The 54,265-nt window shown below is 39.1% G+C and overlaps 1 pseudogene; it reads left to right on the top strand.

Annotated features, from left to right (window-relative positions):
• The first annotated feature begins 26,973 nt into the window (after positions 1–26,973).
• LOC150039519 (vomeronasal type-2 receptor 116-like) lies at positions 26,974–50,210 on the top strand (annotated as a pseudogene).
• The last annotated feature ends 4,055 nt before the right edge of the window (positions 50,211–54,265 follow it).

Below are 54,265 nucleotides of genomic sequence, written 5' to 3'. Positions count from 1 at the left end.
TGTAAAGGAAGAAATGGATGGGTACCTAAAGGGTTTGTAATAACTCATTCAAGTATCATTAAAAAGCTGCAGTGTGGCTTCTAAAAATGGCCAACATACACGCTCTTCCCAAGCCTTGCCATTCCCTTCCTCATCCAAAGGAAAATCCCAAATTTCTTCCACTCAAGTTGGGTTGATTCTCTCATAATAACAGAATGCAGCATTAAAACTGGGTCAAAAATGGTGATAGGGTCTACAGCATCTAAGCCAGATATTAATCTTTAGAATCCTTATCCTAAATGGAAGAGTCTTACTAGCTTGAGGTCACCATATTGGGAGGAAGCCCAAGCAACATGGAAAGACCAAGTGTATGTTCCAGTTGCAGCCCCAGATGAAACTATACAGGCACCCAGCATCAACCACTACTGCACACGTGACAAAACCTCCAGGACTTCAGCTCCTAGATACCCACTCTTTTGCAGGCTCCAAGTCTCCCTGCTAAAGTCCAGACACTGAGAAGCTTGTATGAATCAATCCATCACTACCATGTCCTGTCTAAACTACTTACCCATAGAATCCAGGAACAGGAAAATGATTTTTGTAGCTGCTAAGTTTGGGCTGTTAAGTTCCTGGCAATACAAATGAAACACGCTCATCTTTCTATTATACATATCCAGGAGAAGCTACTACATTCCACTCTAGGTCTCAAGATTTCTAGCAGATCTTGTCATACCATTGTATTTAATGAGAAAATTAGAGTTAGAAGTTGCATTTTATGGGAGTCTGGAGTTTTGTCCAGTGGTAGAGTGCTTGCCTATCATGCACAAAGGCCCGGGTTCAATTCCCTGGTACCACATACATAGAAAAACCGGAAGAGCTGCTATGGCTAAAGTGGTAGAGCTCCAGCCTTGAGAAGGCCCAAAGACAGAACTCAGGCCTTGGGGTGATGAGTTGACAGTACATGTTGAATGGAAGCAATGAGTCTTTTTTCCCCTGGGATTCAGATGTCCTATTTCATCAGAGAGTGATAATTTGAAGGAATTCATAGTTTAAAATGTCAGCATATTGGATTGAATTAGCAAATTCTCCTGGCCTTCAGGCAAAAGCCAAACTGCTCAGCAGAACAAAACAGAAGATAGAGGTAAAAGGACCACGCATGAGACCACAGAGGTTATCTTCAAATTCAGTATTAGCTTTGTTAAATTGGTGTGAGTATACAAGCAAATGAACTGATTGTGAAACTAAGCAGTATAACCTCTGGGAATGAGAGGAGACATAAATTTTAGGCAACACCTGAGAATATAACTCCTCTGTCTCCAGGTAAAATGATCATGGCTTCCTTGGTAATATGCACAATAGCTACAATGTAACCTTTTCACCATACTTCAAAGAAGGCTTGGGAAGAGCTCTCTGAAACCCATGACAAAATTTCAACCTATTATATTTCACCCATATCTTGAGATCATATGAAAAAGAACATGAATCTAGAGAAAATCCTAGAATTTCCTCTCTAAATCACAGGTGTGACTTGGCTAAGTCCTGGGGTTGTATCCAGCCAAGGAGTAAGATGTCTCAACAATGTTAGTCTTTAGCAAATCTAATTCTCAGAAGTGAAAATGTTAAAGGGCTGCGATTTTCCAAGAATGCTACAAGAAAAATCCTTCAAACTAAACCTAAAATCAAATGCAAGGATGGATCAGTGAAATGGACTGCGACCTCTTGGTTCCACAGAACAATTGTACCTGGGTGGTCTAGGAAAATGAGCAAGTGAAATTCTCTCAGAGGACATATCTGTGACCATATGGTTAGCCAGCAAATTTACTTTGCTATAAAAATTTCATCACCAATTAATGTTTATGAAAGTTGACGGTCCTTTCACTTACTCTATGGTGCCATAAGAGTTTCCAGTGACATGACTAATGTGTATGGCACAATATTGAAGTTTCATTCACCTTTCTATCTTTAGGGAATAGGAAAAGTAGATCCAGAGCAAAACAGAGAAGGAGCAGATACAGGTTGGGCATCCTAATTTGAAATACCAAAGCCAAATGCTACAAGATCAGATACCTCCCATTGATGCCACCTCTTAAAGGCTCCAAGCCCTCAGCAGTGCCTTGTGGTAGACAAAGTCTCTCCACATGGTCTCTGAGATGTCTTCAAGACAGAAATCACAGTGGAGGAGTCTCCTTCCCAAAGACCACCACTGACTCCATTACCAGAAGACCCTTTCTGATGAAGGCCTATATCTTTTTAGACATCTTTTTCATATTCTCTCTGGAGCCACAGAGTGCAAGTATATGTCCTTTCCTACAGATCAAACTTTCAGGACAGAGGTCATATCATCTTTCTTGTTGAAAGAGATCCACACTAGCACTTTTTTCTTTCAAGGATTCCATGTAGGACACAGTTTTCTGACCTTCAACATCCTGGAGGCCCAAGAAGATATTTAGCTATGTCATAAATACTTTACTCACTTCTTATCATTTTCACTTGTGTAGAAAGCAAACCCTATTTCTATACAAATGGACATTATACATATGACCCAAGTAAAAAAAATAAAGTTGACATTTTGAATAATTTACCTTCCTAAATTGAAAGAATAGTCCCTTTAAAACTTCATTTCTCATTCCTCCCTCTTATATTTGAATATTTTTCATGAAATAATAATGACAGCCAAGTGCACAGCAAATGCAAATTCCAAAGACTCTGTAACTGGATTCCCACCACAGACAGAGTCACTGCCCTGTCCAGCCTTCCCAATCACAGTATCAATAGCCATTGAGAAGAGAGTAGCCCTTTTTTGCCATTTATACAACTCTTCCTCCTAGCAAAAGATTCTCACTTGCTCTCTGGGAAAGATCAAGTGGAGAAACACTGAAATTACAAGCCTGTCTATAAGAGTCATTTCTCCACCTTTAGCCTCTGTGTTAGTCACCCTTCCATTAGTGTAGCAAACATAAATCAACTTTTAAAAAAGAAAATAAATCAACTTAAAAGAAGGGAAGCATTTCAGTTCATGGTTGCTTAGTCCTGTAGTTTGGGGCCTGTGGCAGGACAGAATATTATGGCAGAGACGCTACAAAAGAGACCTATTTACCTCTTGGCAACCAGGAAACAAAGAAAAAGGAAAAAGGGCTGGAATCCCAATGCCCCCTTCAAAACCACACTCCTAGTCCCAGACTTCCTTCGAGGTTCCTCTGAAAGGCTCCACCGCTTCCATTATCTCTACAGGCTCAGGCCATCACCACATGGGCTTTTGAGAACCATTCAATGCCTTTGAAGCTTCTAACCACAGCCTCTCTACTAACAATTTTAACTAAAAGAACTTCTAACTGATGTACTCAATTCTAAACTTACAAAGGATTTTATACAGGTTAACAGAGAGGATCCAAGCCAGTGTCTTGTCTTCCCGAAGCCCTCCAAGGGTGTTGAGTTTTCCTTTGTTAGGCCAGGGGTGTGGGATAGATGGAGGGAGACCACTATGTTTAACTTCCCCTATGACTTCATGCTTCCCTCGCAGAGGGAGTCTCTCCTGTGATTGGACAGGGAAGGGACACAGAGGACCCTTATGCCCCTTGTGGTGAAGAAGCTGGGTGGCTGAAGGCTGCCCAGGCCCCAAAGCTCTTCTCAGGTTGGACCGAGGCCACAATTGCATGAAGTTCCACTTCCCCAAGACTAACTCAATCAGGCTTTTCTCACTAATCGTACAGTACACTCCAAGATCAACCCAGTAAGGCATCTACAGGTGAGTCTGGGAGCATGCATTAGTATATAGAGAAAGGAGAGACACACAAAGTTGAAGATGACCTAGATTCTGAAACTGAAAGATGGCTTTCTGCTTCAAACAGCCTAAAAACACACCTTAAACTGTAGAGAATTGGGGATCATTTATTGTTTCTCATGAACATTTATCAATTGTTCCACTTCTTTGTTAAAGGGAAATTCTACAAAGTAGAGATGTAGCCTAGCTTAAGTTGGCATCTGATTGAGCTATTTTGTTTATTATTAATGAAAATTGTCTTGGCAATGTAGACTCAATCTTTGGAAATTCTGTGTAGGGTTAGGGATGTTGTGTTTGTTATTTATATTTTGTTAAATATCTAGAATGGATGGAAGCAGGTTTACATGAACATGTATGACTCTTTTCCAGGAGGCTGTAGAAAGGATTAAGTAAAATGCAGGAAATCATTCCTCCTCCTACCTATTTTCCCTACCTCAGCCTCTGCTCCTTATTTGTAGAACTAAAAAGGTGTCTGAGGTGTACTTCCAAATCTAACACTCCGTGACTGAAAGATAACAGCCAAGATCCTTAGTAATGCTTCAATTTCTCAGCACTGTGAAAGAACAAGGACATTGCTGGATGCCAGCAGTTCTCACCTATAATCCTAGCTACTTGGGAAGCTGAGATAGGCAGAATCACATGTTCAGGCCAGGTGGGGAAGAAACAAGTTCTCAGTCCATGGACACAGAAGTGCATGCCTATTATCCTAAGCTATTATGAATCTGACACTGGGAGGCTCAGTGCTCTGAGCCAGCTCTAGTATAAAGAAATGCAAGTCTCCATTGTCTCATAAAGAAGCTGGGGTGCTGCACACCTGTGATTCCCAGCAACCATGGGAAATTTAAAATATTTAAAGTAGACAGATGGCAGCTCAAGCACATGGCCAAATGGGTAGTGATACCTTGCCTTAAAAGGAACCAGCAAAATATAAGACTGGAGATATTATTCAGCAGCAGAGCACCAGACCAAGTGCAAGGCATTGAGTTCAAACCCAGTATCACCAAAAAGGAAAACAGCATTAAACAAGGATAGCTACAGAGCCATTGTAGAATGCTTTCTGTGGAGTATTTTTTAAATAATCTTCAATGAATAGCCCAAGAAAATATAATAAGTGCTATTTCTTCTAATAGCAATTAGCAATATGTTTGGTGCACATTAGGATCTAATGAATCCTTGTAACATGAATAGATGATTGTGAATATTCCCTTATTGTGAATAAATGTATCTTTATTTATGATTATCCTACAAGAATTCAGCATCACTACAGAAAAACAATAAAAAAATTTATCCAATAAATAAATTCATGTAGTAGATACTTTACTTTTATGGCTTTACTACCCTACCTGATCAAAGGATATCCTTTTAGATAATATGTGATGACAATTGTGACCTAAGTATGTTAAGTAAATCAAAATATAATTTAAATAGCTGAATTGAATAAGATTCTAAAATGCTTTTGGAGTGAAATTGTTTTTAAAACGTACCCATAAAAGTACAAACACTTTGTGCCAGGGGGTTACACTTGTAATTCTAGCTACTGAGGAGGCCATGAGATCTGAGGGTGATGAGCCAAGGGCAGACTTGGGCAGGAAAGTCCAAGAACTCTTATTTCCAAATAACCAGAATAAAACGTTGGAAGTAGAGGGGTGGTTCAAGTGGCAGAGCACCAGCTTTGAGTGAAAAAGCTAATGGACTGGACCTTGGCCTGAGTTCAAGCCCTACTATGGGAACACACACACACACACACACACACACACACACACACACACCCCATATGGTGATAAATATTTGTGTAGTAAAATGATGACTGATAACATTATAACAAATCATTATGCTTAAAACACAAAAGCCAAGTTAAAAGTGATCTGCTTCCTATACAAATTCTATTACTACATGGAAATACATGTACGAAACATGACATAACAAAAGCAAAATGTCAAGGAGCATGAAAAACACTGTGTACAGTGGTTTGTCAAATCTAGCTGAGGCTTCTCTGTATCTACACCTTCTATTCAGTTTAAAAAATTCCTCCAGGGTCATCTATAGCCCGTGATAGCCATAAACAACAGTAAGAATAAGGACACTTAAGAGGTCACATCTCTCAGGATCAAAAGCCTGGGGTACTTAGTACAGCACCAGGGTCTACAGAAGCATGGGTTAATAATAAGAAATCTTGAACTAGCAGTAAAGAGGATATGGTGACTGTAAGTAGGATCCAGACATTGTCTGTAGTAGTTGCAACTGGAGCCCTGGAGCTTGGCTCACAGACCCCCTTCCAATCTTCATGAGGGCTGTAAGTGACCAGCTCCACTTTCTGGGAAAAAGTGAAGTCATCTTGTTCCTTGGCTATTAAGTTTGTAAAGAACAGATGTGTGCCAAGTCACATAAATCAATTCTCCAAATGCAGCCTATAAGTGGCCGTACATTTTCATATTAAATCAGTTTTCTGGATGGTCGTCTTCCCATATTAAAATCAGTACTTGTAGATTGAACATGAAACTCAGCCACATTTGGGCATCGTTAGAAAAAAAGGAATGGAATAGTGTGTTTATTACTAGCAGCTTTGGCTTGGGAAGCTGCTTTATCACAGTGCCCTACACCCCCATGGCTGTCAGATTGGTAATTTTGAGAAGCACAATCTCAGGTGTTGAAGTTTTACAGTAATGACTAAAGAAAACGAAGTCATGGTCTCCAAAGTTGCACAACTAGTCATGGTGGAAAAATGGGAGTCTGAGTCCTACATCATACATATTGTCTGAATCATACAGCAAACTCACCTTACAGAAAGCAGACATTCTCGGCTTCCTCTGCTGACATAGTATGGCATGGCTTTCTCTGTCTCTATTCTCTTCTTCATCTAAGTTTGTTACTTACTGCCTCTTAATATACCTACTCTTTGTTTTTGCTCATCTGTCTCTCACATTGGAAAACTGGAACATGTGTTACCTGGTTACTACAGGAAGTATCTTCCACAGCTCATCCTGGGCCTACAAAAGTATTTTCTGTTCAGCTGCAGTCAGCATTCCTACCCGGTTCAGTCAATTTGGGACAATGTACCTGGAACTCAGTGTGAAGGGAAGACATTCAGATGGACAGACTCTTAAAAGTACCCATGACATGCAAAAAGATAATCATCATTGTTCTAAATAGTTTTGTCTTTCATGTATAAAATGTATGCATATTACACTATACCACCATTCTGTTGTGGATTAGCTTGTTTTCTTTTGACTGCATTGCTTTCTGAGACAGGATTTCACTATATTTCCCAGGTTATCTTCAAATTCCCATACTTAAGAGATTCTCCTATCTCAACCTCTTGAGTAGCTGGGGCTATACGAATACCATCATATCTGACTTGAAGGATCAACTTTTTTAACTTCTTATATAACTGGTTTCAACAGACTTAAAAAAAACTTAAATGCTTCTTTCAAATTAAACTTAGTATTTTTTATCATATCTACAATCAGCTTAAATCACCATTATTTATCCCACAGCTACTATAGGAAACAGGTGACTACCATTGCCTGTCTACTTAATATTTCCATTGAGATGGAGTCAGCAGTCATAATCATACCGGTATTCTCACAGTCCCTGTTCTTTAAGAGAGTAGTGAATTTTCTGTATCCTAGAGTGTCTTCTCTTTGCTGTACAGTTAGACTCCTCTAATATTGTTCCAAACTGAGCTCAAAAGACAACACCCATAGGTTGAAATCCACTAAGTCATCCACAAATAATCAAGTGACAATTTCATCAGTGTCAATGTATTTTGTTCAAACATCCATGCACTACCCAGTAGCCCTTCCTGTGGAATGTCATATGAAACAAGAAAACAGAAATGCTCATTTTAGCAGTGGATGTTACCCAGTGACAGGAGGGACTCTCAGCTGTGAGTATTCTGTGTTTATTCTGAAGTTCTAACTGTTGGGTTTATAGAGAACACAGGATAGTGCACGGATAACCCCAAGGGAAAATGACTTCATCGGCTCTGAGCAGTAGGGATACTCTCACACTTTTCAGGGTTACAAGCCCAGGCAGAACACAAAACATATCATCTTAGTAAAAGATACAAAACTGATCTCAAACACACACACAAAAAAAGCATTATATGCTTAGTTAGCTTTATTCATCGGATGAATGAGATGCTAGCTTAATGACTCTAATTATTAAAATTGTGAAAGCACAAATGACCTTAATAGTGAGAAAAAAAATGAAAGGTTGAAAATGTCTTCATTTTCAAGAGAAAAGACCAGATGGCAAAATGGATACAGCCCTGTTTCAAGCCCTTCTGTCTTCAAGAGCAGAATTTATGGTACCAGTGCTTTAGGACCTCCAGAAACTGGCCTTACCTAGACAATGGATGCACTGAGGGTTTGTCATAATGAGCTAACAGCCCAAAGCCTCATCTTCCAACTTTCTGGTCACTCTCTTCTTTTCTGCACTCTGACTTGCTTCCACATTTCACTGTTTTTTTTCCAGCGAGCTACAAATCTTTTCCAAAAAAATATTCCTGTCATGTATCTCTGTGGAATCAACTAGGTCAGTATTTATCTGTGATTTACAGTTAATGTTCTAAAAGTAACCCTGTTGCCTGTATTGGATAAAAAGTGTCTCTGTTCTTGGACTTTAATTTCTGAAGTCAAACTTCCTGGGGTGATGGCGAATCTCCATGCTGCTAAATCCACTGGAATTGGCTCAGTCCTCCCTTTTGACATCTGTAGCAATTGGCAGGCTTGAATATTATTCTCTTCTTCTGGAAATGCCAGCTCCCTTTGGCTTCCCAGAAAATATATTCTCCTGGTTTTCCTCCTACATTTTCCCTCTCTGCCTTTGCTGGCTCATGTTTTCCTACCCAATCATGAGATGTTATAATTTCTCAGAGTTCATTCATTTCAAACTCTAACAATATCCATAGCTTAGCTGGTGCAGTGGCTCACGCCTGTAATCCTACTCAGGAGGCTGAGATCTGAGGATCAAGGTTCAAAGCCAGCCCAGGCACAAAAGGACCTGAGACTCTTATCTCCAGTTAACCTCTAGAAAATGGGAAGTGGGGCTTGGCTCAGGGAGTAGGGTGGTAGCCTTGAGCTGAAGAGCTCAGGGACAGTGCCCAGGCTGAGTTCAAGCACCATGACCCACAAAAAAAATATCTATAGCTGTGAAATTCTTAATTCTAAATTTTTGATTTAATATTTATCACTCTACCGAGGTGTACATCTATGTAAGTGGTCTACTGCCTTCTGACTGTCTCCATCAGGCTGTCATAAAGACATATGACACCTTCACATACATCAAAATATATAAAGTGTGTAATATCCCTCCTCCTCCTCCAATAGCCCTTTTCCAGGATGAGTAAAACAATCACTCAACCATTTGGAGAAACTTAAAACCCGGTAGTCAATCTCCATCCCTCCTTTCTCCTGCCTGCCGATGTTTCATCTCTGACTCGTAGGGATTTTCCTTTCTAAGTTTTCCTTTGTTAGTTCTCACTATCTTCATCCTTGCAGCATCCATGTTTGCTACCCATAGCCTCTCAGTTCTGCTCCCAACAGCTCTCTTGGCCTGCTGCTTTTCCTATTCACATGGAAGAGACAAAGTTCCTAACAAAATACAAATCAGATGAAGCTAATTGAAAGGACCTCTAGGATATTGAAACAAAAGCCAGATAATGAATGTTGTCCTTAATGTACTATGTTATCTCTCATCTCTTTTGCTGTCCCTTGGTTATCTCATATTGTTACAGTATCTCACTTTGTTATCTGATATATTGGATATATTTGTATTTGGTTATTTGAAATTGGATAGGGAAGGGGGGGAAAACCAAGATGGGGGGTGGGGGGAGGGTAATGGGGACCAAGACATGTGAAAGGGTATGTGAATTAATGCACCATCTATCTGGCAAATATCATGTAACCCTTTTATTAATTACAATAAAAAATATTTTTAAAAAACTCTTCAGTGGCAACCTCAGCCCAACAGGCTCCTTGTGGTTTCCCTGACTGAAGGCAGGGAAACCAGTGGGGAAATGAAACTTTTCTCCTTCCATCTCAGTTGAAACCTGGTTCCCTAGACCATCCTTCCTGAGGCTGTTGTCTAGATCAGGACTTGAACACTAGGCCTTTCTTGGGAGCACTGGCCATATCAGTAATTATTTTATGGCAGTTCTCACATTGCTTAACACTAGGGTCACATTATGAGAAAAACATTGTTGAGCAAATTCCTCATGGAATATGCTTATGAAACCTTCCTAGGTGGGCCGGGCATGGTGGCTCATGCCTGTAATCCGAGCTATTCAGGAAGCTGAGATCTGAGGGTTGGGGTTCAAAGCCAGCCCAGGCACCAAAGACCGTGAGACTCCTCTCCAATTAACCTCTAGAAAACTGGAAGTGGCGCTGTGATTCAAGGGTAGGGTGGTAGCCTTGAGCTGAAGAGCTCAGGGACAGCACCCAGGTCCAGAGTTCAAGCCCCACAACAGACAAAAAAATAATACTAAATAAATAAATTCCAGGGTGGAACAGCTTCCCAGACTCCTGGGTCATATGGAATGCACCCACACCCACCCACAAGCACATATATTCCACATATGCAATAGATTATTGCTCCTAGGGACATCATGAACAAAATAATAAAAGATTAAACCAAATACAATAGGAAAGATATAGTACAAAGTCACTAAACCCAAGAAGTTCAATCCACTATAGTTTCATTTTTAAAATATAACTAGATGTACACTCTGAAATAATGATAATATGTATAAGATTGTAAATACTCAAAGCAGTTGCATAATAATTTGTTGTTTTTTTAAAAAAATTATTTTATTTTCGTAGAGAGGGGTTACAGTTACATTCATCAGGTACTGGGTACATTACTTCTTGAACATTTCTCTCTTTTTTTCTTTTTTATTGTAATTAATAGACGGGGTACAGTTACATTTGCCAAATAGAAGGTGCATTACTTCTCACACATTGATGCCCCTTCTCATATTTTTGTCCTCATTTCCCTCCCCACATCCCTCCCCATATCTTGTTTCCCCCCTTCCCTTTCATATTTCAAATAAACAAATAAACATATATACAATATACCAGATAATAAGGTCAGATACTCTAACAATGTGAGATTAACTAAGAGGCAAAAAAGAGATGAGAAATAACATAGTACATTAAGAACAACAATAATCATTTGTTTTTGTCTTTTGTTGTTGTTTGTTTTACTTTACTCTTCTGTGTTGATATGTGGGGCTTGAACTCAGGGCCTAAGGTCTGTCTCCACATTTTGCTCAATGTTACTAACATAGCACTTGAGCCACAGCTCCATATCTGTTTTTGTTTTTGTTATTGTTGTTGTTGTTTGTTTGTTTTTTGTTGTTTTGTTTTATTTTGCTTTGGGTGGCCAACTGGATATAAGAGTGTCATGGATTTCATTGAGGAGGCTAGCTTTGACCATAGTTCTTAGATTTCACCCTCCTCAGTAGCTGGGATTATGGTGACAGTCTTCATTTGTTCTGATAATTTACTTATGTACATTATGCTATTCGTGATACTTCCATATAGCTAGTAACACAAACACATGAAGAATGGCATGCCTTCCACAGCACAATGACAATAGAATTGTTCAGTTCCAGTATAAGGATATTCATACTAATTACATTCTGCACATTGTACATGTGTTCTGGCATTTACTAAAATGTTATTATCTTGTACATTGTGAGTCAGGCAAGTGTTTGATTGCACTGCTATCTAGATTGAACCTGAAGTGTGTATCCCAGACCTTCAGAGTCAGTAGACTCTGAATAAACACCAAAGTACCACTCTTTTTAGGAAAACTTCCAGGATACATAGGACCACTCAGGAAGAGATGGCTTGTTCTTCAATTATCAGTCTAATAGATTCTTTCAGACTCCCACTTCATCCCCTGATTCAGGCTCTGTTTTTACTTCTTTCAATAGCCAATAGGTTATCTTCAACAGGCAAGAGGAGCCACTAATTGTTCCTCACAGTAGAAACATGATTCTTTGTTAGGGAAGGAATCGAAATATATACTAGAAGTCATTTTGTGGGATTAATCAGGTCACATCCATCAAATGCTTCAGAAGAGTGGGTTAGTGGACATGAGCTTAAGAAAACAACAGCGAGCCAGGAACTAGTGGCTCACACCTGAAATCCTAGCTACTCAAGAGGCTGAGAGATCTGAGCATCGCAGTTCAAATCTATCCCAGGCAAAATAGTCCGTGAGACTCTTATCTCCAATTAACCACCAGAATACCAGAAATGGGGGATGAGCAATGGTCTTGGGCCCAGAATTAAAGCCCCATAATGAAAGAGAGAGAGAGAGAGAGAGAGAGAGAGAGAGAGAGAGAGAGAGAGAGAGAGAGAGAGAGAGAGAGTTAAAATTATAGGTCACAGCTGTGCAGTCCCAAAGCTGCTTGCTTTGGACCTCACATGAGTCATCTATGATGGTGGAAAGAATAAACTCCTAACAGGGATTCCAATATGTTGGCCAAATAACAAATAAAAGGTCATATTGTCACATTGAGTATTAGCAACGAGCAATAAATGTGTGGAATCAAGTTCTTCCCCTTAAGTTTAAAGGGCTAGATTAGTCACCTTAAGAAAAGATCACCATTAAAAAAATAACTCCATGCTTTAAAAGAAAAGAGTTGTGGCATTAGATTTCTATCAGGTTCTCTTTGCCAGGGTGACCAGTAGAGGCCTGGAGGCATTCAGGTGTTTTCCAAGGAGGAACACAAATTCTTCAGAGTGACAAAGGGCTGATTTATTTACTTTTTGGTTAAACTAGGCCAACTTTAAATATAAAAAGGCCAAATGCTTTCTGGAAAAGTGACACATAGGACTTTATTTTCACCCTGTTGGTTTTGGAAGATGGACCTCAGACACCAGAGGCAAATAGTACCGAATCCAATTCCACAGCCTGCTCCCTGACATGAAATCAATATGGCGGGAGGTGGAGTTGTTTTCTGGGAACAATGAGCTCAATACAAATCCAAAGTTCAAGGAGTAGACAAGAGCCATCAAGCATGCGTGTGTTTTCCTGCTTTTTCTCATACACGTGAGTTCAGTTCTGTGTAATAACCAGATTTAGCGATCGAAACAGCAGAATGGTTCCAGATTGTAAGTCAAATTTACTTCAAATGAGTCTCTTTGGGGCCCTCTGGGCTCACTGATCCATCTTCTTCCAAATTCCAGTGAAATTTGGCAGCAAAGAAACCATGGAATTTGTCAGCACTGCAGACTGCACACAAAGATGCTTCAAATGTACAGTGGAAGAAAGAGATCAGAATGTATTAATCCTTTTCTAATTTGTAGTAAGTTCAATTCAAGTTACATCCTAGAAGTGGGACTTCTAGCCAGAAAATAGACCCCAAATATCCACAAGGCTGTGCTCAAAAAAAACCACAGATTATACTTGAATGTGTCATTATTGTAGCAGCCTGGGGACCTTTATTCTCTATCACATCAGCTAATCCAAAAGTTCCCCTTGTGTACAGGTGTGAATAGAAAAAGCTGTACATGTGGGTGCATTGTTGTTCATATCATCACACCAAACAGAAATGGTCAGCCTTTACTAAACCATTCCATGATGGAAAGCACTTTTAAATGATGAGATGACACAGATAAAGATTAGGAAAATGTATTAAAGAAGGATAAATAGCCATGTGCCAATGGCTCATGCCTATAATCCTTGCTATTCAGGAGGCTGATACCTGAATTGGACATTTGAAATCAGCCAGGGTAGACAAATCGGACAGACTCTTATCTCCAATTGATCAGCCAAAATCTGGGCATGGAAGTATGGCTGAAGTAGTAGAATACCAGCCTTGAGCATAAAAGTCAAGCGAAAGCATGAGAGAAGAAAGAAACAAAGGAAGAAAGGAAGGAAGGAAGGAAAGAAGGAAGGAAGGAAGGAAGGAAGGAAGGAAGGAAGGAAGGAAGGAAGGAAGGGAGAAAAAGATGGAGGGAGGGAAGGAGTGAGAGAGAGAGAAGAAAGAAAGAAACAAAGAAAAGAAAGAAAGAAAGAAAGAAAGAAAGAAAGAAAGAAAGAAGGAAAGAAAGAAAGAGAAAGAAGGAAGAGAGGGAGGGGGAAGTAGAGGGAGGGAGGAAGGGAAGGAGGCAAAAAACCAGAAAGAAAGAAAGGAGGGAGAGAGGAAAAGGAGAGAGAAAGGCAGAAAGGATAGAATGGAAGGAAGAATCTGTGAAGTCAGAAATATAGAATAGGAAATGCACATAGCTCTTGATTAAAGTAGTATTAATGGAGCACCCTGTACTAATACTACCATAAGAGTCCATAATGCATATTTTTAAGCTTTTGATTGAAGGGTGGTTTGCAGGTAGATATATACAATCAGTTCATGTTTATGAATCTATTCAAAGAAGCAAAAGCATCAGTACATAAATATATAAAATAAATATCGACATATACAGTTCATTCTTAGATAAAAATGACCCCAGAGCCAAAAGGACTTCCAGAAGGGTACAAGACACTGACATTCCAGGAGCATGAGGACTAGGATGTGGCCAGGCACCCGGGCCCACCCCTGTAAGCCTAGCTATTCAGGAGGCAAAGATCTGAGGACTGCAGTGTGAAGCCAGCCTGGAAAGGAAAGTCCATGAGACTTTTATCTCCAATAAACCACCCCCAAAAAGCCAGAAATAGCTCTGTGGCTCAAGTGGTAGAGTGCTAGCCGTGAGCAAAAGGAAGCTCAGGGACAGTGCCCAGACCCTGAGTTCAAACCCTAGGACCAACAAAAGGAAAAAAAGGAGTAGATATGTCCAGGTATTATTAATTGTTTCTATCCCCTGGGTATTGTTTAATTATATAATTTTGTAATTTATGATATGCTATGTTTTTGTTTTTGTTTTTTGCAAGTCCTGGGCTTGAGCTCAGGGCCTGAGCACTGTCCTTGGACTTTCTCAAGGCTAGAGCTCTGCCACTTGAGCCTCAGCACCACTTCTGGCTTTTTTCTATGTATGTGGTACCAAGGAATTGAACCCGGGTCCTCGTGCATGCTAGGCAAGCACTCAACCACTAGGCCAAACTCCCGGCCTATGATATGCTATGTTTATTATGTGTTTTACTGAATTTAATTTTAAAGAGATGACTATGCAGACATTTAGAAAGATCCTCTTGCTCTATAAAGTTAAAGGAAATTTTACTTTAGGAGACATTTCTTTCAAGAGTCAACATTTTAAAAAATCATTTACTAATATATGTTTTATATGTAATGTTGATTTATCTTTAAAACAATCATTTGAAATGTACATTTTTAATTCTAACTTTTGTCTCCATCTTCGATAATCTGTTTTTCTTCCATTGTCTCATTTGAAGTCCTTCACTGCTGCACCCAAAAATAAGGGGGGTGTGGGGGGAGGCACTGTGTCCTAAAGCCAGAGAGGGTGTTATCTGCCAGATTGAGTCTGAGTCCCTGGGTCTCAAAGATTATGTGTCACTTAACCTGATCTCCAAACCTATTTCTTTTTCTTGTGCTACATTAATTAGTTATCTAGCTTGTTTAATGCCCCTATGAGTGGAGACACTAGCCTCCAGTTCTTGGCATCGGTTTCAGTATTTAGATATAGACAATAGACAGTGAAGCCTATTGTGATTGGTTGGGGAAGGGGTTACGAGATAGAGAGTGACAGAGTGTGTGGCTGTCATCCAGGTGCATTGTGTCTACATGTAAAGAAGTCAAAATGAAACCCCACAACTAACTGATATGAATAAAAAAAATGTAGGGGAAATTTAGCTGCCAATGGCTCACACATGAAATCCTAGCTGCTTAGAAAGCTGAAATCTGAGGATCATGGTTTGAAGCCAGCCCAAGCAGGAAAGTCCATGAGACTTTTACCTCCAATTTCTTTTGGACTGTACCCAGGACTTCAGTTCAAGGCGCAGGTCCAGGAAAATAAAAAACTAGAAATGAGATTTAGTTATTTTTATCTACATGTATCTTCCTGAGACACACACCCTTCAAATGGGAGAATTCTTCAAACCTATGATCTTTATTTTACCTATAATCTTTATTTTATAATCAATATTTTATCTAACTCTAGAAGTATTTCTTCACCAATTGTACTATTTTTCATGGACCTGTTAACTTAAGCCCCAATTTATATATCAATAGGGACATGTTTCTTTACAACAGTAAATTTGTACATCGCCCCATGCAACAGTTAAAAGAACTGTGATAATCTTTAGACATAAACATGTAAAGATCTTTATAATGTTATCTGCACATGGCATATTATAGACATATAAGTTGAATATGATATCATTTATTATTATTATTATTATTATTATTATTAAGGAGTTGTGCAAAAGTGTTAAAGTTCTACAAATGATCTCATTTTTAATTAAGTAAATGAATCATGTATATTCAGATGGATGAAAATAAATTTTCAGAAGTCTTTCATAATTTTGCTCTTTGTAAAACAGCACCTCGCACATGCATAAATCTGATCTCACTGATAAAATACAAAGAGAAAGAAACTCCTTTCTCCTACCCCAAATAAATCAAATCTCTGTCTAGCCCCTCTGACATGGAAAAAGTCAACACCTGTCTCAGAATGAGGAATAAAGGAAGAAAAAGAAATTATGAGCCTGGTACTGATGGCTCAAGCTTGGAATCCTATCAGTTCAAGTAGAGGGCATCTGAAGGTCAAACTTCAAATCCAGCCAGGGAAGAAAAATAGACGATTCTTTTTTTAATTGTGTTTATTGTCAGGGTGATGTATAGAGGGGTATAGTTACATTCATCAGGTAGTGGGTACATTACTTCTGGAACATTAGGATTCTTGTCTCCAGTTAGCCAGCAAAAAAATTCAAGTGGAGGTATGGCTCAAGTAGTAAAGCACCAGCCTCGAGTGAAAAAGCTAAGCAATGGAAGAGGGAACAGGTAAAAATAGAAGAGGATGGGAAGAAACAAGAGGAGGTAGGGCAGGATGCTAGAATAGAGGGTGGGAGGGGAGGGGAAGGGAAGGGAAGGGAAGGGAAGGGAAGGGCCCTTTCTTCCTTCATACCTTGAACTGTTGACTCGAAGCCTTGCTTTTCAGCTCCTGGCACAGGTAGACTGCAGCTGTGTGAGAAAGCTACTCTGGCTGCAGGTCACCCAGGACAAGGGAAAGAGGGAGGAGAGCATGGCTAGTATGCTTGGCCAGAACAGCTGAAGGGTGCACCCCATTGCAATCATGTGGCTTAGGGAGCATTGAAAAAGGCAGTATGGAGCCCAATGAGTACTTGAGACTGCCAGAAAGTGAGGGTGCCCCTCTCCCCCCACCTCCTGTGAATAAAGGATGACTCAATCAATCAGTTCCTCTACTTGTCTAATTTAAGTAGAGCTTGTTAATAAAGATGATGTCTATGCGATAAACAAATCACTTCACCTCACCACACTGTTGTCTCCTCTGGTGTCACACCTATCTCACTGGCAAAAATGTCTAACTAGCCAGGCACTGGAGGCTCAGGTCCGTGGCTAGTCAGGAGACTGTGATCTGAGGATTGAGGTTTGAAGCCAGTCTGGGGCCACCAAAAAGTGAGAAATGGAGCTGTGGATCAAGTAATAGCACCTATTACTAGATAGAGATAGCACTCAGACCCTGTGTCCAAAACCCAGTACTGACACTATAAAAAGCTGGGGCCAGGAACGTGATCCAGTAGAAGAGGGCTTGCCTAGCATGCATGAAGACCCAGGTTCGATTTCTCAGAACCACATATATAGAAAAAGGCAGAGGTGGTGCTGTGGCTCAAATGATAGAGCTCTAACCTTGAGAAAGTCTAAGGGAAGTGCTCAGGTCCTGAGTTTGAGCCCCAGGAATGGAACGCAAAAAAGTATCTATCTGTATTGATCTCTGCTCTCTGGGAAGTTGGGGGCTAAGGCCTAGAGAGATTCAGAGCTCAGCTGTTCCATGGAAGGCTCATGGCTGGAAATCCAGCTACCCATAGCCAGCCTGAACTCCAGCCTTCCTCCTGCAGATGTGCCTTTTAAAAGTTTTCCTGGCATTCTTGCTTTTTTTTTTTACTTCTGGTAATTGCTTTAAAAGAACAAAGCTCTCTGTTTAAGGGGGGCTCAGGGACTCTCATAATTGCTACAAGGCACATGAGCAGTTCCTAGACTTTCTAAACAGTTTCTCTTTTAACATTAAATATTAAGTTCCTAATGTTTAGCCAAAATGGAGAGGCTCCTTCAGGAGGAGAGGCGATGCTATCAGGAAGATGGTTTAGATTGGTAAGAGAGACCTCTTGGGTCACTTACCTCAACATCACAAGGCAAGAAGCCCCCTTGGGACGGCCCAGGATGGCCTGTGTTTCAACAGCCAATGACAAGTTGCTAGAAACATGGCCAGGGGTAGACCAAGCAGCACTGAGATTTGAGGCTAAGACCACTGCAGACGTAGTTGGACACACCATGAGTCAGCTGTTCATTTATTAGATGGGTCAAATGGAATCAAATCCTAAAGGTATATACATGACAGTACTTTAAGTGCCAATGAGACTCTGAAAAGAACAGAATGAAACCTCTGAGAGCAGGGGCTTAGCATCCGGTATTCAACAGCTCTAGTGTCCCTGAAGGCAATCAGGAGACCAACTATTTGAAGGAAGGCAGGATGCACACAGAGCCAAGGCTGAGCCCTGCGATTCCACAAAGGGAGAGGATACTGGGCAAACCCTAACTTGGGAACACCGGTTTTCCAGATAATAATGTCCTGTTTCCCCAGAACAGCTATTCTGTGATGAAAGGACATATGCCTAGGATTTTATGACCTAAACCTACAATTCAGAAACCTACTTGGGAAAAGAAACACCCAATTCAACGAGCCAGGCTTTTTAGACATTCAGAAATAATGTATGAGGAAAATAAAATACAACCAGCAACAAAAACCAGCTTTTCAAGCCAGGTATTGCTTGATGCTTAGTTTCACTTGTTAAAGGATTCTTTTTTATGTTTGCAGCATGATTTACTCAGATCCTGATTTGGAGTTTAAATTACACAGTCATAAGCTGATTAAAAGATGAGAAGAGAGAGAGACAGAGACAGAGACAGAGACAGAGAGACATACAGAGACAGACAGAGACAGAGAGACAGAGACAGAGAGGTTCACTTTTTGTTTTCACAGACTTGAAGGGCTTGTAGCCAAATTGCAACCCATAGCTTTTGCATTAAAACCTCACACTCACTTCAAGAGAAATGGTTAAACCTCGCAACCACAAACTGACTCCTGTTTTTGCTACAGAGACAATCTGAAGCAAGGCCTAGGAATGGTTCATGAAGCCCTTATTGTGATTAATGTATCATTCATAAATCATTGACTTGGTATTGAAAATATGCAGAGGCATTGTAACACCAGAAATCAAATCTGTATTCATCAGAATTAGATTCAGCCCAATACAATAGCAGATAATCATGACAGAACTGAAATTTGCTTTCATATAAAATATCTATACCCATTTGGCAACTCCAGGGTAAGCACGGATCGATGACTGTACCTATCTTCTTTTTTCTTTTCTTTCTTTATTTTTTTTGCCAGTCCTGGGGCTTGAACTCAGGGCCTGGACACTGTCCTTGGATAACTTTTGCTCAAGGCTAGGACTCTGTATCTATCTTTTTGCATGGCCCAAGGTGGCCATCAGTATAATACTCACAAAAATCTCATGTGTTGAAGGCTTGGTTCTCAACTAGCTAATAGATCAAACTTTGACAAGTGATTGAATCATGGAAGCTCTGATCTCCAGTAAGTGATTCTTTTTCTTTCTTTCTTTCTTTCTTTCTCTTTCTTTCTTTCTTTCTTTCTTTCTTTCTTTCTTTCTTTCTTTCTTTCTTTCTTTCTTTGTTTCTTTCCTTCCTTCCTTCCTTCCTTCCTTCCTTCCTTCCTTCCTTCCTTCCTTCCTTCTTTCTTTCTTTCTTTTTCTTTTCTTTCTTTTTTTGCCAGTCCTGGGCTTGAGCTCAGAGCCTGAGCACTGTCCTTGGACTTTCTCAAGGCTAGAGCTCTACCACTTGAGTCTCAGCACCACTTACAGCTTTTTTCTATGTACATGGTACCGAGGAATCGAACCTGGGTCTTCATGAATGCTAGGCAAGCACTCTACCACTAGGCTAAACTCCCAGCCCCTCTTTCTTTTCTTTTCTTTTTTTTTCTGAAGGTAAGGTCTTACTATGTATGTAGTCCAGGCTCACCTGGAACTGTCTATGTAAGTCAAGTTGGATCTAAATTTTAAAACCTCCTGCTTCAGCCTCCTGAGTACGGAAATTATAGTCATTTTTTCACCATACCTAGCTCAATGGATTCATTATTTAATGGTGTTATTTGGAAGTGATGGAAACTTTTGGTGGTAGGACATCGTTGGAGGAATATCTTTTATCATAAGGGTAACTTTGTCTCCCTCTCCCTTCCTCCTTTCTCTCTTCCTCTCCCTCTTTCTCTCTGTGCCTCCTTTTTGGCCACAATGAGATGAATAGCTTGATCTCACCAAACCCTTCTGTCTTGATATCCCCTGCCTCGTCACAGAAATATGGATCAAAATGACCACAACTGAAGTAGAAGACTTAAGCCCCAAACTTCACTTGTCCAGTCCTGGTGTCTGTTATTGTCTTGTCCCTGGTCATAGAAGGTTACAACAGTAGATGAATGAAGAGAAGAGGGAGGAAATGCGCTCAGGATTCCAATATAATTTCTAAAACAGTAAGAACAGTGAGGGAAGGTGAGTAAGGAAGGGACATGATCAGGACATGTATTCACAAGCTGACTTGTTAAATGACAACTCCTTAGTACAACTACTTAAAAATAAATTTAAAAAACGAAGAACAAGGAGAAAACTAACTGCAAACAGAATAATAAAAATCCTCTTGTTTCCATTGTTTGGCGTTCATTTCAATAAACATCATTTTATATGATCATAAGGACATAGCTCTTGTGACCATGCAATCATCTCCTAATAATATCCCCCTTTTCTGTCATTGTGTGAATATTTAAAGTCCTCTTTAATCCTGTCCAAGTATAATTTTTTGTCTTTTACTATCCATTAGGAATTCTTATTGGTTTATAGGAATCGTCTAATTATAACAAAGGAAGAAAGCATGCAGCCTGTTTCTTTGGGTCTGACTTACTTTGACTAACGTGTTTTTCGAAGTCTTTCCACTTCCTTCTGGAAGGAGTAATGGGATTCTGATGGAAGCATAGAATTCCATTGTGTACATATACGAGATGCTCCTTATCCATTCATCCACCAGGGGGCAGAGTGCAACCACGATTCTAAACACCCTTTCTCTTTCCACTTCTATCCTTCCTCTCCCTTTCCACCTGTGTAAAGGACTCCAGAGGAATTCATGACTCAAAAAAAACATCTGAACAGGGCAAATGCTAAACTCTTCAGCTGTTGCCCTTACTCAGATTTCAGTCAGCTCATTCCCTAGTGCACACTGAGTTCAGCAGAGAGGACAATCACAGCAATACTGGGTCAGGTGACTGCAGAGAACAATTAAGAAGGCAAAATTAATGTGATTACAGTCTTTTCCTACTGTTTTTTTTCTTTGTTTGCTTTTGTTCTTGTTGTTTTGAGTTCATACTGGAGTGTGAATTTAGAGTTTTGTGATCTTAGTTGGGGCAGGAGCTCAAAGCTGGTACTCTACCACTTGAGCCATACCTCCCTCTCCATTTTGTTTTGTTGTATTTGGGGGGTTTGGGGTTTTTTTTGGTTAATTGGAGATAAGAGTCTCACATATTTTTCTATCATGTCTGGTTTTGAACAAAGTCCTCAGCCTCCTGAATAGTTAGGATTATAGGTGCTTACTGGTCTTTTGATTTTTTTGTATCCATCTTAGGGCTTGAACTCAGGAACAAAGAGTTGTCCCTGAGATTGTTTGATGAAGGGCAAAGCTGTACAACTCCAGCCACTGCTCAACCTCCGGTTTGTTGGTGATTAATGGCACGTAAGAGTCTCATAGACCATCCTTCCTGGGCTTGCTATAAACAGTGACCCTAAGATCTCAGCCACTTGAATAACTAGAATGACAGTTGTGAGCTACTAGTAACCATCAAGCCTACTGTTTTAATCGCTGCAACATTCAGATAAATCCATGGATATAGAATAGAACCACACCATATCAGAGGACCCTGAAATTCAAAGCTGGACCAGGACTCTTCTAGGCAATTTTCCCAGCTATACCTGATCAGAATATAGGCCATGCTTCAGTGATTATCTACAAAGCAGAGACCAGTGGAGAGGAAAATTAGCCTGCTGAGCTGCTTGATGAAGTGGTGATTGAAGAACTTTCCACTGAGCATACATTTCACAATGCAGTTAAGGAGGGAGAAAAGAGATGGCAACTCTCATGTCAGTCTTACAAATATTCTCTGGGAAAGTGGGCTGATGTATAAACAAGCCCATTGTGTGCACACAACTCTGACAGACAAAGCCCCAAAGTCCTAAAATATACTGTGAGAAGCAGGCTCTAATCCATTCCCCATGTTGTCTGTACTATGCCCTGAGTCAGGACTGCCTGCAAAACACAGCTCATATGTCCTATGCTCTACAAGAACCTCACAGGACTTAAACGAAGACAGGAACCCAAACAAAGATCTGAGAGAGTTTGCAGGTGTCTGTTTCCTCTACCAATGACCTAGTTCTATGTTCTTGGGAGATTGCTTTATTGGCCATTCTCCTACAAAACTAATAGAGTGGTTCAGGACAGAAGCAGAAAGCCATATCCCACAGGCTTAGTTGGGAAAATAAAGGTTTCCTGGGGCCAGATATCGGGACTTACACCTGGAATGACAGCTTCTCAGGAGTTAGGGTTCAGGAAGACTGTAAGTCCAACCCTGGCCAAAAGTTAGCAAAACTTCACTCTGCCAGCCTATTTTTGCACTGGTTGTTATTGAGGTAGGGTTTTGCTTCATACCTTTGCCTGCCGATGTGGACTTTAATCCTCCTATGAGTTTCCTTCTCTCTCAGGATGACAGGCAGACAATACTGTAACAACTCATTTTTGAGATAAAGTCTTGTGAATTTCTTTTAGGCTAGGCTGGCCTCAAACTACATTTGTTTCATCACCCTCTCTCAAGTGGCTAGGATTAAGTCCTTAAGCCACTGCACTCATCTTAATTTTTAATGATAAGCTTCTAGTTTAGTTTAAGAACCCAAATTCCATCCCTTTGCAATTTCACTGAGGAGTTAGCTGACGTTGCCTATTTTATGTAAATGTTTGGTTCATTTTTTAAATTGTTGCAATTATTATGGTCACACCCTCCTCTCTCTGTCTGTCTCTCTCCCTCCCTCCTCCCCCTCCCTCCCCCATCCCCCCCTCCCTCCCTCCCTCCCTCCCTCCCTCTCTCTCTCTCTCTCTCTCTCTCTCTCCCCTGAAAGGAATTAAGAGACAAATTCACCCAAGCGGTGTACAAACTCCAATGTAGAGAAACAACCAATATAGATAAGAAAGGCAATACAAGACAAGAGAAATAAAGTAGTACATAGTACATTTTGTTGCCCTTTGGTTAATCTCATATTGTGAATGTATTGGGCTCGGTTACCTGGTATATTGTATACATGTTTATTTGTTTATTGAAATGGGAAAGGGAAAGAGGGAAAATAAGATGATTGAGGGAAGGGAAATGGGGACAAAAACATGAGAACGGGTATCAATGTGTGAGAAATAATGCACCTATTATCTGGCGAATGTAACTGTAACCCCTCTATACATTACCCCAAAGATAAAATATTAAAAAAGAAAAGAAAGGCAATAAACGATATCCAAAATGTCATAACAACTCAATAACTAAATCCAATCATGAGTGCAGTGTAACATTAATACACATTTATTCAGTGTGTATTGGTCAATTCTAGAAATTGAAAGATACATCACCTCAAATATTTATTAATTTGTACTAGAAAATTTTAGTCCTCTCAATCAGATTTTTTGTTTTAAATACACCTTAATTGTGGTCATTCACAGTTTGCCCAATGTCTTTTGGAACATCAAAAATTATTCATTCTCTTCCAACATCCCACCTCAACTATTTTTCTGATCTCCACTAACTCCTGACCTTTTCTCTGCAGGAACATCGACACATTTTCTAAACATAAGTATGTGTGCATCTGTCTTTATATCTCTGGATTATTTCACTTAGGAAAATGATATTAGCTGCATACATACAATAATAAAAATACCAAAGCCATATTCATACATTTGCATTTTCAAACCAAGACACCAGAGTAGGTATTCCATTTGAGAAGGTAGACAGGAAATGCAGTAAAATCCTCAACAGATTAAATGTTGCACCAGGGAGTCGTGGAGTCTGGAAAAGCTTCAATAATCCATGGTGTGCTAACATTGATGGGCTATATCAGGTCCGTCATGGACGTAGAGAGGAAAAATATTCCAGAACTGACTCTGGCACATGACAAGCAGCAGAGAGGCGAATCCTAGGGAGGGAATGACATCATCACTGCTTGTATTTTCCTCGGAAGGCCATGGGAAGGTCTATAACACAGAGTCAGTGAAAGGACCTTCAGATATCGGCCTGTCAGGAAATGTGGCATGTCAACAAGAGTAGGTCCAGCACTTGAAAAGAAAGGAGATGTGATACACTGGAATGAAAAGATATTAGAAACCAGGCACCAATAGGGAACCACTGTAATAGCTGCTCAGTAGCTAAGATGAGGAGATAGAGGTTCCAAGCTATCTCCAGAAGAAAAGTTCCTGACACTAAAAAGGCAAAAGTGGAAGAGTGGCTGGAGCAAAGAAGAAAAAGGAAGGACAGCTCATCCACGCCTCCCCATCTCAGGCTGGGAGACTCGTGTGTCATCAGGGTGGTGCTGCCTGTGGAAAACAGACGTCTATGCAAAAGCATTGAGGTGAGGTGGGCGGCTGCATTTCCTTCTGCTTCTCCCCCTCCCAAACACAGAGGACGGTGATTCCCCATGGGCCTTCCCTGTCCTCCTGCTGCTGGCCTTCTAGTGAGGGATGAAGGACAGCATGGTGACGACACAGAGGGAAGTGCTCATAACTGGATCTGAAAAAGAATGAGGGAAAATTATGCCCAGACTCCAGGCAAAAATAGATCTTTAGGCAGTGTCAGTGAGGAGATGTGAGGGGAGGACTGAAGAAAAAGGTGAATTCCTAGGCTCTGGAGGGCATAGTTTAGATACTTCACATTCACCAGGTGACAACCTAAAGAATGGGGTTTGGATCAGATGATTAGTAGTGAATGAACATGATTCCCAGTTGAGACAGTTTAATGTTTCAGAAATGATCCATGCACATTACTTAGTAGGCTGTTCTGACAATCACGTCTGGGTTGGAGGACAGGGAGACATAGGGATCCTGTGTTCTGGGGAAGACACGAATGTCTAAGGCTGGGGGCTTCAGATGATGGAGCTAAAAGATCACCTCATAAGCGAACTTCACACTAGGAAGAGAGCTTTCTCCTCTTGAAGCTCCTCAATTGTGCAGATGTCATTCAAAGCCCCTTCTTCCTCATGCTGGGTCTGGTGTCTGGGACACTGCATCTGATTGAGTCCTTTTACCGACAGGAAGGAGAATGGGTGTCATGAGCAGTCATCTGGGGAGAGAATGACTTCCTCTCTCCTGGACTCTCAGTGTTAGGGGAGTTGATCAAGGGTCCACGTGGTTTCGTCTACCCATGCATCCTCCAACTCAGGTCAGACCTGGCTAGGAGCAGGCACTGGGCGCTTGGCTGGCTCCTCCCTCTCCTGGGGTTTCAGGATTTTATTGTGTATTCTTTCATCATACACACATATTCTGCTAACCCTCAGTGGTAAACAGCTACAAAGCAGATGCAGGAAGAGGTGCTAAAATCTACAAATAATACAAAATAATCATCTTCAGTGCATGGACTCCTCTTTCAGGGAGGAAGAGTTGAAACCCACCCATGACAGCCCATGGCATTTCTCTTGCTTTACACTAAGTTGTTTCATTGAAGCCCTGGCCACTGACTTCAGGGAGGAACCCCTGGGACTCAGGCCTCAGGGCCTGTTTCCTGATCCAACCCAGGTGACCAACCAGGAGAAGACCCGAGACATCATCATCAAAGCTATGAAGAAATTCCAGGTGCGTGGATACAAGCCAGAAGACTTAGAGCTGGTGCAGATCATCACACAGGATCAAAGTGAGTCCTGAACCAGTAGTAAGGGCAGGCAAATAAGAAGGTGGGCAGGGGTCCAGGTGTTTGGACTAGTGGTAGAGTGCTTGCCTACCTTGCACAAATTCCTGGGTTCAATTCCTTGGTACCACATACATAGGACAAAAACCCAGAAGTGGTGCTATGGCTCAAGTAGTAGAACTCTAGCCTTGAGAAAGCCCAAAGACAGTGCTCAGGCCCTGACCTTAAGCCATTAGTACTGGCAAAAAGAAAAAAGGATAAAACAAGCAAGAAGAAAGTGGACAGGAGGGAGAGCCCTTACACCCCAACCCCATCCATCAGGGTACAGCAGAATAAGGAGAGGGCTCAGACCACAGTCCCCATGCCAGCCCAGGTTGCTGCACAGCTATTGCTCTCATGGACATGCCTGTCCCTGCCTTGCCGGAGGAGGAAGCAGTCAGTGCAGAGAACAAAAAGTGCAATGCTCACTAATTACCTGGGGAGATGTTTCAAAGGAACTGTTAGGTTTGAATTTTCACTCTATTGAAATTCTTTTTGTTCCATACTCTGGTCATTATGATTTTCTATTTTCATCTCTACTGCTACAAAGACAGTACTCTTCCATGTGTTGTGACCTGGGAAGCTGGAGTATGCACCGCCAAGGCTGCCAACCTTCTGTACATTAATGAAAGAAGGGCCTGTCCTCCATCCAATAAGCAAGGGTTCATTTTAGTTTCACTGCACTGAGGTTGCACTAACATCTCTACCACAAAGTGGGACTGGTAATTTAGCCTAGTGGGAGAATGCTTGCCTAGCATGCACGAAGACCGGGGTTTGATTCCTTGGTATCACATACATAGCAAAAAGCCAGAAATGGTGCTGTGGTTCAAGTGGTAGAACTCTAGCCTTGAGAAAGCCCAAGGACAGTGCCCAGGCCCTGAGTTCAAGGCCCAGGTCTGGCACAAAAAAATGGGACTGGAGGTTGAGGTGATCTCACAGAGCTTGGTGAAGGATTGAGTGCTGTTCAATTCCTCCTGGTCAAGCAAGGCACCAGGCGCATGCTCAGGTGCTTGTCTGCAGGCAGGTGATTCTGACCTAGGTCCCCAGGGGATAATGGCCCCCACACTACAGGTGGAAAATTCCACTGGGGGCCTGGACAAGCACATCACCCTGTACCTCCAACAGACCATTACCCCTCTTTTAATGTTTGCTCCCTTTTTAAGCCCTATAAAGGCCTACCCCAAACCCAGTCCCTTGCTCAACCTCTAGTCCTGTGGGTAGGTCTCTGCCCCTTGCTATTCCCCAATTCATGTCCCGTTCTGTTGATGACTGAGTCCAGCCTATTCTGTTTCCATTCTCCTCCATTTTTCTAATACATGAAGCACACTCTGAAATGTGACTGTCTCCCTAAACAACATGTGCACTGCAAAGTTGCACACTGGGAAATTTCAGTTCACACACTCTTCAGGGATATTCTTGTATTCCATGTGGCTTTCATTTCACCATACTGTCAAGAATTATGCTTTTTAGAAGGTCAAGGGCATGCTCATAAATGGAATGGCACACTGAAGGACAGATGTGGACTCACTGTCATAGATCTGTGGGTAACAATCACTGGACTCAGCACAGGAGGAGACATTATGGAGGACCAAGCTCTTGAGGCCATTATTGATTGATTGATTTTTGGATGAAGGGCACTAGCTAAACATAAGCACGATGCTGTCCACCATAAAGAATGGGCTAGATCTCCTCAGGGGAATCCAGGTGAAAGCCACCAGGAAGTGTAATACCCATTAACAGTGGCTAAGTTCTTTCTTGCTGTTCTTGGGACTTGAACTCAGGAACAGGGCATTGCCACTTACCTTTGTTGTCTCAAGGCTACTAAAATGGTAAATAAGACAATCCAAAACTTCATATGAAACAAAAAAGACGTCAAATAGCCAATGAAACTAAGCAAAAAGCAGTTCTTGTGGGTTTATAATCCCTGACCTCAATCTCTATTACAGAGCTATAACAACAACAAGAAAATACAGCTTGTAATGACACAAAACTAACCCAAAGATGAATGGAACAGAATACAAGATTCGGTTAGACCAAAGGAGGATACATACACAAGTGAAGTTGTCTTCGATTGTTCAGATTGTTCCAACAAAACCTCCTAACCATCATCAAGTGACCTCCACGAATTCCCTGAAAAAAAAAGAGTTGTCTGATTTGGCATGAAACTGTGAGGTATAAGAAAAATGGTTGGTGTTTCAGACAGTCAGTTTGAGTACTGAATACTGAAGTTTTTCCAGGACATAGCCAACTTATTATGCCAGCAAGAGTCACACTGAAGGATAGATGTGGACTCCCTGTTATTGAACTGTGGATAACAATCACTGGGCTCAAGATAGGAGGAGACATTATGCAGGAACCCGCTATTGAGGGAATCAAGGACACTAGACAAACATAAGTTGATGCCACCCACCCTAGGTGTTGTCCTCCATTATAGTCATGAGCTCCAGTGCTGGACGCTCCTGTGAATTTTATAGACAGCTTCAATGCCAACTGAGTCTTTCAGAGCTGGGAGCATTTTGGTATATGCTTAAGGACCTTGTAAGGAGAAGATCATAATATCAGTGAATAGGGATCATTTGATGTTTTGCTTCCCTATTTCTATTGAAATATTATTTTTTTCTTGACCTATTCCTCTAACCTGGAATTTTAGTAATGTGTTGTATGAAAGAAAGCAGCCTGGACCTATCTCATTCCTGGCTTCTGAGGTCAGAATTCTCTATTTCCTCATTTAATACCATTCATAGCCTTGACATATTTACCTTTTATTGTATTTACATTTACATCATCTATCCCTAATTTCTGCAGAGCTTTTATCAAAGAGGTTTGTTGAATTTCTTCAAAAGCTTGTGCTGCGCCTGTGAAAATCATCACTCCATGATTGTACTTGAGTCTGCTTGTGAGATGTATTTATTAAATTGAATATGTTGACATATACTTGAATCTGTAGAATAAATCCAACTTAATTGTGGTATGTAGACTTTTTAATGTATTGTGGGGTTCTGTTTGTAGATATTTTATTGAGAATATTTGTCTCTGTATTCAGCAAGAAAATTGACACGATTCCTTTTTCTATTCTTTTTTGTTTTCATTTTAAAGAAGCAGTTTGTTTAAACAACAAGACACTTGACTTGAAGGGAAATCTAGGATTTTTTTTAAACAGTAATTTACTTCTACTTAAAGATAGATTTGCCCTACATAGAATAGTTATGTACAAAAATTGTCCTTGGTTTTATGACGATAAAGGAAAACATTAAAATTCTACAATAAAACAAGGTATGCAAGGGTTTTTGTTGTTTTTGTTGGTTTTTTGTTAAAACAGTGAGAGCAAAGTATCTTACTGCAGTATTAAAATAAAAGCTGAGTGAGCATGCCACTAATGGAAAAGGGGGATAGTTTCAGAGAACTAGTATTTATCCCCATCCCATATCCATTTGATGTCAATTAAAATATACCATTTGCCATTTAGTTAAAAAAGAAAAGCAATATTCTTGTGCACATATGCCAGTTCCTTTATGTACAATGAAGGAATGGGGTAGGAAACAATGAAAGAAAAGAGCAAACTGTACTAGTCAGGATGTGGTGGAACCAAATTACAGTTTTCTAATTAAGGATGTATTCTTGGCCTATAAGAACAAAGATGTGAAGCAAAGTATCAGGCTCCCTTTTGAATAGCCACCTCCTGCCTGCAACTGGAACACATCAATTGTATCTTCACCTCCGTTTCCAACTGTACAGGTGTGTCTGTTTCATTGACTGGCTGTCCATCAATCAGAATCTATCTGCCTCGTGAACAAACCCTGTCCTTCACAATAGGCTTTCATTAGAACTGAGGAAATGGAAAACCCTCCCATGCTCCCGGATTGGAAGAATTAACATCATGAAAATGGCAATCTTGCCAAGGGCTATCTACAAATTCAATGCAATACCCATCAATATCCCAATGTCATTCTTTAAAGAAATAGAAGAGGCAACCCAAAATTTCATATGGAATAATAAAAGACCCCGTATGGCAAAAACACTTCTTAGCAGAAAGAACAGAGCAGGAGGAATTTCAATATAAACTTTAGACTCTATTACAGAGCTATAGTGACCCAAAAAGCTTGGTACTGGCACAAGAACAGACCTGAAGACCAATGGAATAGAATTGAGAACCCAGATATTAAACACAGACCTATGGACACCTAATCTTTGATAAGGGAGCAAAAATATAGAATGGAAGAAAGAAAGCCTCTTCAACAAGTGGTGCTGGCAGAATTGGTTAAGCACCTACAAAAAACAAAATTGGATCCTTCTTAACTCCAAATGGATCAAAGACCTCGAGGTAAAAGCAGATACACTGAAAACTTTACAAGAAAAATAGGAGATTCACTAGGTCTTCTTGGCACAGGCGAAACTTTCTTAATAAGGACCAAGAAACACAATGAATCAGAGAAAAGTTGGATAAGTGGGACTGCATTAAGCTGCAGAGATTCTGTATGGCAAAGGACATAGCTAGCAAATTAATTAGAAAGCCTACAGAGTGGGAGAAGATCTTCACTAACCATACAATAGACAAAGGCCTCATATCCGAAATATATCAATAGCTCAAAAATTGAATCACTCCAAAACTAATCTCCAAAGAAACGAAACAACCATCTCATTAAACGATGGGCCAAAGACTTAAAGAGAGTCTTCTCTGAAGAAGAAATAAAAATGGCCTATAGACACATGAAAAAAATGCTCTATATCTCTGGCCATAAAAGAAATGCAAATCAAAACAACTCTAAGATTTTACCTCACTCCAGTTAGAATGGACAAGATCAAGAAATCTAGTACTACTGATGCTGGAACGGATGTGGTCGGGAGGGATCATTACTACACTGTTGGTAGGAGTGCAAACTCATCCAACCACTATAGAAAGCAGTATGGCAGTTCCTCAAAAGACTAAATATAGAATTTCTCTATGACCCAGCAATTCCACTACTTGGCATTTGCCCAATCGTCCAGAAACAAGGACATACTGAAGCCAAGAGCACAACGATGTTCATTGCAGCACTATTTACCATAGCAAAGATATGGAACCAACCTAGCTGTCCCTCAGTTGATGAGTGGATCAACAAGATGTGGTATTTATACGGAATGAAATTCTATGCTTCTGTCAGAAAGAATGATATTGCACCATTTGTAAGGAAATGGAAAGGCTTAGAAAAAAATCATATTAAGTGAAGTAAGCCAGACTCAAAGGAACATAGGCTCAATGGTTTCCCTCATTTGTCACAATCAGTAGAAACCTTGGGCTCTCCTAGCAGAGATTCACAATAGAACAAAATCTAGATACATAAGGCCATATAGTATGACGGTAAATGTAAGGACCTCTAGGATATAGAAACAAAAGCCATATAATGAGTGATTGTCGCCCTTAATGTACTATGTTATCTCTCATCTCTTTTGCTGTCCCTTGGCTATCTCATATTGTTACAGTATTTCACCTCGTTATCTGATATATTATATATATATATGTATATTTGTTTATTTGAAATCGCATAGGGAAGGGGGGAAAACAAGATGAGGGGTGAGGTGGGGGGGAGGGAAATGGGGACCAAGACAAGAGAAAGGGCATCAATATATGTGAAGTGATGCACCTTCTATCTGGTGAATATAATGTAACCTTTCTATTTCAATAAAAAATATATGGAAAAATATATGAAATCAAAGACCTATCTTTTGAGAACATTGATTAAATTTCTCTTTGTAAACTGGATGCTCATGTGTATAATCCTAAGAACTTATGTGGCTGATCTCTGACACTCAAGAGACACGGCACTAGCTTTGAGTATAAACAGCGCAAGGACAGTGTTATGCCCTAGGAATCTCTCTCTCTCTCTCTCTCTCTCTCTCTCTCTCTCTCTCTCTCTCTCTCTCTCTCTCTCTCTCTCTCTCACACACACACACACACACACACACACACACACACACACACACACACACACACATTGTTACTCTTAAATAGTAGTTGCAGTTTCCAACTAAGCCTTGTGCCATTCTTTTATGTCGCATATTCTCCACAGCCCAGATATGTCCAGGGAGCTCAGCACTATCCAAGACCCATATGGGAGAAGAGGATCTGCCCAGGAGAGTTCTGTTTACTTGTGCACTTGCATATTCTTGGCATTTTGGTCTGTAACTGAGTGTCTCACTAATACATGTGTATACCAAAGAAACATAAGGACTTACATAACTTCAAGATATTCTAGCAAACTACCTGATTCCTATTACAAAAGAAAATGTCCCTGTCTCTATCACTGTTGTTTCTTTTTTAAGTGCTGGTATGACAGTTCTAGCCTGAGGCAGCTGCTCACAGTAGAGAGCAAAGTGCACATCAGAGAAAATCCCTCTTCTTTGCTATAAAAGATACAAGTACTTATTTTATATGTCAATGGTTATTTATCTTTCTCTTGTTCTGGATTTGTTTTAGTGAAATTCAATTTTTGAGCTGTTGGTATGTTTCACATATGAGACCCTCATTTATTGTATGGCTAGCAAAGATCTTCTCTCATTCTGTGGGCTTTCTATTTATCTTGCTACCTATATCCTTTGCCATAAAGAAGCTCTGCAGTTTAATGCAATCTCATTTGTTGAACATTTCTTTGATTTTTATGTGTGTTTCTGGGTTTGTATTAAGAAAGTTTTAATATATGCCATGCACTAAAGACAAGTAACTACCAACCAAGAATACTGTTCCCAGCTAAGTGCTCATTCCTACCTGAGGGACAAATGAAAACTTTCCACAGCAAGGAAAAATTGATGCAAATTATCTCCTCCAAACCAGCATTACAAAAAAATTCTCCAAGACTTTCTACAATTTGAAAATCAACACAAACATGATACTGTCAGAGATATGACATCTTTACTGAGTACCAGCTAATTATACCAAGAATGGACATAATCCCTTTAAAAATAGACAAAATGATAGGAACTATAACCTTTCAATCCTATTCTCAATATTAGTGGACTTAAATCTCCATTTAAATGACATAGACTGACTAGCTGGATCTATAAGCAAGACATACCTTTCTTGAGACATTCAAGAGAAACATCATCCTCAGAAAAGAAACATTCTGAAAGCTAAACCCTGGGATATAATTTATCAAATCAACAGTGTCCATAAACAAGCCAGAGTTGCAACTCTATTATAAGATAAAGTAAACTTCAAATATAAATTAGTAAGAATAGACTAAGAAGGTTATTACATAATAATAAAAGATCTCTACTATGGGAGGAGATAACCATTCTAAATATCTATATACCACAAGCTGGAGCACCCAATATCATCAAACAAACATTATATACACTAAAAACATACCTAGGTCCAAAGGCAGTGATTGTTGGTGACTTTAACACAAGACTGCCTTATCTGGAAAAAGAACTCAACAGAGAAACTTCAGAACAGAACAACTGCATAGACCACTAGACCTAACAGATATCAACAGAATATTCCACCCAGAGACACCAGATTATTTATTCTTCTCAGAATCACATGGAACATTTCACTACTTTATTTAAGTAAGTATAATTCTTCTGTATATGAACTTCCTGCTCGCTGACAATAAAATTGAATTAAAAATATACACACAGGGGCTAGCAATGTGTCCTAGTGCAAGAGTGGTTGCCTAGCATGCACAAAGACCTAAATTTGATTCCTTTGTACCACATAAACTTAAAAAGCCAGAAGGGGTGCTGTGAATGAACTGGTAGTACAGGAGCCTTACAAAAGCTCAAAACCATGACTTCCAGCTTCAGGACTGGCCAAGAACCACACACACATAGTACTGTATCACAGAAAGAAATCTGTACACCCATTTCTTTAATGAACATTGATTCTGAAGTTCTCAAATTCTGGGCACCTGAATTCAACAACTCATAAGAAAATCATACATTATAATCAAAAAACATTGGTTCTGGGCACACAAAATGGTTCAACGTAAGAAACACATGAATAACATAATAGATGAAAAAATAAAATAAACAACAGCCTTTGACAAGATAGATCCTGAAGCCCTTTATTAAAACATCTGGAGAGGGGTTGGGAGTTTGTCCTAGTGGTAGAATGCTTGCCTAGCATGCACTAATACCCAGGATTTGATTCCTTGGCACCACATACATAGAAAAAGCCAGAAGTGGTGCTGTGGCTCCAATTGTAGAGCTCTAGCCTTGAGAAAACCCAAGGACAGTCCTCGGGCCCTGAGTTTAAGCCCCAGGACTAGCGAAAAAAATCTAGAAAAAAAGCCCTGGAGAAGCTAGGAATCTATGGAACATTCCTCAATATAGTGCAATGTATGTATGAGAAACCCACAGCAAGCATGATACTTAATGATGAAAATAAAAGCCATCTCTGCTAAAATCAGGAACAAGATAAGGACGATGAATCTCTCCATTCCTCTTAAGTCTACTATTGGAATTTCTAGCCAGAGCACTAAGGGAAGAAGCAGCCATAAAGTGGATAAAAATACAAAAAGGAGAAGTAATTTGCTCCACTTTTGCAGATGATATGACTGAGGATTTAAAGAACCCCAAAGACTCCTCTCCAAATTACATGGGCTCATCTGAAACTTTGACAAGAGAGCAGTGTATAAAATTAATCAACACTCCCAGCAGAGGATCACAGCAGCTCAAAAGCTATGTATATATACAGCCATATTGAATGAGGCTTCCCAAAATGAACTCCAGAATATGGAAACAAAAGATTTGTCTTTCTACTTGTTTCTCTTAATGTACTATGTGTCTTTTCTTTTTTTCCCCTTTTGGTTTATCTCAAGTTGTTATTGTATCTGTCTTTGGTACCTAGTACATTGTGTATGTTTATTTGTTTGTTTGAAATAGGGAAGTGAAGGATAAAAAGAAGATGACTGCCAGGAGGTGCGGGAGGGAAAATGGAAGACAAACATGGGAAGGGGTATCAATGTTCAAGAACTAATGTACCCACTACCTGATAAATGTAACCCCTCTATATATTACCCTGACAATAAACTACAATTTAAAAATAAAGAAAGAAATTAATATACAAAACTTAGTAGCTTTTTCTGTATGCAAATAACGAGACAAAAGAAGCTGAAATCAGGAAACCCTTGTGGTAGCCTCAAAAATTAATGTTGATAATAATAATAAAAGGTGGTGGCAGAGGCACACACCTATAATCCAAACCACTCAGGAGGCTGAGATCTGAGGATCATGGTTTAAAGCCACTTCAGGTACTAAGGTCCATGAAACTTATTGCCAATAAGCCACCAGAAAGCTGGAAGTGGCCCTGTGGCTCAAGATGTAGGGCAATAGCCTTGAATTGAAGAGCTCAGTCACAACACCCAGGCCCAGAGTTCAAGCCCTATGACCAACAAACAAACAAACAAAATAAATAAATAAATAAAGTAGAATAGAATAGAATATTAGAAATTTACCGAAGTTGTAAAGCACATCTATGATGAAAACTTTCAAAACCTGAAAAAAGAAATTAAAGCAGATTCAAGGAAGTTGAAAAAGCCTTACATGCTCGTGAATTGGGAAAAATTAAAATTGTGAAAGTGACAGTACTTCCTGCCCAACATGTTCTATGAGTCAACGTAATGCCCATCAAAATCTCAAGAATATCCTTCCATGATACAGAATAAGCAATCCAAAAGTTAATGTGGAAGAACAGAGGACTCAAAGCAGAAACAATCCTTAGCAGGACAGAGCTGGAAGAATATCAATACTAACTTCAAAAGTCAATAGGAAGGCTGTGGTTATAAAAAGAACTTGGTACCGGCCCATGAACAGGCCGGAGGAGTAACAGTAAGAATAAAAGGGCCAGAAATGAACCCACAGATGTATGGTCACTAAACTTTTCAAAGGGAGCAAAAAAACCCATAGGATTGAAAAGAGACAGCCTCTTCAACGAATAATAGTGGCAGAATCGGTTATATATGTGCAGAAGTTAAATCTACAATTTCCCTCATTTATAATAACAAAATTATGTCTAGGGTATTCTTAGTAGAGATCACAGTGGCTCAATAGCTATGTACATATGATGATATAAAATGATGCAGACCAAAATGAAATCTAAGAAAAGGAAACAAGAGGGGTTTTATTGTAATTTGTGCAGGTATTTCTTTTCTTTTTTAATTTTCATTTCTTTCCTTTGGTTTATTCCCTGTTGTCATTTTATTTATTTCTATTCCTTTTGCCATGTAAAAAGGTTTATCAATTATGGAAGGCAAAGGAATCTCAGAAACAGTGGGACAAAGAGTGAACCAATTCCACAGTGAAAGTCACTGGACACTGTTTTAGAAATGAACTTGACACTTGGGGTTAGGGGAGACAGGGCACAAGGGGAAAAACTGAGGGAAGGGCTAACAATGTTAAAAAAGTAATGTACTCATTGCCTTACTGACATAGATGTAACCCCTATGTTCAGCACGTTTACAATAAAATATACATTATAAGAATAGAATTCCAGCCGTGTTGGTACATTCTACAAAAGTTCTCCTAAATTCTGTCACACAATAAAATGAATTTATGGATTACTACTTGATGAAAGTTATTCAAGCAAGATAGTACTAATCTGCTCAACTATGATTGGAAACTTTTCAACTTATACTTCAAAAAGTACCCTTTATTTTATCACAAATATACTTGTTAAATACCATTTATAGAAACTGCTTATCACATTATCAATTAATATTTTAGTCTATGCTAATAACCTAAAAATATTTATCTCCAACAACTCAAATAACTTATTAAGGAAAGCATTTCAAACAAATTCATTGGATGCTAGTTTATAGAATCCTAAGATTATAACACATGTTCACATAATGGAAATTCTTTCTATTCTATTCATCATTTTCTCTTTTTCTGTTTCATATTATTAATATGATGATTGATTAAATATCTGATATCCAAGTATGGATTTCTTTTCATTGATTCTTGTGGAACTATAGCAATGTTTTAGGGAAAATGTATTAATGTTGCCTTTTGGGTGGTATGATTTAGCACATGAAAATGTATTCTTATGTTTGCAATATCCTCAGTATGTTTATCAAATTAGGAGAAAATATTTGCCTCTAATGATCTTATTCTTCATATTCCTTCCTGGTATTAAAGAATCCTCATTTCTGTGACATATTTGATGAGGGTATTAGGAGACTACTTGGCTTTAGTCTCTTGTATAATATTTGAGTCATTCTTGAAGGTGGGCCAATAGGATTCACCTGTCCTTGATCTTCTGTGCTCAAGTCTTGTGCTCTGCCACTGAGCCACAGCTCCACGTTCAAAGTTCTAGTGGTTAATTGGAGATGAGAACACCCTGCACTTTCCTGCTCAGGCTGAGGCAATCCAATTGCATCATCCCAAATGGCTTTCAGGCCAAGTTTCCTGACGATGAACAACAAAATCATCCAAGCTAACTCTGTCTCTGGGGCCTCACTCTCTGTGGTCTTGGATGAACTCATAACACCTGAGGTTCCAATCCACAAACATGTTTTCTAGCTCATGTTTTCTCCTGGATGAAGGCCACAGATGTAGAACCCCAGGAAATAGTTTTGCACATAACTTCGGGAGACCAATAACTGGCTTTGATAAAAGTTAGGCTCTAGTACCAATCTCTATCAATAAAAAGACACTTATACACATGGAAGGAGATATCTGAATATACATACCTGAAACTCTGGGCCTCACTCCCAGTCAGACTTGCAGCTTAGCAGATGCTTCAGAGTTGTGCCCTGTGATTTTAATACTCCTTCTCCTCCAGCTTCCCCACCTTGTCAGGTCCTTGGCTGGCACCAGCTGCTTTTCTACCCTGAAGAACAAAGCACACATGGATGGAGATGTGATGGTTGCTGGGTTTTTCCCTCTCTACACTTTGGGAACAGAACGTGGTAACAGCGATGCTTCCAGTCAAGAAGAGCACAAGCTGTAAGTAACTCATCATTTTCTTCCCTTTTCCTGTTTTGTTCTGAGCATGGTCAAGGGCTGAGGGAAATCTGAGTGCACACATCAATGTTCTCTGTCTCCTCTATACTGACCTCCATTCTTATTGCACCAGGAACAGCTCAGTTTCATTATTTTGTCTTACATCTACTGTGCAGTGATTTTCTGCATGCTACAAGGACAGGACACCCATTTCCTTCCCTGCAGCTTCTTCTCACCAGGTTGGTAAATTCTTCACCTTACTCCAGCATCCCTGTATCTCCTGCATTGCAGCTGTCACTGCTGAAAATGAAGTGATATTCTTAAAAATCAACCTGAGTCACTGCCTCTTGTTCTGATCTAAAAGGCTGCAGCCACATTCTCTTCACCCCTAGACCAAGTGTCAGAATTTTTTTTTTTACGAGCAGCAATACTTTCAGGACATTGATAATGTTTCTTATTGAATGCTTGTGGATCATTCTATATTCTTACTATTCATTAGATTTAAATCTGAGGAGCAAGGTTTGAAACTAGCTAAGGTAGGAAAAAATCAGTGTGCATCTTATGTAAAATAATATTTAGGAACATGAACTCACTGAAAGGGAAAGAAGAGATTTTTTTTCTTTGATGGTGTTTCTTTTTTCCTTTCCTTACTGTTCATTCATGTGTCTTTAGGAGGTAAAGGGTGCAGAGAAATTGTGGGACAAAGGATGAATAAATGTAGCAGCAGTAATCACTGAACAATATATTTAAAATGAACTGTATACTTGTGGGTAGGGATGTGAGAAAAAATAGAGAAAGCAAGGGAAGGAGTGATAATTTTCAAAAAGAAAAGTATTCTTTTTGTTTGTCAGTCCTGGTCTTGTGCTCAGGGTCTGAAACTGTCCTTGGACTTTCTCAAGGCTACAGCTCAGCACTTCTGGTTTTTTTCTATGTATGTGGTACCAAGGAATCAAACCCGGGTCTTCGTGCAGGCTAGGCAAGCACTCTACCACTAGGCCAAATTCCTGCCCTTGTTAATAACTTTTATGGATTGATTTCTTACCTGACTCTTTCCCCACAGCTCTGGATCAATTCTAGTAGTTTTCAGGAGGAGATGTTGGGGATATTTACAGACAGGATCACATTATCTATAAAAAAGAGAGAGAGAGAAGAGAGAGGTTTTTGTTTTATTATAGGGATAATTATAGGAGTGCTTCAGTTACATTCATCAGGTAGTCGGTACATTACTTCTCAAACATTCATACCCCTTCTCATGTTCTTGTTCCAATTTCCCCCCAACCCCTCCCAATCATCTTGTTTCCCCCTTCACTTCCCTATTTCAAATAAACAAACAAACATATGCAATATACCAAGAAATAAAGTTAGGTGCAATAACCACATGAAATTAACCATATGGGGAAAAAGAGATAAGAAATAACTTCCCACAGTATATTAAGAACAACAATCAATGTATGTGAATTAATGCACCTTCTATCTGGCAAATATCATGTAACCCTTTTATTAATTACAATAAAAAGTATCAAAAAATAAAATAAACATCTTGTTTCCATGTCCTTGAGTTCATTTTCTTTAGCCTCATCCTGTATGACCATATGTACATAGCTTTTGATCTATGGTGATCCTCTGCTAAGAGAGTCCTAGATGTGTACTAATTACTGCAAATGAGGGAAACCATGAAACCTATGTTCCTTTGGGTCTGGCTTACTTCACTTAATAGGATTTTTTCCAAGTCTTTCCATTTCCTTACTAATGGGGTAATGCCATTGTTTCTGATGGCAGCATAGAATTCCATGGTGTATAAGTACATCTTCTTGACCCAATCATCTACTCAAGGGCATCTGGGTTGATTCCATATCTTTGCTATGGTAAATAGTGCTGCAATGAACATCGCTGTACTAGTGGATTTAGTATGTCCTTGTTTCTGGGCATTTGGATAAATACTAAGGAGTGGAATTGCAGTGTCATAGGAGAGCTCTATGTTAAGTCAGAAAGAAAGAGTGTTAAGTGTTCCTTCCCTACTTTGATTATCTAAATGACTTTCTCCTTGCCACTGCTCTTGCTAGGAATTCCAGTAATATGCTGAAGAGGAGTGGAGAGAGTGAACATCCTGATCATGTTGCTGATTTTGGGGGGAGATGACTTTAGACTGTCACTATTAAACATCATGCTGATTGTAGGTTTTTCATGTAGGTTTGTATATAATTATGTCATTTTGTCCTTGCTTCTGTTGATGGGTTGTAATATATTAATTAACTTACAGATGAAAACTGTGTTTGCATCCCTGGAATGAATACCATTTGATCCTTATGTAAGGTTTTTCTCCACCAGTTGTTATGTTCCACTTCTCAGCATTTTGATGAGAAGAGATGCATCAGTGTTCATAAAGGAAATAGTTCTAATGTTCTCTTTTTCTCAATATGTCCTTCAGCAGTTGAAAGAAATGTATTTTTGGCTAATAGAATGAATTTGGTGGTATTTCCTCCCTTTGTATTTTATTAAAGAGTTTGAGAACTATTTGGTGATAATTCTCCCTTAAAAGTCTCCAAGAATTTGGCTGGACTTATTCACCATAGCTAAGATACAGAACCAACCCAGATGACCCTCAGAAGATGATTGGATCAAGAAAATGTGGTACTTATATACAATGGAAATCTATGCTGCCATCAGAAAGAATGACATTGCCCCATTTGTAAGAAAATGGAAAGACTTGGAAAAAATCATACTAAGTTAAGTAAGCCAGACCCAAAGGAAGATAGGTTTCTTGGTTTCCCTCATGTGCAGTAAGTAACACATATCCAGGATTCTCCTAGCAGAGGATCACAATAGTAAAGAGCTATGTACATGTGGCCATAAAGGATGAGGAGAAGCAAAATGAACTCTGGGATCTGGAATCAAAAGTTTAGTTTGTGTGTTTGCTGTTCTCAATCTACTATGTGAGGTTATTTCCCCCCCTCTTTCTCTCTCTCTCTTTCATTTTGTTACTCTCCTTATGGTTTATCTCATATTGTCATGTTGTCACTGTACCTGACTTTGGTACCTGATATATTGTACATACATTTATTTGTTTATTTGAAATCGGGGAGGAAGGTGAAAAGCAAGATGACTGAGAGGTATGTGGGGGAGGGAAAAATGGGAGAAAAACATCAGAAAGGATATCAGTGTTGGACAAGTGTTGTACCCACTACCTGAGAAATGTAACTGAAACCTCTCTTAACCTCACCCTAACAATATAATACAAGTAAAATAAGAAGAGTTTGGCTGTAAAAGGGACGTTTGTTATTGGCAATTTGATATCATGGCGTGTGATGTGTCTGTTTAACTGATTTATGCCTTCCTGACTCAGTTTGGGTATTGTTATTTTCTCTAGTAATATACCCATCTCTGTCAGACTAGTATATCATAATTGTTGTCACAGATGCTTATGCAGTATTCCCATTTAATATTCTCGAGTTTTGCTTGAGTCTGTGGTGATGTTTCCTATTTCATATGGATTTTTATTTGTTTGGGTGGCTTCCCTTTTTTTCTTAGTTATGTTGCTAAAGGCCTACCAATTTTTTTCAAAGAACCACCTTTTCATTTTGCATATTCTCTGCGTGGTTTTTTATTTAGTCTCTAATTCTTTTAATTTTCCTCTAATTTTAATTATTTCCTTACATGTACTGGTTTTGCTGTGTCTTGTTTATGTTTTTCTATATGATGAACATATGTAATTCCATCATGCCTACATTGTTACTTTTTTCTTGGAAAGATTTTATTAGCACTGATTTTTACATCATATTCCAAATGCCATGTTTAACAAATAAGTATTCAAGAAGGAAAACTCTATATGTAATCACTGGTATATAGATTTTAGAACATAATTGAAGTTAAGCTGAGAGTTTGTATGTCATATTTACTTATCAATCTATATAACATTATATCTATAGAGTATATATCCCATCATAGATATTTATGTCTGTATAGTTGTGCTTATTGACAATGTCCATAAGCTTGGATACATGAATATAGAGTCATCACTCTTGTACTGTTTGGATCTAATATCCACATGTCAAAGAGACCATGCGCCTTTTGTTCCTTTTGTCTGGACTTATCTTGCTCAACATGATTTACTCTAGTTTCATCCACTTGCCAGAGACTGCTATTATGTTATCTTGTTGGCTATGTAGAATTCCACTGTATATATGTACCACATTTGTTGAATCCACTTCTCTGTATTGGGGCATCTGGGGTGCTTCCATCACTAGGCTATTGTGAATAGTGAAAAGATGAACATGGCTGAGCAGGTATCCTTATCATATCCTGGATTATGAATGAATGAAAGAAAGAAAGAAAGATAGAAGAAAAAAAGAAAGGTACTTTGATCACTTTTAGTCCTTAGTATTCATTCTCTTCAGCATCTTTTTACCGTGTGTTGACCTTGGCACTGAAATTCCCATGTATAGCTTGCTTACAATATTTCTTCCTCATCCAAGTTGGAGCCTCTCTCTCCAGGGTGAAGTTCTTTGACTTGGATGTACCTCTTTGATTTTGTTACAGGAATATGAGAGAAATTCAGCAGCTTGTGTTTGAGCTCTTCTTCTAGTTGATATTGCTGGAAGAGTTGTTGAATATGCTGGGTCTGCGAGGAGATCTTGCTATAGAATCTTCCTTACATGAACTTTTGCTTCTGAAGTTGCTCTTAAGTCGAACATTCATTAGTTAGATGACACATAACACATACCTGCTGATTTAAGTGAAGGATTAATTTTTCCACAGGTTGAGCTGGTTTTCCTCAGATAAAGGTAACAGCATGTCTGATGTCTTCTGAAATTCTAATCTATAATTAATGGACAACAACCTTTTGTTTGGTGAATTGGGCAGTAAGGAAAAGCAAGCTTTCTCTCAGCTTAAATAAGTTTTGAATCTCATGCAAGACATAATTTCCTTCAAGTCTGTACCTGACCCTATATACCAGCATAAGACACTACACTTTCATTCCATCCCAATGAGGGGAATGTTCTAGCAAATTTACTGGCAAAAAAATAAATATTCATCCATGTCATGAGCTTTGATATACTCTTTCTCAGTGTCTATGTTCACTCACTATGCAGGGTTATCTTCAAGAACTACCAGTCGGTTTTGGCCTTGGCTTTTGCTATTGAGGAGATCAACAAAAATCCTGATCTTTTATATAACCTCTCTCTGGGATTTGATGTCTACAATGTTCACCATGCATATTGGGGCGTATTTAAGAATCACTTCATTTGGCTCTTTGGGAAATATACATTTCCAAACTACTCCTGTATGAGAGAGAGTAAGTCTATTGCAGCAATTACAGGACCATTAGGAATAATGTCTGCTGAGATTGGAACAGTGATGGAACTCTACAGGTTTCCACAGGTGAATGTTGGAGGGGTGGATGGATATAAAAAATCCAATTTGGGAATTATATTGATAGGAAGAGAATGAATTTACGAACCTATCAAATTTTGTGATATTAACAAGTAAGGACTCAAATATATTGGGATCTGTATATTACTTCTGTCTGGAAAGCAAGTTGGAAACATTTGTCAGGCAAATGGATTATTCAAAAATTTTCTTCAACACAAGCAAGGAAATGGAAAATGACTTTCAAATGTCAAGATATGTTGAGTATGGTACTGGTGGCTGACAGGAGTAATCTTAGTTACTCAAGAGTCTTATCTCCAATTAAATAGCAAAACTCAAGAAGAGGATGTCTGGCTGAATGTGCAGAGCAGCGCTCTTGATGGAAAAAGCCAAGTATGTGCAGGAGGCTCTGAGTTTGTGCACTTGTACAGGCATGCACATATATATATACACACAATACACACAAGAATGCAAGATATGCTGTATAAAGTTATTTAGGCTGAGAAAAAGATAGAGGCAAGTATTCTATCACTATGAAAGTGAAATCTAAAACAGGAAAAATAGTTTGAATTGAAAAGGAAACATGCATGTAAGTATGTACATATAGACATGATCAATCTGACTGAAGTATGGTAAACATAGAGGTCAAACTTCATCGTGAAACCTTACTGATCTATAGACAATCTTCATAATGCACACCACAAAGCTGAATACACGCCAAAGGTAGATGTTAAGGAAAGTTTGAAGAGGAACAAGGGATGGATGCATGGGAAAAACAACACAACATTGTATGTACATATGTGAAAAATGGAATTGGGAAACTAGGGAGTGGGTGAGATTGATGTAGATGGGAGGAGTTGATGCAACTGAGAAAAATCAAAAGGCACTTTAGGGATAAGTTGATATATTATACAACTCTTAAAAATGAATCAAAAAATGGAATAAAAATTACCTCCCATCTACTTCAACTGGTTCTTAATACTTCAAGACTGAGACTGTGATGGATGGCAATCTTTTCATTTATAAAGCATACAATTCTCTTCCACTTTAGCTAACCTTTGGGCCTTTTGATCATGCCCTGAGTGACCATAACAAGTTTCCTGCTCTCTATCAGATGGCCAAGAAGGACACATCAATCGCTGCCGCCATGGTCTCCTTATTGCTCCACTTTAGCTGGACCTGGGTGGGGCTGCTGACCTCACAAGCTGAGAATGGTTCGTGGATTATTTCTGAACTGAAAGAAGAGATGATCAAGAACAGAGTTTGTGTGGCCTATGAACTACTGATCTTAACCCAAAACTTGTCACATATATTCAATTTAATGGCAGTATATAATCAGATAAATAAGTCTTCAGCAAATGTCCTAATCATATATGGTGATAATGAGTCCCTACTAGCTCTGCTAATATGTATTGAGCAACATGTAATAAAAGGCAAAGTTTGTATCATGAACTCACAGTGGGATTTAACCATGAAAAGAAGCTATTTCATGCTAGGCTCATTGCATGTGCCTCTCATTTTTTCACACCATCATGCAGATGTTTCTGGATTCACAGATTTTGCCAAGGCAGCTAACCCTTCTAAATACCCTGAAGACTTTTTCCTTGCCAAGCTGTGGTTTCTCTCTTTTAATTGCTCAGCTTCTGAGTCTGACTGTGTGACATGGGACAGTTGTCCTCCTGACGCCTCCTTGGATTTGTTGCCAGGGCATATGTTTGACATGACCATGTCTGCAGACAGTTACACCATCTACAACACTGTGTATGCAGTGGCCCAGGCTCTCCATGAGATGCTGCTTCATCAAACAGAAGTTCAAACAACTGGAAAGAGAGAAGGGACAGTGTCTTTCACTGAACAGGTAATTTGTCTATGTTACAAGGTACACACTATATGCAAAGATACTTCCTAGATTGTGTCTCATCACTCTGTGAAAATAAATATTTGAGATGTTTTTCCAAATTCCAGAAAACTATTTTGTTTAAATGTGTGTGATACTACAAATCTGTGGTTATATCTTCTCACATGAAATAGAAGGTTTGTAAAAAGGATATAATGTCTACTCCTTTGCATAAATTCCTCCTTTTTTTGCGTTTTTGGCCAGTCCTGGGGTGTGAAACAGAGCCTGGGTGCTGTTTCTGGGACTCTGTGCTCACGGATAGCACTGTACCCCTTGAGTCACAGCACTACTTCTGGCTATTTCTCAGTACTTTACTACAGACTAGAGTATCACATATGAACCTGGGCTGGATTTGAACTTCAAGTCTCAGATTTCAGCCTCCTGAATACCTAGGATTACAGGTGTGAATCACCCCCACACAGATTTTGAATTTGTTTACTTGCACATATTCTGCACATACTTATATCTAATGTTTTCAAATCTGTAAATTTAGCTTTTCCCTACATATCTTCAGCACTAGCAAAGGATGTCTTGATGAACAGAATTATACATGTCTTCTCCTTAATCTTTTCATGTCATCTAGTTGCATTCAACTTTGGTATTAAGAGTTTACCAGGTTCAATCTATAGATATTCGTGAAAATAGTGGTTGTTACAAGCTGTAGCTAGACAACTCAGAATGGATTCATTCACTGGTATTCACTGGGCATTAGTTTCTCTTCAAAGAACGCCTTATAATTCCTTTCTTTATTTCTTTCATTTTCTCGTTGGAGTCATGTACAGAGGGGTTACAGTTACATTCATTAGGAAGTACATACATTACTTCTTAAACATTGTTATCCCTTCCCATGCCTTATAGTCCATTTCTGAGTAACCAGGATTCAAAACATTTTCATTTCCCCATAGATTTCCTTCTGGAATTCTTTATTAGATATCTGAACTATCCTTGAATTCTAAATCAGAAGTTAAGGGTAAACAGAAACCTACCTTCCTTCCTTTCTTCCTTTTTCTTTCTTCCTTCCTTCCTTTCTTCCTTCCTTCCTTTCTTTCTTTCTTTCTTTCTTTCTTTCTTTCTTTCTTTCTTTCTTTCTTTCTTTCTTTCTTTCTTTCTTTCTCTCCTTCTCTCCTTCTTTCTTTCTTCAGTTTTGGTGGCCCGTCAGTGGTGAGACTTGAACTCAGCCTGGGCACTGACCCTGAGCTCTTCAGCTTAAAGCTACTGTCGTACACCTTGGGACAAAGTGCCACTTCTGGTTCTCTTGTGGTTCATTGGAGGTAAGAGTCTCCTGATCTTTAGTGCCTGGACTGGCTTTTAATTGCAGACCTCAGATCTCAGCCTCATGAGTTACTAGGATTACAGGTGTGCAGGAGCTTTCCTTAGTTCAGGTTTTAAGCTTTCATTCTGGAATGTTCTTCACCATGATATTTTCCATCCATTTTAGCTGCATCCTTTTTTGAAGAATATCCAGTTTTACAATCCTGCCGGAGATCAAGTGATTTTGGATGAGAAAAAGAAATTAGAGCCAGAGTACGACATTCTGAACATCTGGAATTTTCCTGAAGGTCTATCATATCTGAAGATATGATAGAGTGGGCCATAGGAACTACAGAGGTGCATTGATCTAATCATAATGATTTTAAAGACATATATCTATATCTATCTATCTATCTATCTATCTATCTATCTATCTATCTATCTATCTATCTATTTATCTTTACAAACATGTTCCTTTAAACTTATAGCTGGCTGAGTCCCAGCAACTTTCTCCTCTATCTCTAGATACTCAGAGAGATAAGAACTGAATACCATTGTCACCCAAAAGAGACACTTTTATGGGATTCTATTCTACAATGAACCATCAAAAAATAGCTGAAAATAGAGCTGTGGGTCAAGTAGTAGATGCTAACCTTGAGAAAAACAACAACAAAAAAAAGCTGCCCAGACCTTGAAGTTCAACCCCAGGATTAGCAATGAAACATTAAATGTGTTTCTAAATACTGATTTAGAGTATGGCCATACAATATTCACTATATCTTTCTAGGAGGTTTCCTACACTGTGATCAAGTACCCGAGGATCCCTTTACGTGCTTGAAAGGTTTACTTTGTTCCCTTCTATGGAAGGTTCATTCCATGCTTAGTTGACCTCTGACTTAGGCACCTTTGGGGACAGGAAAAAATAGAAGGCAGCTCTGAGAAGATGCTCACTTCATGGCCACGGTTAAACTAAGAGGAAAATACGATGGGCCTGGGCTTCTCAAAATGCTATGAAAAGGAGGACTTCCTACGTGCTATTCTCCACTTCACAGATGTGTAGTGATAACAGATAGTGACAGCAATATAAGAAATTCTATAGGGCTTTGCACTAGGACTGACTTCCTCACCATTATTTTCCACCTTTTAAAATTACCATACTAGTCAATATTTTAATAGGCTAGAAATCAAGGTTGTAATACATAAGCCTATGGTAATTGTGAGATAGGTAGTTTGTAACAGAATTCACATAGCTACACAGACTGCACATAGCTACATAAAAACATTAAGATTACTAATCCAATTCTTTCTAACATTGCATCTCTGGATTGTTAGCTCTGTAAACCTGCACAATTACTGACAAACCCTAATTTTCCCCAGACTACTCACTCTGTTTGCAGTGAGAGTTGTGGTCTTGGATTCAGGAAATCTCCTCAGGAGGGAAAGGCTGCCTGTTGCTTTGATTGTACCTCTTGCCCACACAATGAGATTGCTAATGAGACAGGTAAAGCCATGACTTATGAAAAAATGATGCATTTCTTCCTAGTTTTCCTCAGTCCAACCAAGTCAATGAAAAATTTGTACATTATGATTGCACAGCTTGTTTTCTTTCCCTCTGTTAGTAATTCAATATTGACAAGTGGTTCTATTGCTATTTGAAATGTGATACACCAAGGGCTTGAATTATCTATTTTAGTAATATTTTCTAGTCTATTTCAGGCAAAGTTACATTCAGAAATGCTTCTTATTTCTAATGGGTAAGACTTGCATTTTTTTATGGCCAGAGATATACAGCATTTCTTTATGTGTCTGTAAGCCATTCTTATTTCCTCTTCAGAGACGTCTGTAAGTCTAGAGTCCACCTTTAAAAGAGATGGTTTCTTCATTGAGGGTGTGTTTTTGAGAGATTTAATTTTTTGAGCTCTGGCTATATTTTAGATATGAGGCCCTTCTCTGATATATGGCTAGTGAAGCTGTTCCCCCACCAGGTGGGCTTTCTATTTATCTTTCTAGCCATGTCCTCAGCCTTTCACAAGATCAGCAGTTTAATGCAGTCCCATTTGTCCAAACTTCCTTTTATATCCTGTGTTTCTAGCCTTCGTTAAAAAAGTTTCAACCTGTGCTATGGAGCCCTAATGTGTCTCCTATTCCTTCTTATAAACTTTTCAGGTTTCTACTTTCCCTCCAAGTCTTGGATTTATTTGGAATTGATTCTGGTGCAGGGTGACATATAAGGATCCACGTTTAGCTTTCTACAGGTGCTTATCCAATTCTGCCAAGCACCATTTGTTGAAGAGTGTGTCTTTTTTTCCATCCTATTGTTTTGTCTTCCTTACGGAAGATTAGGTGGCCATAGGTCTGTAGCTGATTTCTTGGTTTTCACAAATCATTGTAATATAACATGTATATTTCTCTCTGCACTTGCCACATAGCAAGTGCACGGAAATTTGGATACAGTTTTAGAAGTGGAAACGTCTTAGAGTATCTAAGAGTACTTTTTCTGTTCCTACAGCTTCATAAATGAATTGCAAATGAAAATATAATGAGAAGAATTCAAGTATGTGCCACAGGGATAAAATTAACATGTTACATATACATAATCTGTATTGTTTAAAATTTTCAATTAGATTGCAGAACAACACAGAGCTCCACATGTTAAAGTATGTGAGAAAATGTGTAGAAAATAGCAGTTAGGAGATTAGGATATCCCAAAGGCACATTATAAATACAAGGAATAGTCAATGAAGGAAAAAGCAAGTTGAACAAAAACTCTGAAAAAAGATGAATATCTAAGGGGGGTGTTTATGGTTTAGAAAAGAAACTGAAATGCTTTTATAATAGGAAATACTGACATATCAGGACTATATCTAATGAATACTTTCCAAATTTCTTTGAAGAAAATGAAGCCCACAATATTGATTAATGGCAGATTACACTTCTCTCCAGATATGGAGCAGTGTGTGATGTGTGCAGATCATCAGTATGCCAACACACAGAGAGATCAGTGCCTCCTGAGAGCTGCAAGTTTCCTGGATTTGGAGATCCCTTGGGCATGGCTCTGGCCTGCATGGCTCTTTGCTTCTCTATGCTCACTGCTGATGTTCTGGGGATGTTTGTGAAACACCAAGACACTGCCATTGTCAAGGCCAATAACGGGGCTCTCAGCTACATCCTGCTCATCTCCCTCATCTTCTGTTTCCTCTGTGCCTTGCTCTTTATTGGCCGACCCAACACAGTCACCTGTATCCTGCAGCAGATCACATTTGGAGTTGTGTTCATGGTGGCTGTTTCCACAGTGTTGGCCAAAACGCTGACTGTGGTCCTGGCCTTCAAGGCCACTTGTCCAGGGAGAAGGATGAGGTGGCTGCTGGTGTCTGGGGCTCCTAATCTCATCATCCCCATCTGCACCCTCATCCAGTTGAGTCTGTGTGGCCTCTGTCTGGGAAGCTCTCCTCCCTTTGTGGACACAGATGCACACTCTGAACATGGCCACATCATCATCCTGTGCAACAAGGGCTCCCTCACTGCCTTCTACTGTGTCCTGGGATACCTGAGCTCCCTGGCCCTGGCCAGCTTCATGGCAGCTTTTCTGGCCAGGAACCTGCCTGATACCTTCAATGAGGCCAGGTTCCTGACCTTCAGCATGCTGGTGTTCTGCAGTGTGTGGCTCACCTTCCTGCCTGTCTACCACAGTGCCAAGGGGAAAGTGATGGTGGCTGTGGAGGTCTTCTCCATCTTGGCCTCTGGGGCAGGCCTCCTGGGCTGCATTTTTGCCCCAAAGTGTTACATTATCATGTTAATACCCCATAAAATGTCTCTGCATGGCTTCAGGGATAAAAGACATAGTAGCAGACATTAGCTTTCTTATGATTAAACTCATGATGTATAGATTGTGCGGTTTAAATATTCAGGATTTTCCATTGTTAGTTTGTATTTTGGGATATTTAGTTCACTGAGTAAGAATCTATTTCTCAATTTTCAGGCAGTTTTATACACATGTGGCGGTGATCACAATTTAAATTCAAATACTTTTATATAATTTTTATTCCTCCTATTTACCCTGCACTTGATCTTCTCTTCCTCTCCTATGTTAATTTTCAATGTTGTCTATTCTCAGTTTTCTAAATTTTCCATTATGGCAAATTCCATTCTGCAGAGTTCTCTGCCGTATAGATATCTAATACATTTCCTTAAAATTTTCCTCTTCACAAAGTTTTACTTTTCGGTATGGTCCTTAAGAGATTGTTTTGTTCAAAAGTTCTATATTTTAAGTCATGGATTTTCCTTTTGTATTAATCTTGAGTGTCTTTTCTGGGCCTTTTTTCTGCATGTCTGTCTGGATATCTCCTTGTGTCCATACACTCCAAGAATAGTCTTCATTTTAGGATTACAATGTATAAAATATTTGAATTTCTGTTAAGGTTAAAGTATGTAATACATCATAGACTGCTCTTCTTTTCCTGGACAGGCCTTCTAATTTATTGTTATTTAATAACTCTTCCTTATTTGGTATATAGAAATGTGTTCATTAAATATACATGAGAGCATGTCTTGTAATGGTGCCACATTTACAATTTGTTGAAGCATGAGCATTTTTAACCGTCACATTCAAAATCTCTTAATTTGATAAGGAAAACAGTTATTGTTTCAAATATGTTGATTTACTGAGTTTACTACTTCTACAAAATTACATATTTATGAAATATGGACACAGTTGCAATCATTTATTGTCTGTTGGATTTTGTTCCCATGATTCTTCTGTTACTATTTAAAAGTATTCATGTATCCTTAAACTTGTTGCCTTAGCTTATGCACTTAAGGCTCCATTACCATGACCAGAAATCCATTTCTAGCTTGTTTGTGTTGAAGTAGAAATAATAGTCTCATGAACTTTCCAGGTTAGGCTGACTTTGAACTCTTTTCATGTTTATATTTCTAATTAAAAAACTGTATATTTCTATTAAATAAATACGTCATACAAAATATAAGACTATGTTGCAAACATACTGTGTCCATATTATTTTTGAAGGCATATAGTTAACAAATGAAAATGTAATTATACTGCATGTATGTCTAGTAACTCAGTATGTTAATCAATATATGATCAAAATACTTATTAGTTTATATTGAGATTTTTCCATGATCTTATTTATATGAGGAATTTCATTATTAGGACTATTTTCATATTATTCATTAAAATATGAGTCCTCATTTTGTGACAAATATTGGGAGAATATTAGATTGCAGTGCTTTTGCGTACCATTTTGCATCCCTTGCTAATTTCTTCTCTGATGAGATTTCAGTGAACTTAGACAACACTCCTTTCTCTTCAGTGAAGGAATGAAGAGAATGTACACATGGATGAACTTATATGTTGAAACAAAACTGGAAGTATGGCAGGCAGGCAGGAAGAGAATTTATGACACATAAGAGAGAATTTCTTGGATAAACAGACATACAGGAGGAAGAGGAAGAGAACAAGGAAAATATAGCCATAAGAAATGATTATTTATGTCTTATAGTAAAACTTTATTCATCAAAACAGGCTGGATTTTGCCTCTGAATCATGGTCTACAGAAAGAAACGGAAGCATTGGGACAAAGAGTGAACCAATTCCAGAGCGACACTAGAAATGAACTTGACAAGTTGGGCTAGAGAGTCAGGAGGACAGTAATGAGTGAGAGAAGTTTGGGTAGACACATCAACATTCTCTGTGTCCTCTACACTGAACTCTATCCCTATTACACCAGGAACCGTTCAATTTCATTATGTTAACTTCTGTGTACTGTTGACTGATTTTCTTCTGCCTAGGACTCCATTTCCTTCGAGACAGCTTGTCTTTCCAAGTCGGTGAATTCTTTACTCCAGCCTTCCCATATCTCCTCCATTTCAGCTGTCATTGCAGACAATGAAGTGATGTTATTAAAATCAGAACGAGTCACTGTCATGAGATCTGCCCTAAAAGGCCCTTAGGCCAGCAGTCTGACAACTTTCTGTTGAAAAACCTATATTTTGAAAGCATTGATAAAATTCTGTTTGCAAGCTGGATACTCATGTGTGTAATCATAAGAACTTACATGACTGATCTCTGAGAATCAAGGTGTGAAGCCATCTCAGGCAGGAAAATCTGTGTGACCAGCCAAAAGCTGGAAGAGAAGCTGTAACTCAAGAAACACGGCACTAGCTTTGAGTAAAAACAGCTCAAAGACAGTGTCCAGGCATTGATTCATGCCCTAGGATGGGCACACACACACACACACACACACACACACACACACACACCCGCACACGCACGTGCATACGTACTGTGATGTAGTAGTTGCTGTTTCCAACTAATCCTTGTGTCATTCTTTTATGTCACATATTCTCAACAGCCCAGATATGTCCAGGGAGCTCAGCACTATCCAAGAGCCCATATAGGAGAAGAGGATCTGCCCAGGAGAGTTCTGTTTACTTGTGCACTTGCATATTCTTGGCATTTTGGTCTGTAACTGAGTGTCTCACTAATACATGTGTATACCAAAGAAACATAAGGACTTACATAACTTCAAGATATTCTAGCAAACTACCTGATTCCTATTACAAAAGAAAATGTCCCTGTCTCTATCACTGTCATTTCTTTTTAAGTGCTGGTATGACAGTTCTAGCCTGAGGCAGCTGCTCACAGTAGAGAGAAAAGTGCATATCATAGGAAATCCCTCTTCTTTGCTATAAAAGATACAAGTACTTATCTTATATGTCAGTGGTTATTTATCTTTCTCTTGTTCTGGATTTGTTTTAGTGAAATTCAATTTTTGAGCTGTTGGTATGTTACACATATGAGACCCTCATTTATTGTATGGCTAGCAAAGATCTTCTCTCCTTCTGTGGGCTTTCTATTTATCTTGCTACCTATATCCTTTGCCATAAAGAAGCAATGCAGTTTAAATACAGTGTCATTTGTAGAACATTTCTTTGATTTTTTGTGTGTTTCTGGGCCATGCACTAAAGACAAGTAACTACCAACCAAGAATACTGTTCCCAGCTAAGTGCTCATTCCTACCTGAGGGACAAATGAAAACTTTCCACAGCAAGGAAAAATTGATGCAATTTATCTCCTCCAAACCAGCATTACAAAAAATTCTTCAAGATGTTCTACACATTGAAAATCAACACAAACGTCAGAGATACGACACCTATGCAGAGTACCACCTAATTATACCAAGAATGGACACAGTCCCTTAAAAATAGACAAAATGATAGGAACTATAAACTTTCAATCCTATTCTCAATATTAGTGGACTTAAATCTCCAATTAAGTGGCATAGACTGAATAGCTGGATCAATAAGCAAGACATATCTTTCTTGAGACATTCAAGAGAAATATCTTCCTCACAAAAGAAATATTATAAAAGCTAATTGCTGGGATATGATTTATCAAATAAAACATGTCCATAAACAGGCCAGGGTAGCAACTCTAATATAAGATAAAGTTAACTTCAAATATAAATTAGTAAGAATAGACCAAGAAGGTTATTACATAATAATAAAAGATCTCTCTTACAGGTGGAGATAACCATACTAAATATCTATACAGCACAAGCTGGAGCACCCGTGTCATTAAACATTATTTACACTAAAACATACCTAGATCCAAAGGCAGTGATTGTTGGTGACTTTAAGACACCACTGCCACATTTGGAAAAAGAACTCAACAGAGTAACTTCAGAACAGAACAACTGCATAGACCAACTAGACCTAACAGAAATCAGCAGAACATTCCATCCAGAGACACCAGAATATATGTTTTTCTCAGAATCACATAGAACATTTTCCAAAATAGACCATATTTTAGAGCAAACCTGTGCAAATATGTGTGTATTGGGGGGAAGGGAAAATGGGAGAAAATCATGGGAGGGATAACAATGTTCAAAA

Source organism: Megascapheus bottae, unplaced genomic scaffold (genome assembly GCF_031878675.1).
Source record: "Megascapheus bottae isolate mThoBot1 unplaced genomic scaffold, mThoBot2.hap1 HAP1_SCAFFOLD_91, whole genome shotgun sequence".
NCBI lineage: Eukaryota > Metazoa > Chordata > Mammalia > Rodentia > Geomyidae > Megascapheus > Megascapheus bottae.
Note: the sequence above shows the minus strand (reverse complement) of the source record. Positions and strands in the feature narration are given on the sequence as shown.